The sequence below is a fragment of the Pelophylax lessonae genome, assembly GCF_965119305.1.
Source record: "Pelophylax lessonae genome assembly, chromosome: 5".
Taxonomy (NCBI): Eukaryota; Metazoa; Chordata; class Amphibia; order Anura; family Ranidae; genus Pelophylax; species Pelophylax lessonae.
In genome coordinates, this window is record NC_138772.1 from 454094530 (window position 1) to 454166618 (window position 72089).

Sequence of the window (72089 nt, forward strand, 5' to 3'; positions counted from 1 at the left end):
GCCTAAAACTAAATTTGCTTAGCATCCTATGCAATAAGAGTGCCACACTGGAAAACCAGGGGGGGATCCTCCCTGCCAGGATACAATAGGCAGAGGGAGAGATACCTGTATCACGCAACATTGTGTTGATGTGAAGATCTGTCAGTTTTTTTTTTTTTTCATTCAACCCTCTGGATTAATGAAATAAAAATAAATACAGGTATACCCAGCTTTACACCCATATATGGTATGTTACTAGTAACATGTTCCAGCAGATCCTCCTCACCCTCTGGTCAGAAGGGTTACTTTCTCCCGCAGCCGTTGCCACATTTCAAATTGGTTTGGCTGAGTGGGGCTTTGCTTGCACAGCTGTGTCCTATATTCACAGTAATCTATGAATGAATAAACTTAAAGCCCTGTCTCACACCAATGCAGATGGCTTACACTTTTCAATGTATTACAAGTTTCCCCCAGTTTGCAAACTGAAAGCCTGCACAGAAGTTCAGGCTGAGCGCTGGAGGGAGAGCCTGACATTGCACCCACAATCTAGTGATCACATGTGCAATACTTTGCAGGTGCCTGTGTAAAGAATAAAAATGAATGCACATTTTTCGATCTGTAAAAATATGTGCATTTATTATTTTTATATTCTAGGCAAACTTAGCCTTGAACAGATTTTAGAGTTCAGGGAGCGTTGGAAGCAACGTTAACAAGTCCACAAACAAGCTAATAACCTGTATGACAAGAAATGCAGAAGAAACAGAAAGAAAGGATGGGTATCCTCTGCATTTACTAGAAATGTATGTTCTTTTCTGATTACATTTCATTCTTTAGTATGCTTGATATAAATAAGTATATTTAACCCATTAGCAGATACTTAGTGGTTTGTATTGCAATGTGGCTAATTTGATCATGGCTTTGTCATGATGGGACTAGGCCAACAGAGTACAAACATAACCAGACACCTAATGTGCAACTGTCTCTTCCACTAGCTGTGAAACGGCATTTGCACAAATATGAATGGCATGCATGCACTGTAAGAATATGTCAGCTAACTTTTCTTAAAATGCATTGCTAGTCAACAACCTTTTTTTTTTTTTTTTTTAATAGGATGGGGACATTTTAGTCCCTTAGTAAATTTTTTAGTATTGTCTGTGTCCCTATTGAGGAGTTTTACCCCTCTTTGTACTAGCGACCATTGACAATGAAATAAAAATTGAAGGGCAATCTATAATTTTAGAGTTGTCCTCAGAACAAAAGGTAAGAGGAAATTGTCCAACGGGGACACTTGTTGTGAGGACTGTTTAGCAAGGGAATTTCCCCCATTTTGGAAGATTTTTCCTACCTTCCTGTTTCCTGTCTACTGGAAAGTGAAATTTTTCAATAGTAAGCAGAAGGCAAAAAAAGAAAACCTGGCAGGCGTTTTACCCACTCCATACTCTATCCAAAACTAAAAAAGTTTTGACTACACACACTTAAAGTTGAAATTGAACACAAAGTACAAAATGCTTGGTGGCTACAGTATTGGACAGTATTGACAGTGCTATGTTGTTGACAATATGGAACTTTATCTTAACCACCTCCCACCCGGGCTATTGTAGATATACGGCCGGGCGGGAGTCTCGTCCTTCTGAATGGACGTTCCGGAACGTCCTTCAGAAGGAGAGAGATCGCGCCGCCGCGGGCACGCGCAGCGGCGCGATCTCGATGTGCCTGTGTCCCTCGGACACAGAGCAACATCATTCAGCAGGAGGGCCCTGTGATTGGCCCTCCTGATCACATGACGGCTGTGTCCAATCACAGCCGTCATGTAATGTAAATAGAGCCGTTGTAACGGCTTCGATCTCTTCTCCTCCTGACAGATCCTGTCAGTGAGGAGAAGAGAAGAGGATCGGTGCTGCTGCTGGGGTGATCGGTGAGTATTTCTAATTACTCACTGATCACAGGGGGGGTCTGTGCTGGTAATCAGATGATTGATTACCAGTACAGCCTTGGGGGGGGAGGGGTGCCACTAAGCCACCAGGGATGCCCACCCATGACCACCAGGGATGCCCACCATGGCCACCAGGGGTGGCAAGCAGGGCTCAGAGAGCCCCCCAGTGCCCTCCCTATCAGTGTTCCCCACCAATGCCATCTATCAGTGCTGCCCACCAGTGCCGTTATTGCCATCTATCAGTGCCGCCCACCAGTGCCCATTACTGCCCACCAGTGCCGCCTATCAGTGCCCATCAGTGCCCCCCATCAGTGCCGATCAGTGCACCCATCAGTGCCGATCAGTGCCGATCATTGCCGCCCAACAGTGCCACCTATCAGTGCCCATCAGTGCCGCCAATCAGTGCCCATCAGTGCTGCCTATCAGTGCCCATCAGCGCTGCCTATCAGTGCCCACCATCAGTGCTATCTATCAGTGCCACATATCAGTGCCCATCAGTGCTGCATATCAGTGCTACCTATCAGTGCCCATCAGTGCTGCATATCAGTGCCACCCCATCAGTGCCACCCCATCAGTGTCTCCTCATCAGTGCCTGTCAGTGCGGCATCATCAGTGCAGGAAAAAATATATCTATTTACAAAATTTTATAACCTAAACAAAAAAACTTTTTTTTTTTTTCAAACTTTTCAGTCTTTTTTTATTTGTGCACCAAAAAAAAAAAAAAACCTGACGGTGATCAAATACCACCAAAAGAAAGCTCTATTTGTGGGGAAAAAATGACACAAATTTGGTTTAGGTACAGTGTTGCATGACCGCGCAATTGTCATTCAAATTGCAACAGCGCTAAAAGCTGAAAATTGGTCTGGGAAGGAAGGGGGTTTAAGTGCCCAGTATTGAGGTAGTTTAAACAGATTTTCTCAGATATATTGAATGCTAGGACTTGTAGAACCCAAGATAGTACTTCCTGTGTACTTGTGGCATTCAGGACCCTTAAAGGGACCACAACACTGGAGTGTTAGCCTGGAGGAATCTGAATTCCAGTGAAGGAATCCTGGCTTCTACAGACCTGATTGACCAGGAGAAAGGGTTACAAGAGTATAGAGTTAGTCTGGAGGTGGTCCTTTGATATTCAGATTATTCCTAAGCCCTTTTGACCCTAGTTGGAGGGTCCATCAGCTCTGGTGAGTGAGGTTCTTGGAGGAGTTCTGAAACACCTTTGCACTGGATATTGGAGCACTTTAGCACTTCTTCACTTATTTGTTTATAGCATCATCAGCACGTTTCACTTACATTGGACTGTTTTTTGCACAGTTTTTGGACTTTCATTGTAACAGCCATATTTATATATATATATATATATATATATATATATATATATATATATATATATATATATATATAATGAATTTCACATTTGTTAGCACTGGTGCACTTTCATTCACTGATTAATTTTTGATCACATAATTAATGGTATGTATATATATATATATATATATATATATATATATATCTTGAAAATATTAATTCATTAACACTTATGCACTTTATTCATGGATTAATTGGGTATCACAGATTTATTCAATAGATTTGTACAAGAGAGGTGTTATTACTTTCTGCAAGCGCTGTTTTTTTCTCGATCATTATATTTATCCAACTTTTTCACTTGGCGAGCAGCAGCTGTAGTGTTTAATTTAAATTAATTCATTTTTTCACTTAGCGTGAGTTTAAATATATTTTTTATTATTCAGGACCCTGGATGGTCAGACAGTGGTAATGTAAGGGGTCACTATTTTGGTTAATTTTAGCAACAGAATTAGGCAAACCATGGAAAAATCTTATTTTATATGGGGAAAACAGTATAGCATTTATATTGTCAATTTAGAGTGTTTAAGAATTTAAAGTGCGCTTAGCTAATTATAATTTTGATCTTTAAAACAATAGTGCAGTTGTCTGATCATTCTCTTATTGGGGCTTCAATGTACTCCATGACTCCCCTGACAAACCAATACCTTACTTGTTCCTGCCTTTCCAAGATTAAAGCAATTGTAAAGGCAATTTTTTAAAATAACAAACATGTCATACTTAAATGCTCTATGCAATGATTTTGCACAGAGTAGCCCTGATACTCTTCTTCTTAGATTCCCCACCAGTGCTCCTGGCCCCTCCCTCAAGAGCTACTATTCTGTGTGCCCATTGAGACAGTTCGGCTTGGCCCCACCCCACTCTTTCCTCATTGGCTCAGTGGCTGCAATTGACAGTCGTAGGAGCCAATGGCTCCTGCTGCTGTCTCAGCCAATGAGGAGAGAGAGACCTAGGGGACACAAGATTCTCATGCAAATCGCTGGATCAGGATCAAGCCTAGGTAAGTATTAGGGGGGAGCTAGGGGATCTGCCACACACAGATAAAAAAGATTCAGCCTTTACTACCACTTTAAAGAGAGCATCAGAGCTCACTAAGTAATTTGAGCAATTTAGTTCCACAAATTTGAACACCTACTGTAATGTTATTGAAAAGTCAATAATCTGCTTTGACACATTCCGTGGTGATTAGATTAAGTTAACTGAGTTATCCATGTGGCTATAAATGGTATGTTCCTGAGTCCTGACACTACTTAGAATTGCAGAATCTGCTTGGAAAAGCAGCTAAGCATCTTCAACATTACAGAACAACGCCACTTGTGAGTAATTACTGCTAGCAATACCATGCCTTGGATAAATCTTCATAGACATGCTTTCATTGCTTGGTCCTGATTGGTCTGGTGAGTTATGCCAGGTATACCAGAGATAAATTGTGTTTTACAGCTAACACATGAAGAAGAGGCCTGTGCTTCCAGAGAGGTCCATATATTGTGAAGATTAAGTCTTTAGCTGCATGACCAAGCATTTTGAATGGCCATATGGATACGCCTACCTAATGTCCACATGGCTATGGGACAACATAGAAAATACACATGTACTTGCGCAGGCCCCTTATACATGAATTGAACCAAGTGCAGAGAATACACCAGACTTTTTTGGATTACTACACATGTCCGAAGGTGCATGAGGTGCTAGAGAAGTCTGGGCATCCTTTGGGAACTTAGAACCTGTTTTGTTGAAGCTCCTACTCAACCTATATTGCTAAAGCTCATTTTCAAAGTTCAGCTGAAAAGCATCTAAAAGGATTTAATATGATTAGCTCTCAGTTATCTGCAACCATTTACTCTGAAATTTCAGTACTAGGAGAACAGTAAATGTCCAGGGATTGTAGATGTGCTTGTGGGGATAAATAGCATTACACACACATTTCTGCTCATGATCCTTCAGAATTCGAATATGTATGTATATATATATATATATATATATATATATATATATGTGTGTGTGTGTGTATATATATATATATATATATATATATATATATATATATATATATATATGTATATATGTGCGTGTATATATATATATATACTGTACATCATATACTGTATGCTGCATATATGCAAATAAATAGCACATTATAGCATAAATAGCACACTGAAGAATATGGTTGGTGTCCTTTAATGTGAGATGCACATGTACAGAATTCCTTGCCCACCTCACAACATAGCCAGCAGATTTGGCTGTGACTGTAATATGATTACACAGCATATTTATTTAATTCTTCTCTGCTATGATGAGTGAGCGGATTATACTCCTCTTGCTTGCTTGCTTCAGCTCACATATTCTAGTACCAAGCAACACAGCCTGAAAGCAATCTAGACAGTTGACTAGTACATTCAAAATAGATGTCTCTTTGTTACACTAACATTAGGCTGAACACAGGTATCTTACACAAAGATTGTCTTTTTCTTCAGATTTCTGAAAATCTGAGAAATTGTGCAGTGCTGTTGAATGATGTGGCTTGTGCCGTAGTCACAAGGCCAGCTTGGACACAAAAGGTTTTTTCATATGGTATTTCTGATAGACCTGTACCAAGTTCAAGTATGAAAGTGCAGATTGCTATCCTGTAACCCAGCATTTAGACAGCGCAAAACTATGCGAACATAACAGATCAGATACAAGTCAAACAAAGAATCTCAAATCTTGGTCAGAAGAAGAAATGAGAAGACAGGCACAGGGATGTTAAGCATTATTTCATTTGCTTTTAGAAAGATGACAATAAAACATAGTCGCTGTTTTTAAAGTCAAAAATGAAAATTAACCCTTGAGATGCATCAAGTTGATGTCATCACTGTGCCTCCACAATACCATTATGAGCATTAGAAACATAGAAAAATGTTCTAATGCCAGAAAAGATTTCAATGAATCCCAGTCACAGTGTGATTATCAACATTTCCTTTATCATAGGCAGGTATGTAAAGACTGCTGACCTCTCTTTTAAATGTAAAGCCAACCTTATGGACTCTCTGCAGCAGAATTGCTACCTCCTTCCTTTGAAGTGGCATTGTCAAGCTAAAATATTGTATATCCTAAAGAAAGGTCCCTTCAATAGAAGAGTTTTAACACTTACTTCCCCAGCAGCCAATGTCCTCCATCTCTCCCCCATTTTCAGAGCTGCAGTCTCCATCAGTATCTTTGCATTCGACTCTTTCGGGACTGTCATTGTCATGCCAAAGTGTGCTGTGGTTTCATCTTCCCACCCCTATGTTAAAGTTTAGCCCTGTAGTGACACAGGGATCAGAGAAAGAAAACACAGAGCATGCTGGGGGACACAGCACAGGGTGGGGGACACAGGAATGTGACACTCCTGAGAAATATTAAAGACACTGATGGAGGCTGCATTGCTTGAAACATTTACAGGGACCTTTAGTATTTTTGATACTTTATTATATGCCACTTTTTTACCCATGCAGGGCAAAATAAAGGATTCATTTAGCTCCCTTCCTCCCCACTAGAAATAACTCTCCTTTCTTCACTCTCCCACCCCTCTATTCATCTGCCCGTACCAGACAATGCCCTATGTAAGCTCCAAACCAAATTGCCAGAGCTTACACAAGTCATTTACTCCTTCCCTCATGCCATGTGACAACACTAGGCCAATCGTAAAGCATCCTAGCAACTAAACAGAGTGGCAGGGGAGAAAAAAAAAAAGGTGAATATGTACAATTTGGAAACAGAAGTGCTAAGTTAAACTTTTATTTTGCCCTGCGTAGGTAAAGGAAAAGGGTCACTTAAGGCTTGGTTTACACTACTGCAATGCTATTTTGATGTGATTTACAGAATTATTATGTGGTACGACTTTGATGCAACTTTTCATACTCTATGGGGCCAAGTTGCACTGTATATCACACCAAAGTAGTGCAGAAAATGTTTCCAAATTCACACCATTCTGAGTTGCATTGACTAAAACGGGCACCATGAAAAACAATGAGATTCCCCTTACCATGCAATTTTGTGCAACTCAAATATCCATCAATATTCCCATCGCACATGTTCCTGGAGAGAAAGCTCTAAGATATTGGGTGCTGCAGCAACCACCAGCTGGAGACTGGATAATACACGACACACTAAAGATTTTTGCCAGCACACCACAGATCTTCAGATTGAGTCCAAACGATTTTAATTGAAGAATGATCACATCACAAACAAGAGAATGCAATGTTTCGGAGTCACTCAGGACCCATTCAACAGTCATGTGATAAGTGTAAGACAATTGTGCAAAGCATTTAAATAAAGTAAACATCCACCAATCAGAACAAAGTTCCACCCACCCAAAGACAGGTGTGATGTCATAAGTCCTGCAAAAAGGCCAGTAAACAGAAAAAGAGATCATAAGGATATTCACTATCTATTTAAATAATATTAATAAAAAAGATTATTTTCCAATATGGTAGCCTATACATGTTCCCAATATTAGCATATCCTTATGATTTCTTATTTTGTTTACTGGTCTTTTTCCAGGACATATGATTTCACACCTGGGGTGGGTGGGTGGGACTTTCTTTTTGCCTGATTCTGATTGGTGGATGTTTATTTAAATGTTTTGCATAATTGCCTTAGGCCTGGTAAACACTATGAGTTTTTTTTACTCCACCCGTTGGGAACCGCTGTTCAACTCCAATTGGAGCTGCTGTACTAAGAATCCGACATTAGTTCAGCGATCTCCTCCACTGCGCTGTTGTGTTCTGACAGGGGAACAAGCCCTCGCTGTTACTCTTGCTGGGTGCAGGAACGGGACCTGCAAGTTTCTGTGGCACTCATTGCTATACCATCATCCTCTCAATGCTGGCATTTGAGAAGGCATGAGGTAAAGTAGGGTTAGAGATCACAGATGAGGAGCAAGGTGATGTATGCTTGTTTTGATCTGGTGCCTCTTTCAGGTGCTGTTGCTGCATGGCAGGTCGTCATATGCCTTGCCAAGCATGTGGTGCCCAAGCGGCTGGTGTTCTGGCCACGCTTGATCTGCTTTAGACAGATGTTGCAAACAGCAGTGCTGCAGTCTACTGCACATGTGCTGAAAAAAGTCCACACTAATGAACTTTTGTGAGTCCGCGGGATTTTGCAGCACCCTGCACCTGTGGAGCTTTCTGCTGTGATGCAATAGATTGGCTACTGTTATGGCGGCCCCTGCTATTCTCGCCCTGCCTCAAACCACCAATTTAGGGTCATTACTCATAAGTCCCTGGCTAAAAGCAGCCTGCCTTTAGTCCAGTCATGGCAGAGATCATTTGATTGGCCAAAGCATGAGGTCAGGGTGCATGCTTTGGCCAATCACATAAAGTGCTGCACGTAGTGCATTATGGGATCTCGAATTTCCCGCGAAGAAGCACATTTGTTCGTCATTTGACGAACAATAGAATGAACGATGTTCGAGTCGAACTTAGCTTTGACTCAAACTCGAAGCTCATCCCTACTCAGAAGTCATGCTAGTGTAAATTAGGTTTTAACCCCTTCTGGACCGGAAGATTTTCCCCCTTAATGACCAGGCCATTTTTTGCGATTCAGCACTGCGTTACTTTAACGGACAAATGCGCGATCATGCAATGCTGTACCCAATAAAATCTATGTCCTTTTTTTCCCACAAATAGAGCTTTCTTTTGGTGGTATTTGATCACCTGTGCGATTTTTATTTTTTGCGCTATAAACAAGAAAAGGGCGACAATTCTGAAAAAAAAAACAATATTTTTCACTTTTTGCTATATAACATTCCCCCCCCCCCCCCCAAAATGTAAAAAATTTAATGTTTTCATCATTTTAGGCCAATTTGTATTCTGCTACATATTTTTGGTAAAAAAATCCCAAAAAGCTTATTTTGATTGGTTTGTGCAAAAGTTATTGCGTCTACAAACTAGGGGAAAGATTTATGTCATTTTTATTTATTTCATATTTTTAGCAGGACTGCGACATTGCAGCAGAGAGATCAGACCCCTAACTGACATTTTTGACACTTTTTGGGGGACCAGTGACATTACTACCGTAATCAGTGCTAAAAAAATGCACTGTTACTGTAAAAATGACACTGGCAGGGAAGGGGTTAACCCAATCAAAGGGTTAAGTGTGAGCCTAGGGGGTGTTTTCTAACTGTGGGGGGAGGGGTGGGCTTGTAATATCAACACAGAGATCTGTGTTCCTAAATAGCAGGAACACAGGGGCTTTGTGTTGATACCAGAGAGAACAACGGTCTGCTGTGTTTACAATAATTTGTGTAAGTATTGTTTTACTTTTTTTCCAGATTTTTTTTTATTTTACTTTTACTGAGCGCTTTTGCATTGGAGGGAGGGGCTAAGGGATAAGAAGGCCTTGCATTTTTACGCAAGGCCCATTTTTTTGTTGAACAGAGGAGATCAGTGAAGCTGTATGCAGCGCTAAATACAACTGCAGTTTAAGCCAATATTGCTAAAGCTAACAAACAGTAAAAGAGAAATTCATAAAAGGGTTAAATTACATTCTGGAAACGTAAACCCGAAAAAAAAAATTCCATGTGTAAGAAGATTCAACTCATTTCTTTTTCTCTGTACTTTTTTAGTAATCCCAGTGCTCTATTTTTCTGAACTGAGCTATAACTTCTAAGGCGTCTCAGAAAAGTTGTGTTATTGTTATTACCACCAGCTATGATGTCTGTCGGCTTGTTGTCTGCTGTGTTCAAAGATACAACGTGTAGCCTGTAGCCTGGAACTATCTAAATCCAACAGTTGTAGCATGTTTTCATTAAATCAGTGGCACCACATACCAGCTCTGGAAATTAAAAAGCCTTGATACGTTTAGAATGATGTGAGACTGGCAAAAAAGAATTCTACCGATGAAGGCTTTATGATCAGGCAATATCAACTACCTTAGAAAATAAAGTACACAGAATGTTGTCTGAATAATATGTAAAATAATCTGGTTTACTAAAAACTAAAAATACCAATGCATTTTGTCTTACATGCACATAGAAACATTTATGAATTTCAAGTACAAGTAGTATGAAACCTCATTAAAAATGAACTCTGTTTTACTGTAAAAGGTGGTGCTCAAGGGCATTGCTCAGGATCTGAAAAGCTGGTATGCTCAAAGGAACCTTTCACACGGAAATGTTGCCAATGGTGGGTGTAGGCAAAATATGGTTTAGAAGCGCTTGTTTAAAAAAAATCTTTCCATTTCCCAAGAATATAAACAAAGCATTTGCTTAAATCTTCGCAATCAGCTGTTTAAATGCATTCATTTTTCCTCAAAACATGACTTTTTGGTAAAGTGATACTAAAGTCTCATTTTTTTTTTCATTAAAAATAATGAACATGTTATACTTACCTGCTCTGTGCAGTGGTTTTGCAAAGAGCAGCCCAGATCCTCCCCTTCTTGGGTCCCTCGCTGGTGCTTCTGGCCCTTCCCTCCCACCGAGTGCAGCTTGCTTTGGGGGTACCCAAGCCGAGCCACTACTCTGTGTGCCCATTCAGACATGAAGCCATGGCCCAGCCTGGCCTCGCCCCCTTTCTCTTTCTCATTGGTTTACTAACTTTGATTGAAAGCAGCAGGAGCCAATGGCGCCTGCTGATGTCTCAGCCAATGAGGAAGGGGAGTCCTTTCACCTTTAGAACCACTTTAAATAAGTGCTGCCTTGGTAATGCTTGTCTTGTTAGAGGGATGAATATGTTAAAAGACTGCCCTGAAAGACACTGTGCTGTTAGAGAGTCTGTTATGTGCAGAGACCGGCCTGCTGGATAGACTACTGTGTTAGAGAGGCATGCCCTTTTAGGTTACCTCACTTACTTACTTAAAGCAGAGCAAGTAAGCAAGTTGTTAGTCTTCATGAATGAGTTCTTCTTATATAAGCAGCAAAAGAAAGCAACATTGCACTGAGCAGCCAGAATGTCAATGAACTATGTTACCAATGTTTAGTACTCAAGACCATGGACACTTTTGTCATATGCCCTTGATTTTCTGTGTTAGTAATGCCTCCAGTGATGGTGACAGGTTGTGTATATAGTTATAATTAAAGCCCCACTACAGACAACTTTCACAAAAATAATAATCTTTCCTATAGCTCCTCTGATTAAGTTATGATCACTTTTTAGTCATCCAACCCTTAAATTGTTTCTAAAGGCAGAAGGTTTTTCACCCTAATGCATTCTATGCATTAAGATAAAAAAACTTTATGTGTGTAGCAGCTCCCCAGCATCCCTAATACTCACCTGAGCCCCATCTCAGTCCAGCGATGTACATGAGAGCCTCGGCTCTCAGGGGACACTAACTCCTCCTTGGTTGAGAAATTGTCATTCATAGCCAGTGAGCCAATGAGCAGAAACAGAGGGCGGGGCCGAGCCACTGCTCTGCAAGTGAATAGAGACACAGGGCAGCAGCTTGGAACCAAGCCCACTTGGGTGCCCCCAGAGCAAGCACTTGGCAGGAGGGAGGAGCCAGGTGCAAAACCACTGCTCAGAGCAGGTAAGTATGACATGTTTGTTTCTGGGTTTTTCTTTTGAAAACCAGTCCTTCAATTTCACTTCAAAGTCACAAAATATGGATATATAGGTGCCTGTGTCATCATCAAAACCCTCTGTTCTTTCTTCTCCTCTTGTTCTATGTGTGTGGCAATAATTAGTGCTCCATGTCATTCCCCCCTCCGTTTCCTCAGCACCAGGAAAACACACATCCTTTTGTATCATCAGGATGTTAGATTCCTGGTTGTTCATTACTTGGGTAGGTTTGTGGGTGGTGTCGGGGCAGGGTAATCTTGTCTTCTCTAAGTTGGTAAGGTTGAATAAAGACACCAGTCCACCCAGTTCAACCTGTGTAGGTGTGAGTGTGTATTTATGTCTCTTCCACTTCCCACATCCCGGCATATTGTGTTCAATAAAATGCTTCCTGCTGAAATCACAGACTGTGGAAGGGAGCTTCACATTCTTACCATTCTAGCAGTAAAAAACTCCTTGCACAGTTTAAGGTTAAACCACTTCTCATTCAACTTGAGTGGCCATGTGTCTTCTTGAGTAACCTGAGACTGAATAGTTTTTACCCAATGTTGAAATCACCTTTAGGATATTTGTATATTGCTATCATATCCCCTTTTAAGCGCGTCTTCCCTAGTCAGAATAAGTTTAATGTTTGTACTCATTCCTCAAAACAAAGGTCCATTACCCTTATTCGTTTTGTTGCCATTCTCTAGTTCCAGCACATCCCCCCTGAGTTTTATCTCTTGAGTAAATACCCTTTTTAATGCATTTTAATATTCTGCTGGCCTTGCTTGGTGCAGTGTGGCGTTGCATGCTATTTCTGAGTCTTTCATCAACTAGGACTCCCAATTCTTTTTCCATACTCGATTCTCCAAGAGGTTCTCCCCCTAGAGTGTAGCTTGCATTCACATTTTTAGCCCATAAGGGCATTACTTTACATTCTCCTACATTGAACTTCATTTGTCATGTGTTTACCCAACCATCTTTTTTATTGAGGTCTTCCTGTAAAGTTGCTATATCTCGTGGTGAAGGTATTGCCCTGCTTAGCTTTTTATCATCATCAAACAATGATTTTGAACTATTTATCCCAACTTCTATATTATTTATAAACAAGGTAAATATGATTGGTTGCAGAACAAAGCCCTGGGCTACTCCATTTGAAACTCCAGACCATTCAGAAGATACGCTATTTATCACCACCCTCTGGACACGTCCCTGTAACCAGTAAGGTACATATACAACGGTCAATGCCAACAAACCTCAATTTATGGATTAAGTGTTTATGGGGTACCATGTCAAATGCTTTGGCCAAGTCTAGATACACTACATCCACAGGCCTTCCTTTATCCAGATTACAGCTCACTTCCTCATAGAATGGTAATAGGTTGGTCTGGCAAGAATGATTTTTCATGAATCCATGCTGGTTACTACTAATGATACTATTCTTATCAGTACATTCTTGGATATAGCCCCTTATCATTCCCTCCAATAGTTTACAAGCTATTGATGTTAGTCTGACTGGCCTGTAGTTTCCAGGTATGTATCTCTAACCATTCCTAAAGATTGGAACAATGTTAGTTTTTCGCCAATCCGCTGGTACCATTCCTGTCAGTAAGCTTTCCTTAAAGATTAGGAATAACAATCTAGCAATGACCTGGCTAAGTTATTTGGGGACTCTTGGGTGCAAGCCATCTGGCCCTGGTGATTTGTTCACATTAAGTTTTTCTAGTCTTTTTAGAACACTGGCTTCTGTTAGCCACGAAAGTACACTCCTTGCTGTGTTGCTAACAATAATACCGTATTGTCTATTATTACCCTCTTTTTCCGAAGAAAAAACTGAGGAGAAGAATGCATTTAATACAGTTTCCTTCTCCTTGTCACCTATGACCAATATCCCTTGATCATCCTTTATGGAGCAAATATGCTCTTACTCTGGCTTTTTTTTACAGTTGAAAAGAAAGGAGCCACTAGTATTTAATCCACTGGACAAGAAAATAAACCTTATGAACTATGAGAAGTGACCTTCATGAATGGTGTGATGGGAATGATGCTGTTGAAAGGTAAATTGACCAGAGATCACTACTATGTACACATGTGCCTGCCACACTTGCACTTGAGAAGATAGCTTTAAATTTGTTGCTCAACCATTTAAATCTAGATGGATGTAGTGGAGGGGTTATGCTTTTTCCTTCTAGATTGTTGTCTTTTATGAAAATTTGTGTTTTTGCATACTAAAACCTAAATATTTGAATTGTGGGTTTCTTTTTTGCGTGTCATCTTCCTTAGAAAATTGTTTGTTTACCTACTGTGGTGTCATGATTATTGTAATGACATGTTCTGCTCAATTAGGATTAGGATTGTAAACATTTATGCTAACAATCTCCTGTCCCTGATGATAATTCTGATGAAAAACAGTCTATGTTTTAGTGAAACACAATTCAAAGTACTTTCTTAAAAAGATGACAGGACACTCATATATATATATGTAACTGTTTTATGTGACTTGTAGAGTATAAGGTGACCATCCATTTCTGATCTTTGAGAATTTGACTGGTAACAGCTTCATTTTAAAATTTATAGAGAAAGTATCATTTTTTTGTAGGTGCCCTGTTATACTAGCTGCTATGTTGTGCAGGACAACTCCCCCAGTGCGAAGCATCCTGCAACTAGCAAGAAAACAGCTGCTTTGCTAGTGATCTTTTGTGTCCAGCTTCCTGCACTTGTCCAAGGTAAGCACCAGCAAGAGAAATGCTGAGAGAGGCAAGGTCGGTCAGCATCATACATTTGTATTGTACTGTTCATTATATTGTGAACAAAATGTTAATGCAGGTACACAGATATTCTGAACTTACCTTTATTAGTCTTCCAAACCTACATGGGTGCCCTGAAACCCCAGCATAGTCTATAAACAAGACATTTTGAGCTCCTTTAAGCTAACAAATACACTTTGAAATACTTTGAGCTAACCCTATAACCTCCCATGCCTTCCTACTGGTCAGATAAAGCCCAACTCCAGTAAAAAATGAATTTTAAATAGTGCATTGAACATCAGTTACCTTACTCCATGATATTGATTCAAAGCACTTCTTCCTAAGCCATCCTTCTGTGTAATGGATCAAAGTCACAGTTTCCTCTATGAGCCAGGCTAATTACTTGCTCTGGCATCAGACATTTTTGCCTGGTTGTTATTTTTTTGTGCCCTCACTTCTCCCATGGGTTTCCTGCCTTTGGAGTCTGGGAGAGAGGACCTGGCCATTGGAAGTGTTGCCTCCACCAATAAGAGATGTCCATGTTGTGCAGGTGGATATGTGGACACCCTAAGAAGGACCCTGGGAAATAAACAGAATATGATAGAAGCATCACCATGTTACTGTGGCTTTGGGTAAGTAAAATGGGCATTTGGATATTTTTTTTCATACCAGTGATTAAAGAGGAAGTAAACCCTCCTCTGCAAGTTGTACCTATAGGTAAGCATATGATAAGGCTTACCTATAGGTACTGTAAATATCTCCTAAACATGCACCGTTTAGGAGATATTTACCTTAAGTGCAGCCAGTGACATCACGCTGGTGCCGTTCCTTCAGAGCCCCGTGCCGTGACCGTCGGCTCCCACGCGCATGCGCGGGAGTAAAGTTATCGCGGGTCCAGCCAATCGGATGGCTGGATGCCGCAAACCCGGAAGAAGGGTGACAGAACATGTGACCCACGAGAGAGGTGAGCGGTCGGCGCTTCGGGGCTTCATTCTTAGGTAAGTATTTCATAATGAGCTAGTATGCGATGCATACTAGCTCATTATGTGTTTGTCTTTCAGGTGTACTTAAAAAAAAAAAAAAATCTGAGGTTTACAACCTCTTTAAGTGATTAGTAAGCTGTTGCTAATATCCTGAAGTTGGGGTTTAAGTTTATATAATATTTAGCAGCCAATAGTGATGTGCAAGAGGTAACAGGCATGGTACAAACCACCAATTTCTTAACTCTGAGTGCCTGTATTAAGATACCATTGTCTTTTTACAGTAGGATAGGTCGGTACAGGTACATTTTTAATTTGTTGTACTTTGCCATAAACTGTACACATATATGTAGGCTCACTGAAATGGGTGTTCTTCTGTGAGGCTGCATACATGCATATCTGTGTTTGTCTGGGAGTGCACTGCACAGTGTTTTCCCAGCATAGAGACCAGGCTCCTACCGAGAGCCCTGGGTCTTCAAACAAGCAAAATAAAACTGTGACCAGACTTAGAGGGAAGATAGGACACGTTGTTTATATAAAATCCATAATTTTATTCATATGCAAAAATCTAAAAAGCAAACACAAGCATGCATCAATAAAAAAAAACATGTATATATAAAAACACAGCTGTGACAGTTTAACAACAAAAAGATATACAAAATATTAAGTGAATGATGGTGGCGACATCTAGGAACCAACGTGGAGCTGGAGGCCGGAGGTTTGTCTGTGAGGCTGCTGTTTACACTGATTGTCCCAAAAACGATGTACAGTATCTTCGGATTGTGAATGCTTGTGTTGGTTTGGTGTGCTGCAAGCATCTGTAAAGAGTGAGTACCCTGTGATTTTTGTTAATGAATGCAAATTTTAAAAGGGTATAAGCACTATTGGCTTTTTTTTTATCTTTCATTCATTATTTCGGGATACTACAAATGAGAGGAGCCTAGAAGGAGGTTGGAGAAGTTGGATATAGCCAATAGTGGGCTCAAAAGCTGGTTTGAATCATAATTGTGGTGATCACATTACCCCAAGTGAGAATATTTTGGGGGGGCACTCTATTGTTTTTTTTGCACTGAGAAGGGATTGCACGGTGGATCAAGCACTGTGTGTTTTTCTTGATTTTTTGTTTGTTTTTGCTTCATATTTTCTTTGCAAGCAATCATTTGCATGGACTCTTTCATTGTTATATGGTGATTGCACGTTTATGTTGGACAATATTTCACTATATGTATGCACTTTTTAATATTGTTATATTCTGATTATACAGTCATTTAGTATTCACATAGCACAGCATTTATTGTGTATTGATTTAGTTAGCACATGAGTGGGATTGTGAACAATGCTAGCAGCTTATATTCACTTAATTTCATAGATAGTAGCTCACAGGATCAATATATTTAATCCGTATCCCTTATATCACCACCACCAACATAATGCTCAAACATTTGCACATCCCTGGATATACAGTTAGTTTTAGCATATATAGTATTTAGTCATGTGCTGTTTTTCTATTTCAGATTGTTTATACCAGCTGTGGGTTTTAAGTGTCCAGCCTTATTTGTATTCCTGGGAGATTTCTGTGTGTGTGTTTTCCAGCCAGACAAGGGGAATGTGCTATCTCAATGGATGTAACTGTTCTGGATATATGAACATAGCAAAATGTTTATTATTTGGATATTTAAAGTAATTATATATCTTTCATTTATGTAGTGAATCTCGTTTCTTTCCTCTGGTGTGACCTGAAGAAGAAAACCAGTGAAACGTGTTGACGCATAGGGATTCATTCACTTAATATTTTGTATATCTTATCGTTGTAAAACTGATGGTCTATTGTGGCCACTCTGTTAGGATGTATATATATACATGTTTTTATTGAAGCATGCTTGAGCATGCTTTTTATATTTTTGCATATGAATAAAATTATGGATTTTATATAATCCTATCTTGCCTCTAAAGTCCATGACATTTTTCTTTTGCTTGTTTGAATTATTTTACGAATGTGGCACTGTAGTGATCCCATTAATACTTTCAGCCCTGGGTCTTGTACTTATGATCAGGAACCAGGAGTTACCAATCCCCTGATCACTGTGATAGCCTCTGATTGGCTATCACACTGTGATCAGTCTCTGTGCAACCCACCCCTGTGTTATTTTTCTCCTCTGCATTGTATCTTTCTCTGCTTGGCAGAGGAATAAAATTTAAACAAACAAGTGTGTGGAAAAAAAAAAAAAACTAGATCAAGGTTTGTTCTAGCTCAGTGTCAGGGTTAGTGGTAGGGTCAAGGGTCAAGGGTCAAAGGACAGAGTCAGCATATTTTAGGTAAGATTTAATAAAAAAAAAGTAATTCTCTGAATTAGAATCAGTGTCAGTTAGTGTCAGTGTGTTTTTAGTAGAATAAAAAAATGCACACTATTGTTTCTGGGCCCTATTTTGGGTACAAACAACGAATAACAACCACATATGTGGTTCCACTGCAATTGTCAGGAATTTATTTTGGGTTGTTCTTTGGTAGTAAAATAAGTAAGTAAGTAAATCATTTTTTGCCAGTTTTCTTATGATAATAAAATCAGGAGATATCTGCTACCATTTACCACCAAAAGAAAGGCCCATTTGTACTGAAAATAACTAAGTATAATCTATATGGATACACAACGTAATTGTGATGATATGTACAGTTCTACTAACACATGTCAAAGTTGTGGTCAGGCATTGGGATTTGTTTGACCTTCAGTCATAAAGGGGTTAAACAAATATTTCTGTTGATAATAGCTCTATAAAATGACCTTCCCCATAAGTTGACCCATTCAGATGCTATCCTCACTGAACTATGCAAACCTTGGACAGAATTCAGCTCCAACTTACAAAATGGTTTTAATTTTTACCTGAAAAAACTTGGACTTACATGGTACTCTCTGAGCAACAAAGCAGGCAAAGTCCAGGCTCAACAATATAAACACTGGGCAGTACAGTCCAAAATCCAATACCTTTTAAGCCTCGTACACACGCACTGATTGTTGGCCGACCGATCGGCCGTCTTTTGTCCAGTGTTATTGTGTTGGTTGAAATGTGCTCTAGACTGCACACAAATTTCGTCGGCCAACAACAACCAACTGCAGAAGTGATGTCATGTTCTGGTCTACTTTTCTTGTGTTTTTTCTTCTCTGAGCATACCCAGTCTTGCTCAACTGATTTTTGTCGGCCGAAATCTGTACTGACTGAGGAACAATCGGCCGTTCTGCTAACGGCCAACAAAAATTTTATAGCATGCACACCAGATTTTGTTAGGCCGAAAAGTCGCAGTCGGTTGTCGGAATCATCATACTAACAAGCCGATAATCGGCCGATCGGGCGGCGGCCGAAAATTCACGGCCAACAATCAGTATGTGTGCACGGGGCTTAAGACTCCTAAGGTCACAGACTTGCTAACGGTTTTGGCTCCTTTTAATCCAAAATGATATAACTTAAACCTCTCCCCCACTGAACCAAAACCTAGTCAATCATTAATACAAGATTTCCTCTTCCCTCTGCACCTTTCCTCTCTGACTCACACACAATTAGAAGCTCTGGTGCAGCCCTTCTCCCATCAGGAACTCCTAGCTGCCATCAAAGCCCTCCCTTTGCATTATGCCCCAGGGCCGGATGGCTTCAGCAAGGAATACTACAAAACATATACTGAGCAACTTGTACCCTATCTTTGTAACTCCCTCAATAGATTCTTAGCCACTGGCGAGATTCAAACAGGAATCTCTTGAAGCCATCATCATCACCATTCATAAACCTGGTAAACCCCCTCATAATCAGGCTAATTATAGCCCCATCTCCCTCCTTAATTCAGACCTCAAATTGTACGCCAAGATATTAGCAACACATCTTGCTCAGCATATGCCCCACCCTGTACATCCGGACCAGGTGGGATTTATCCCTTCCCGTCAGGCCTCGGACGGAACCTGACATTTTGTGGACCTTATCCATTGGGCTGAGCACCACCAAACGCCTCCTCTGCTTATTTCACTAGATGCATAGAAGGCGTTTGATAGGGTGCATTGGGAGTATCTGGAAGCAGTACTGAGGAACTTTGGCATAGAGGGAAATTTCTTACAAGCCATATCGGGACTTTACCCCACACCCAGTGCCAGGGTTTGGACCACAGGCCTCCTATCAGACTCATTCCCGATAACCAATGGCACCCGTCAGGGATGCCCACTCTCACCCCTGATCTTTGCCCTGGTTTTTAAGCCCCTAGCCCAGGCTATTCACGCCACCCCTCTCATTTCTGGAATATCGGTAGGAAATACTCCCCACAAAATTGGCCTCTATGCAGCTGATATCATCATATCTCTTACACATCCACTACATTCAATACCCCCTTTATGTCAAATCCAGAAGGACTTTAGTGCGGTTTCCATGAATAAGCTTAATCAGTCTAAATCATCCATGATTGGAATCTCCATGTTATTTTCTCTTAAAACCAATATATCCAAAATGTCCCCCTTCCCCTGGACACCTAGCTCATTCATGACAAATTTGGGCATTCAACTCAACTCCCCTATCCTCTATGCTTTTGCACACAAATCTCACCTCTCTTCTCCAGAAACTTCTATCCAATAGTACTTCTATGTCATTCATTAAAGCTTCCTGGGTCAGACGCATAGCTCTCGCCAAGATGTTTCTCCTCACACATGTACTCTACCTCTTCAGGAATTTGCCATTACCAATTCTATCCACTGACATAGCTAAAATTCAACAAACTTTTAACACCTTTATCTGGGCAGCCTGTAAACCTCACCTAAAGTCCTCCATTTTGAGCACCCCTATAGCTCTTGCCCGTCTTGGAGCACCCAACATCAAATGGTAATACAAGGCAGTCATCCTGAACCAAGCAAAACAGTGGTGGTCCCCACCCTCCACTGCTTCATGGCTACAAATTGAAGCTTCAGCAATCTCTCTACCTCCCCATCTACTACCAGTGGCGATAGACTTTCATGCATCCCACTCCTTTTTTACCTTCCGTCAATGCCACAATTACAGTCTGGAAAGCTATACGAAAAATCTCCCAAGGAATTCACATAAAGACCCTGCAGTCTCTTCCACTCCTCTCCCTCCAACTACTAATACTAAACTTACCACATACAGCACTAGTTTGAAGCAGGAATCCACAAGATTGGAGACCTATACCATCAACTTCATCTTAAAGATTTCCAGCAACTCTCTGCCTCATACAACCTTCCTAGCAAACACTTCTACATTTACCTCAGGATTCATCATATTATCTCCTCAATATCTATCACTGATGGGACTGTCTCTAAGGATTTTCTCTCCTTCTGCACCTGACTATCAACCAAATCCAAGGGAATATCCTACATTTATAATCTACATCCAAACCCTCAAGTATGGTATTTTGGTAATAAAAACTGCAGATCTCACTCTCTCCGGAGGTTTGGCGTCAAACCCTCAGGCTACCATCTGTCTTTTCCAAAAACATATCTCATTGGGAAACTCTCATGAAAATATACCACAAATGGTATTACATGCCTGATAGACTGGTCCATTTCTCCACATCTCACTCCTTGAAATACTGGAGAAATTGTGATGCTATAGGGGACATTTTTCATATCTGGTGGGACTGTCCTGTCATCACTCTCTTCTGGGAAAATGTATCTACTCTGATTGCTGACATTACTTTTACTTCACAGGCGTTAATACCGCAAATGGCTCTCTTTGGTCTAGACCCTTTTGTTTGGCCCATGACATTCCTTCCTATTGTAACTCACATCTTAATAACAGCATGTGTAACCCATGCATGGGCTTGGAAGGACCCACTTCACCCAACACTATACTCTATCATCTCTACTATCAACGACCATTGTCGTACGGAATTTCTCTTTGCCAAATCAAACATCACTGTAGATAAATTCCACAAACATTGGTCTCCATGGCTAGCACATCCCAGAATAATTTCCCTTAGTAATCTGTAGTGATGTTCTCCTTGACAGTGCCCACATGGGGGGAAAATCCTGCTTCCTGGTGTCTTGGACCAAACAGAGCCAAAAGCAAACCTACTGCCCTATTGTAACTTTAAGTATTTATAATACCTTTATAAGTCTACTTTATATCCTTCCTGTATCACTCTCTGCTCATTCTGCTTTTCTTTCCTCTCCTCCCTACCTTGGACTTGACACTCCCCCTTTCCAAGGACTGATGTTGCAGTCCTATTTCTGCTTTAAAGTATACATTTCATTGAATATGGATTTTATGCTTATTTCGTTTTTAAGCTAATGTTGTAACACTGTACGTTTGTGTTCACCCTTGCTTTGGGTGGATGCCTCTGCCTTCACTCTAATTTTGTACCCTATGTTTTTTTATTTCAATAAAAACTATTGAAAGTTTAAAACTCAATTTTAACATTTAGGTATTTCTTTAATCAAAAATGTTAAACATCAGTAAAAATAGCCTTTGCATTTGCACAAGAATAATTGAATATTGTCCGTGATACTTTTTTATTTTTACTAACACACAATTTTTCAGGACATGCTTAAAGGGTATGTCCACTTCTTCAAGGTTTCAAGCAATACTGGTTCACAAATGTTTTAGAAGAATGTTAAAAAAAAGACAATCTCTGAGGGAAAACAAAAAACACACCCACAAACAAATGTACACGGCAATGATAATAAAACAAGCATTAGAAAGTGAGATAAGACAGAGGGAGAGCTATAGACTGGGGTCAAGGGGACGACAGTCACAGAGGGGGTCATAAAACTGTGGGATAATACGGCCATACATGGAGCAAATTTCTTCCCTGCAACCACAGGTTGCAGGAAAAAAATTCACTCAATTTCCCCATGAACACAGACATTGTTGATGCAGGAATCCCTTCTGTCTGGCTATTGTCTTCTCCTGGTGGGAGAAGGCAGGGGAAGCAAGCAAGGAGAATACAGTGATTGATGCTAGCGGCTATAAATCACCGCTGGTTCCTGCTGAACCGTGTATGGCCTGCCTTAGAAAACCCATATCTAAATTTAGGCCGTTATCTTTTGTGTCAAATAGAACTATCATTCTTAGTTCAAACGTTTTCCTTTCCTGAAAAGTTTTTAAATTCCCATTAAAATAAAAGACATTGAAGTCTTCCATAGTGTGGTACAGTTGTGAGAAATATTGTCCCACAGGTGTACAAAACTCATCTTATTTCTGTTCCTTGTGTCTGTGCAAATTCATCCTTGTTCGCAACTTCTGTACTGTTTCGCACAAAAAACTTTTGTAGGCTTTGATAACCACTTCAGCCCCAGAAGGATTTGCCCCTTTCTGACCAGGCCCTATTTTGCAATTTGGCATTGCGTTATTTTACCTGACAATTGCGCGGTCGTCTAACAATGTACCCAAACCAAATTTACGTCCTTTTTTCCCCACAAATATAGCTTTCTTTTAGTGGTATTTGATCACCTATGCGATTTTAAATTTTTGCGCTATAAACAAAAAAAGAGCGACAATTAAAAAAAAAAATATATATATTTTTCACATTTTGCTATATGACATTCCCCAAAAAAATGTAAAAATCTATATTTTTTAACATTTTAGACCAATTTGTTTTCTGCTACATAAGTTATTGTGTCTACTAACTACTGGAAAGATTTTTGTAATTTTTATTGTTTTTTTTTTAACTAGTAATGGTATGCGATTTAATTGCGGGACTGCGACATTACGGCGGACAGATCGGACCCCTAACTGACATTTTTGACACTTTTGGGGGGACCAGTGACATTACTACAGTAAGCACGGTTACTGAAATAATGACACTGGCAGGGAAGGGGTTAACCCTATGTATGCCTCATGCTTACTGACGTGTGTGTGTGGGGGGGGGGGGTTCTGTGACAGACAAAGAGATCACAGTTTCAGCTATGCTGAATCTGCTGATCTCTTCCTGTATGTCACTGAGAAGATCCACCTGCTTTGTTTACATAAGCAGGCGGGTCTTCTCTCCATTTCCTTGTCGATCAGAGGAGGGCAACGGCAATCGGAGTTGCTCCTCCTGCGGCCAGACTCCCGCTGTGTCTAGCAGTCCAGTCATGTAGATCTACGTAGCTGGACCAAGGGGAGCCCCACTGCCGCAGTAATATTACTGTGAGCAGTCGGAAAGTGGTTAAATATCAGAGAATAAACACTTCCTAGGTGATTATCACATTTACAAATCTTAGAAAACCCGGTGATGAAAATGCCAGGTGCTATACTGTACATAGCAGGCATCTCCATAATAACTTGCAGGAGTTTCCATTTCTTGTAAGGGACCCCAGAAAAATGGGTTGCTCTAACATGTATAAAGCCACCAATTACCATTGTTACTGACTCTTTCCTGCCCCACCCTGTGCCTCATTATTCACTCACTCCTATGGCAGGTATCTTTACTAACTAACAGTGATGTGTTAGAGGCAAAAGGGGTAGGCTATTGACAACAACCACCGGAGACTGACAATATTTGTATAATTAACCTCCTCAACTTTCTGGATTGTCCTTTATAAGAAGGTGGAGGTGCCTGCTATCCACTGTTAGTGACATTTTAAAGGACAACTAAAGGCATAGCTATGAAAGCCTAAAAAAGTACCAACTTCTGTGATGTACAAGCCTCATAAATTAAACACTAAAATACTCCTTCATTTGCATCTCACACGCTTCCCCCTCCCCTGCACTGCAGCTCACAATGGGATGGTTTAGCAGCAAAGGAAGTTCTGTAATTTCAGAAAGCAGTAGGCAGGACTAAATGTGTCCAGGCACAGGTTTGTTAATCAGCAGTGACAATGATGATGGTCATGTCCACTGGAGCATTTTTTTCATCCAATGTAGTGCAAGCAGGCACAGCCTACCTAAGAGTGGCAATTCTTCTCTAAATTCAGGATCAGTGCAGCATACAGGAAGCTGTATTAGGAGGACCTTACTCGCAGGCTCAACAGGCACATACAGGACTTTGAAACCTGTAAGCACAGATGCACTATTAATTAAGAGCATCTTTTTCATGGGACTCTATTGTTCTACTTTAACCACTTCAGTTCTGGAAGGTTTACCCCTTTATGACCAGGCCATTTTTTACAAAACGGCACTCCATTACTTTATCTGCGTTGTTGTGCGTTGCTGTATCCAAATAATAAATCTCCCACAAATAGAGCTTTATTTTGGCGGTACTTGATCATCTCTGCTTTTTTTTTTTCCGTTAAAAACAAAAAAGGACCGACAATTAAAAAAAAAAAAAAAACAATATTTTTTACTTTCTGCTTTAAAACACATCCAATAAAAAAATGTAAAAAATCTAATTTAGGGCAATATGTATTCTGCTACATAAAAAAAAAAAAAAAACACAATAAGTGTATATTGATTGGTTTGCGCAAAAGATATAGCATCTACAAACTATGGGATATTTATGGGAATTTTATTTATTTATTTATTTTTTACTAGTAATGGTGGGTGATCAGCGACTTATAGAGGGACTGCAACATTGCGGAGGACAAATCGGACACTAAGCGACACTTTTGTGGGGATTAGTGACACTAATACAGTAATCAGTGCTAAAAAATATTCACTGTCACTGTACTGACACTGGCAGGGAAGGGGTTACCATCACAGGCAATCAAATGGTTAAATGTGTCCCTAAGGAGAGCTTACTAACTGTGTGGGGGTTGCTTTAACTTTGTAAAAACACAGATCCGTGTTCCTGCAGAAACACAGAATCTCTCTCGTCCCTTCTTCAAAGAATGGCGATCTGCCTTATTTACATAGGCAGACCACCATTTTGCATCTCTCGGGAACGATCGGCGGGTCCTGGTGGACATCGGGTCCGCCAGAAGCACTGACTGGCTCCCCCTGTATCCAATCAGTAGGAGCGGGCCCCCCGGCAGCACGTGCGTGCCCCAGACCTGGAAGTGCAGAATCATGTACCTGAATGTGATTCTGCGCACAGGAGCAGCCCCGCCCTGCAGTAAATGAACAAAAGGCAGTAAGCAAGGGGTTAATAATTTACATTTGTACACAGGTTTACTTTAACTACTTTACGACCGCCCACTGCAGCCGCTCCTGCATGAACCGATGTAGGTATACGTCGGTCGCGCGCAGGGAGCTAGGGGGCGAGCTCCCCCGGCACGCTCCCGCCCCCGCTCGTCAGCGGAGAAGCCGATGCACGGGGCAGGCGGCTCCGATTGGCGCCTGACACCCGCGATCATTCCCCGCTGAGAGAGAAGGATGGTCGGCTGTTGTAAACACAGTTGACAGTTGACCAATCTTCTCCCTGGAATGATCATAGAGCCCCTGTGATCCTTCTATATAGGAACGCAGGTCTCTATGGTCATTTCACAAGCCATGCCCCCACACAGTTAGAATCACCCCCCTAGGCTCACATTTAACTCCTTGATCACCCGCAATGTTAACCCCTTCCCTGCCAGTGTCATTATTACAGTAACATGCATTATTTTAGCACTGATTACTGTAGTAATGTCACTGGTCTCCCCCAAAAGTGTAAAAAATATCAGTCAGGGGTCCGATCTGTCCGCTGCAATGCCGAAGTCCCGCAAAAAATCGCAGATCGCCGTCATTACTAGTAAAAAAAAAAAAAACAATAAAAATGACATAAATTTTTTACGTAGTTAGTAGACACGATAACTTTTGTGCAAACCAATCAAAATATGCTTATTGCGATTTTTTTACCAAAAATATGTAGCAGAAAACAAATTGGCCTAAAATGTAAAAAAATTTAGATTTTTAATTTTTTGGGGAAATGTTATATAGCAGAATGTGAAAAATATTGTTTTTTTTCTGAATTGTCGCTCTTTTTTTGTTTAAAGCGCAAAAAATAAAAATCCCACAGGTGATCAAATACCCCCAAAAGAAAGCTCTATTTGTGGGAAAAAAAGGACAACCGCGCAATTGTCCGTTAAAGTAACGCAGTGCCAAATCGCAAAATATGGCCTGGTCATTAAGGGGGCAAATCCTTTCCGGTCAAGAAGTGGTTAAGAGATCCATGCTTTCTTCATTTGCAATAAATCAGTCAAGTATACAAGTAAATGCAAAAAAAAAAAACTTTTAACACAGCCTGTTACAGTGAATAAATTCCAAAGAAAACTTCAGCATTTAAGTGCTCATGACATTTAAAGGTTTTTTTTTTTATTTTCCCTTTAAGTAGTTTTTACAATCTTGTTATTGCAAAACTTGATATAAAAGAAGAAAAAAATAAAATGTTCAGCTTATACAGTACACAAATAAATTAATCCTACCTCTATACAGTACTGGTCAAGCAATACTAATAAAAAAAAACAATCCTATTCGTCAAACCACTTTGGAGCTCATATAGCAGAAGTTATGTGACTAGAATCCTAAAAGCATTTTGGATTGTAAGAAATATGACATAGAAGAAGGGTGTATTATTGCAAATAGAGGTCTATAAACTGTCAACTAAGCTCTCAAAAATGCACAAGGAAGCCTGCGTTCACTTTACTGTCAATTTAGCATGCAATGTGCTTGCTTTAATGAATCTATGGAGGTATCTGTTGACTGTCTGCTTGACATTCCTGGGCATTATGCTCAAAGACTATACATATTAGAGAAGACTGCTAGAGTTTCAGTGGTAGATGGAGTCAGCAGCTTAATGAAAAATGATGTTTATTCTTTACAAAGTAATGTACAGAAAACATTTCAACATCACAACATGGCTTCTCCCATGGGTTCTGAAGAGCTTTCCTCTGGAGCTGTGTATATGGAGAATATGTTTTGCTTTATTGAATTATGTGTCTAAAAAGATTTGGGGAAAATGTATAGATATTTGTCTGTGTGTACTGAAAAAGAAAGATAGCCACAGGTTGTTAATTCCAATACCAGATCATATACTATTTATATGATATAATATTGTATTTAAGTCATTAAATAATTCCATTTACGCAATGTCTGGATTCTACAACACAGTTCAATAACTATACACTTAGGGGGGAATTTAAAATGGAGAGAGGGTATTACTATCAGCTCTGCTAGAATCAGCAGTGTTACTCCACACCTTATGTGTCCCTTGTGTCTTAGGCCCCTTTCACCAGACTTGTATAAAGTACTCGAAACCCATACTTGAGTAAAAGTACAAGTGCTCGATCAAAAAGTGACTTGAGTAGAAGTGGAAGTGCTCGATCAAAAAGTGACTTGAGTAGAAGTACTAAAGTATTCAACATTTTTTGTACTTAAGTATTGCAAGTAGTTTTTTTAAAAAATTTTGCTACTCAAGTACTAAAAGTAAAAGTACCAGTAGTTTTGAAAAAAAAAATGCTACTCAAGTACTGAAAGTAAAAGCACAAGTACTGTGTTATGTAGTTATTAAAGAAAGAAGTCAAAAGTTTGAACATCATATTGTTTTTTATTATTTCAAATGCAGCTTTTATTTATACATACAGTAGCTTTTATTTTCGTATGTGCTGATAATACACATGTTTTGAGCTTCATGAAACCTGCCATCTACTGTTCTGGCAGTAGTCATTTTTATAATTGTAACGAGTAACTATGCAGCACAAAAAAAAACCATTGGAGTAGAAGTATTGAAATCATTGAAAAAATGTAGTGAAGTAAAAGTAGAAGTAGGAGAAAAAAATTCTACTCTAGGAAAGTACAGATACCGCCTTTCGGTACTTAAGTACAGTAGTGAAGTAGTTCTACTTAGTTACTATACATCTCTGCCTTTCACACAGGGAGTCCGTCAGGCAGACTCTGGTTTTCTCAGCGGGGGACCCGCTGAGCAGGCGGATGGCAGCTGTGTCTCCGCGATGTGTGCAGAGACAAAGCTGTCAGGTCTCCGCTGTTCTCTATGGGGGAATCGGGTGGGAACGGACCATCTGTCCATTCTCATCCGATCCCATTCGATCCGAAAATAGGGTTTCCATCCGTCCAGATTTGACAGATCGGATGTCAATGGACATGTCTCTGCTGACATCCGATGCCCCATAGAGATACATGAGGCATCCTTTCAGATCCGCCAAAAAAACGGACAGGCTGATCTGAGCAGTCCGCCTGTGTGAAAGGGGCCTTAGTGATAAAACATAGGCTGCAGTGTAGAGTTTGCATAAAGCTGATGTTTAGGTATGGCAATTTTTACATAGTTACATTGGTCTAGCTTGGATTTCCCCATGGGACATTGAAATTACTGTATTAGGCACCACTACTACAGGAATTACTATAGCAGCAGTGACTACTACATTGATCTCATAGGTATGACACATACTTACATTGGTCTAAGCTGGACTAATGTAACTATGCCAAAATTTACATACCTAAACTCCAGGTTTAACGCTACAAAAATAACTCCATATGTGGAGAGCCAAATGATTTTGACTGATCATGTGATTGGACTCTCTGCTTCCTCTTATGCATTTAAATAGCACTTTGCTAACTTTTGAGTCCAAAGCCATGCAGAGAACTAAGCACATTTGTAATGGACAGCACTTTGCTTTATAAATATAATTTTTTAATTTACTTTGAAGGATATGCTATACTTTTACTTTTACACATACTGCAGTCATTACAGTTTATTATTTTAGAATAATTGTTTAGAATATGTGTTTTCCAACTGTAGCAAGGTGGGTCTGCCATTGTTACCGGTTACCTCTACAGCCCATGTGAGCTGCGGCCCTGGGTGTGAGAACTGACACATTGACAACTCCGGCATCTTTGTTTGGTTGTTTTATTGTAATTTTAGGGGATGGGAGAAGGGAATGAGTGGGATACTCCTTTGGCTCGACTATGTACAATTCTGGAACTTTTGTAGCAAAAATGCCCGTTAGCGCTGTCTTGACGCCAGCCGATGCTAGCCAACGCTTACTAACTCTTTGAACACACTGTATCTCTGAAAGCTGTGCTGGAACCCCGACTTAAGTCTAGCAGATCCAGGACTGTAGAACCTTGAACATCTGACACTGCTTGCACTGCAAAGTCACTGACTACTCTCTCCAGCCTTGCCCTGGCTTGAGGTAGCTTGCTGTGTATTCCTGTATGGCTGCAACTCTCAACTGATGCACTCACACTGTGCATTTACTCTTTAGGGCCCAAGCTGCAGGTGCCCCCTTTACTGCTTCAGGGTCATCAACATAGGTACCCCCTCTAACACTTCAGGGTCCTCTGACTAGGTAACCCCTTTACCGCTAGCTGACACTTGGATCCTAGAACCTTCTCCGGAGTGGTCCCCACTAACTCTAGGCAGACCCCCCTAGGGGCAATCCTCAGTACTCACGACCTGTGTAGGCTTTCCTGGGACTGGACCCCTCTCACTCTCTGCTGGTTCTTGGCACACCGGATCCCCTCCGCTCAACTCAGCACTCTCTGTATTCTCAGGCAGCACCCGAGACATACACCTCCTCTGACAGGAGGAGAGACAGCCGTCCTCTCCCTCCTGGGACTCTGCTTCCCTCCAAAGACAACGAGTCATGCTCTCCCTCAAACTTATATCCACTCCCAGAATTCTTTGCAGCAGATTCTGCCTTCTGGGGTAGTTACAAGCCTGAATGTATCCCTGATTGGGTTTTCTCCACTGCCCTATGAGAAACCTCTCACAGAGCCAGTGGGGAGACTCCCCCTTCAGCAGACACACCTGGAAACCATAACACCCTACTAAAAAGAAATCATGGCCCTGCTGTTAGGCAGACAAAGCCCACTATATATTTACCTAGCACCTACCTGTAGGGTGCTGCACAACATTTCAAAATTTAAAAAAGAAGGCGTTGAGCCCCAAACCCGGTCTACCAAGATTTAATTTCCTGTTCTGTTAACATTTTTGTTAGGACTTCTTTTTGGTTCTCTTTTTGGGAGATAGTTATGACAATTTGGGTTTGATTTACTAAAACAGCTTCCAGGTTTTTATGTCAAAGCTTAAGGCCCTGTTCACACCTGAGCGCATTTCAGCTCATAAAACGCTCATCTCTGAAGTCTCAAAACACCCAACAAGCAAAATCCCATTCATTTGAATGGCCCCTGTTCACATCTGAGTGTTTTGTCAACTAAAGCAAAATGCCTAAAGCTCAAAAAGGTACATGAGCTTCTTTATTGGCAGATTATTTTGTTAGATGTCAATGCCTGCCTCCAAACACCTGCCCAAAACGCCTGAAAAAAGCCAAATAAAAGCCAGAAAAAATGCCTGAAAAAAGCCAGAAAAAATGCCTGCAAAAGCCCCCCAAAAAACACCTAAAAACGATATGCTCAGGTGTGAATGGAGCCTAACTGAACAAGCTGAAATTAGAAGCTGATTGGCTACCATGCACAGCTGCACTAGATTTTGCACCAATTTTAGTAAATCAACCCCCTTGTATCATGATTTATTAATTAAGATGTGGTGCTCTCCCACCCCCTCCTCCCTGTATTGAATTGGATATTGTTTGATGAAACAATTTAAACAAGCTTGTGTAAAAAAAGTTAAAGACCCACACAATATCTTTGACATACTCAGGCCAGTTCTCTGTGTCCTTGCTCCAATGTGTGAAATCAGCCATAGACTGTGGTTAAAATGCTCACAAACATTAAATCCCTTCTGGATAAGATGGGCTGCTATGGCATTTTTGTATTATTCTAAGGCGATACAGTTCAGAGAATGTGTGATTAAAATTTAGGGCCCTGGTCTGAAGAGCTTGGCTCTAGTGACAGCCGTTTGGTTTTAAGTTGGCATCACAATAGCAAAATTGAAAAAGTGGTCCATAAAGACTAATGTATAGCCGTGCCCAGAGGACATTTCAGCTATATTAGGAAAGTCCATAGCAGCTCAAATGATTCCCCAGTGTTCACAGGGGAGTGGTGTATTTGATCTTCTCCTATGCACCCAAATGGATAACCCCAGGCAGTAGATGTATCTGCGGATGAAGCCCTTCACCCGCTCAGCACTGAAGTGTCCTCCAGTGTGATGGAAGATCTAACAGACCATTGAGGCCTTAGATTCAAGAATTATGAATGTCTAAATGCTTACAAGTAATACGTGTTTTACAATAGTCCATTGTACCACTCAAGGCTTTCCCAGTATCTCAGCAGCTTTTGTAATGTTGGGGAAAGTTGAAACAATTCCCTATAATTGGGCTCCTGATTTTTTGACCAGCATTCCATAAGCTGGGAGATTTCAGAATCCTGTATTTGGCCCACTTCCTTAAAGTAGGAATTTCAGGAACAGCTTGCAGGTGCTGGCTACCTTACAGGGCTGATGAACCGTGTGCCTCCCAAAGATTAATCCTCTCAAAGCTGATCCATACCCTCTCATGGTTGGTCATGGTCGAAATCAGAAAAGTGCCTCAACGTTACTGTTATTACTGATATTAGGAAACTGACACCACCAGGTGCACAGAATATGGAAGGGCTAAAAGTAAACATGGGCCAAACAGGCTCCTGTTTGGTTCGCAGCAGAACTCTCAAACAGGGGAAATATTCTAACCCAAATGGTGAGCCCCTTAAAAGTGCCAATTTTAAAGGCTTATATACAAGTAATTGGCCATAAAAGGGGTATGAGGGTCTGGTTATTGCCCTGAGGGACATGTATCAATGCAAACATGTTTTTAAAAAACAATAGCAGTGATTATAATTATGCTTGAAGTGCAACAATAAAAATTAAAAAATCCTTTAAATATAGTGCCGGGGGGGGGGGGTCCCCTTAATGTGCCTGTAAAGTGGCACATCAGCAGCATGAATAGAACATGCTGCAGCAAAAATTACATTTCTAAAGAAAAAAATGTTAAATCACATTTTAAAAAGACTCGTGGTTACAATTGCAAGCACCCAGCAATTGAAAAAATAAGGGAAAAAAATGGCGTGAGCCCCCCCAGTCCATACCAGGCCCATGCCAGTTTAAAAAAAAAGCGTAGGGTCCCCCCCAAAATTTATATAATTTAAAAACAATGTAGAAATTAATATATGGTTTTACATTTTGACGATGGATATGCTTAAATCCTAAACCTAAACCCCTTAGTTTCTAAGCCTTCCTCACCATATTTGAATTTTTAAAAATGAAGTTTAGGCTTGTGCAGGGAAATAGGATCACTTTTCTAAAATAAACTAAATGAATAAAAAAGATAAATAAACAAAGTCAATTTCTAGCTTCCCTACCCTCATCCTTTGAGGAATATTTCTTGCTGCAAAGCTACAGGAGCATTTTAAAATATATCCATGATATATGACATAAAAGTGCTGGAAGATTACAGGTTTATTTGATATAGCAATATTGTAAACAGTCTTAGCTATGCTCATGCTTTTCACTAATGCTGCTGATGGGTCTTTAGACAGGAAATAGAAATGAATGCCAGGCAAATATAGAAGCAATCCCTAATTTATTTATGTGGTACTGAAAAAAATTGTAGATGTAATCTAAATCGGACTAGTATGAAACACAACACAAACTTATTAGAACAAAAATTATTTCGATTTCTCATTTCATCACAAATCCCAAAAATAAAGGGGTAAGTCCTCATTTTAGAATGATTGGTGGAGAGATGCAAATCATTACATTAAAGTGATAATAATCTCTAACGCATTTTTCAAACGCATTTAGCAGCTGATTTAATCTCTAAATGAGTATGCAGCTTCTTCCCCCCTCTTTTCTTCCCCCCTTTATGTCCAGAGCGCTTTTTGCTATTCTGCACTGCGCTACTTTAACTGGCAATTGCGAAGTCATGCAAAACTGTACACAAATTACATTTTTATCTTTTTTTTTTTCCACACAAATAGAGCTTTCTTTTGGTGGTATTTGATCATCACTACTTTTTTTTTTACCAATATAAACAAAGAAAGACAAAATATTTCGAAAAATATTTTTTATTTTCTTCTATAAAACATATCCAATAAGAAAATTTTAAAAATCACATTTCTTCATGAATTTAGGTTAAAATGTATTATGCAACATGTCTTTAGTAAAAAATCCAAAAGGCGTATATTAATTGGTTTGCATAAAAGTTATAAGGTCTGGTATAGATACTGGAATATTTATTTATCTATTTATTTATTTTTTTATACTAGTAATGGTTTTGATCAGTTACTTATTGTGGGACTGTGATAGTATAGCGGCAATCTGACATTAGTTGACACTGGCTGGGGGGTATACTAACTGACTAACAGACACTGACATCAATAGTGACACTAATACAGTGATAAGTGCTAATACTATACACTTTCATTGTACTAATGACACTGGCTGGGAAGGGGTTAACATCTAGGGTCGATCAAGGGGTTAAATGTGTGCCTAACATTGTTTACTGTGTGTTATGTGGTGCTTTTACTAAGGCCTTGTACACACGCATCGATAGTTGGCCATGAATTTTCGGCCAACGTCCGATCGGCCGATTTTCGGCTTGTTAGTATGATGCTTTCGCCAACCGACTGCGACTTTTCGGCCGAACAAAATCTGGTGTGCAGGCTATAAAACTTTTGTTGGCCGTCAACAGAACGGCCGATTGTTCGTCAGTCAGTACAGATTTCGGCAGACAAAAATCTGATGAGCAAGACTGGGCATGCTCAGAGAAGAAAAAACACACGGAAAGAAAACCAGCGCATGACATAGCTTCTGAAGTTGGTTTTTGTTGGCTGAGAAAATTCGTGTGCAGTCTAGAGCACATTTCAACCAACACAACAACACTGGACAAAAGATAATCGTTGCGTGTGTAGGAGGCTTTAGTGAACTTGCTGTTTTTTTCCCTGCTTTGCAGGGAATAAAAAAACAAGATAGCCTGTGAGTATTCGGAGCTCGATGTTGTTTACAACACCGAGCTCCCTTTACTAAATGATAGAGCCAATCAGTGGGTGCCAGCAATCAATCGTTGGACTGTAACTAATCACAGCACAGCCAGAGTGATGGGTGCACGTGCGCAAGGCCCCTACCTGGAATTGCTAGATCACGTATCATATACATGGTCCAGCGCAGAGAAGCCACTTTGTAGCTGTACTTCTAAGTGTGGCAGTCGGCAAGCGGTTAATCTTTGCCTATGTTCCAGTTTAATCTGGTGCTATAATTGCTGCCCCAGGTTTTATACTTTAGGGTGGCTTATTTCTCTTGCAGCATCCTATGAAACTGCCCTTGCATGAATGGACTAAAGTTTCAAAGTGTCAACCTACACTGTGTAAAGCAGTATAAACACACAGCTTCACAGCCTAGAATGGCAAAGCACCCCCCTGCCCTTCCCATCTCCAAGATAACAGACTGACTGAAGACTGCACTGTCCACTGCTTATGGGGAAGATCAGACGTTCAGGGAAGCAGCAGTGAGGGAGCAGAGGAGCATCATTGAAAGTTGGAAACTGCAAGCACTGGGTGTAGAAATGTTACCAATTCATTTACTGGGGAATGTTTATTTTATTGTGTTTAATGTGTTAATCTAAAAGGTTTAGTGCCAGGTTAACACATATGCGATTCGGGAACCCTGCAAATCCACTGCGGGTTCCCCATCGCGCACAACTTGCAGGCCGTTCACACTGCCATATGCGAATCGCTGGGGGTGTCAATACAAAGTTAACGACACCCCCAGATCAGTTTGCATATTGCAGTGTGAATTGTCAATATGGACATGAATTGGATCGCATAGGTGTGAACAACCATGCGATCTGATGTACAATCTGTATGGCTGAATTTGCAATGCACAGACATCGCATGTGATTTGCAGAGCAGTGTGCTCTCCAATATCTGATATTGCATACGTGTGAACCGGCACTAAAACTAAGGGTTTAATACCAATTAAGCCAATTTACATTCAGAACTTCTGGTTTATAGCATAGATACAGGAAAATATTATAGAGCCTTTTATTTCAAATGTCATACAGTTTGGAATAAATAGCTCTACATTTTTACATTTATATTAGTGCTACAAACAAGCAATTGAAAATGTACAGGGCAAAGGGATATAAAGACATTATTTGTATGTAACCACCCTCTATCCTAAAATGAGGACTTATCCCTTATTTCTGCCATTTGTGATGAATGAGATATGCAAACAACTAAGAATGCTTTGTTGCACTTTACACTGGTTCAATGGAAGGCATTTTGGTTACTTTCAGCCAACCTAACCATACCATGATAATACTATTATAAGTACCTGAACTTTGTCTTCATATCACATTTCCTTAGTGCACATCTGAGCTCCAACTGAAAAAGGCCTGCAATGTAAGCCGGTGAGGGCCTTATTATTTTATGAGACTTGTGATGGCGAATTCAAAAAACAGACACACAAGCACTCAAAGTTGACAACCACAGCTGGCAATTGAGTTTGGCATGTTTTTTCAGCATTACCGCAAGAGAAATGATGTGGAAACATGCTTGCGTTTATGCCATAATCCTCTTGTGTGCAACTCAATCCCCTTTAATGTTACTGATTGGCTATGACTTTGAGTTAACACATTTACAGTCACTTGTGCACAGAAGCTACACAGCCTATTGAAAACTAAGCACACGTCTTATATACTGTACATTGTTAATGCCTTAAACCTTGTCCCTGAATGTATTCACACTGTTGGAATGATGTGTGAAAACTACAGCAAATCCCTCATTCTGATTGGTTGCTCTGGATGACACCTCCCTGTTTGCTCATGTTTTCAGGAGCCAACTCATAAAACTAGTATCTAAAGTTGCACCCTTGGTCAGGACAAGACTTGCTAGGTCTAGAATAGTTATGAAAATAAAGTTGAAATCTGAGATAAGAAAATAAAATATTGTCTTAATACAAGAGGCAGGTGTATTCTTTTTTGTGCATTTCTTCAAGATCTGTGCAGTAATCCAACATTAAACTTTGCCTTTGTGTATTATATATGTTTGAAAGGCAGAAAACATGGAATTTTAACAGTGCAAGGAGACCTAAGGTTAAAAAAATATAACAGAATTTTATTGAAAACATTTCTAGTTAAAATTTTACATATAATAAAAACATGGCACAATAGTCATACGATTAGTATGTGTATGCAGTGACTCCCGCCTCTGCATGTTTGCCAACCAATGGCTTCTTCAGGAGACTTTAATGAGTCCAGCATACAAAATCGCTATGCAATTGAGAAACAACTAATTATTCAGAATCAATACATATACATTTTTGTAATTTTGCAGATCATTAATTTCTCAGGCATGCATATGAATCAATGGCCATCATTAAAACACCTTCTTACCAAACTGTGCAAAAGGTTACATGCTGCATATTCAATGAGTTGTTAGGAGGAGATATTAGTGAACCGCAGGAAGGGATATGGAATCCACATACAGGTCTGTATACAACCAGTGGAGGAACTATATTGAAAATAAAAATATACATAATGTATGAGGAAGATACATATCTATATATCCTCACCATTAAATATGCATAAAGCCAAAATAATGAAAAAGTCAACCCACCATATATGCCGGTCTTGCCTTTGTGTAGCTTCCTATAATAATGACCGGACACTGATTTTATCTCTCCTTGTCCAGCGTGACTGGTCTTGTATCTGCCCCCTCCTATATTACCTGCAGGCAGCTTGTAGGGGTGGGGCCTGCTGTGTCCCTCCCATAGCCCTGTTTTCTGCATTGGCTATGGGCAGCACAATGATGATGTCACTGCTTCTTTTATGTGGTAACAATTGAGTTTTTACAGGCATTTGGTGCATACAGAATGGATGTACTGTATGTTGTCTATCCTCTTTGTCTACCGATATACACTATATTACCAAAAGTATTGTGACACCTGCCTTTACATACATAGGAAATTTAATGGCATCCCAGTGTTAGTATGTAGGGTTCAATATTGAGTTGGCCCACTCTTTGCAGCTATAACAGCTTTAACTCTTCTGGTAAGGCTGTCTACAAGGTTTAGGAGTGTGTCTATGGGAATTTTAGACCATTCTTCCAGAAGCATATTTGTGAGGTCAGGCACTATTGTTGGAAGAGAAGGCCTGGCTCACAGTCTCATCCCAAAGGTGTTCTATCAGGTTGAGATTAGGACCTGACTATGCAGGCTAGTCAAGTTCCTCCACACCAAACTCGGCCATTCATGTCTTTATGGACCTTGCTTTGTGCACTGGTCCAACTCATTTGGTGGGGGGGGATTATGCAGTGGGGTTGTTTTTCAGGGGTTGGGCTTGGCCCCTTAGTTCCAGTAAAGGGAATTCTTAAGGTGTCAGCATACCAAGACATTTTGGACAATTTCATGCTCCCAACTTTGTTGTAACAGTTTGGGGTTGGCCTTTCCTGTTCCAACATGACTGCACACCAGGGATGAGCTTGAGTTTGAGTCGAACGTAAGTTCAACTCAAACATTATCTGTTCGCTCGTTCACTAAATGACAAATAAATGGGCTTCTTTGCGGGAACTTTGAGTTCCTGCATTATCATGGACTCTGACCTCAATAAATCACCTGCTGGCCGGGGGAACCAAACCCCACAGCCATGTCATTGCAAGCCTGGTAGTTTATCATCTATGCCACCGTTAAGCCTGCTTAAGCTGAACGCACTGTCCCTAACTTTTATCTCATCCACTGTGGTAGGGTGAGTTAGGAGTTAGTTAGTTAGTTAGTTAGGCAGGGAAGTGTGTTCAACCCAAGAGTGCTTGACGGTGGTGTAGCTGGTAGAACAACAGCCTTGCTAATTGCGGGGTTGTTGGTTTGAATCCCTTGTTCAACAGGTGATTTTTAAGTGGAATTCTATAGTTAATAAATACATTGCTGGCAGGGAGAGAGATTTTTGCTTTTTACAGTTTGTTGAGATCAGATAGTGCAGTGTATACCACAAAGTTATATATATATATATATATATATATATATATAAGAACTTCAGTTTATATCAGTTTATGTCAGTATTGCTGAAAAAAAATGGCGAGGGCCCCCCCCCAGTCCACACCAGGCCCCTCGGGTAGGCTTATCAGAATCTTGAGGCCCCCTTTAACAAGGGGGCCCCCAGATCCTGGCCCCCCTATGTGAATGGATATTGGGTACATCAAAAGACAGTTTTGGAAAAGTCCTTTACTAAAAAATAAAAAAATAGTGTCCCCCGATTATCAGTCGCCCGTCCGCCCGGAAAATAGAAAAATAAAAAGAAGAAGAATCTCCTGCTTCTACGGACACTTCCCGCATTCTGAGCTGCTTTGATTGTGACAGCTCTTTTATAGTGACCTGACATCACAAGCTGCCCCACGATGCACTGCTCAGGTGCAGTGAAAAAATTACTGACGTCAGTAATTAACTTATCGATCCTATGTTAGCTTTAACTTGTGATGTGAAGTGTGTAGTTTCCCTAATTCTATCATTAACAGTCTTACATGCTACACATCTTCCACAGGTAAAAAAAAAAAACCTTCCTGATCCAAGAATGTGGTGTTTTTTTAGGGGGGTTTACAACATTCCTTGCCAGCTTATTCCTCAATGTAGGGGGCCTGGTGTAAACAAAATGTGGTCTCTTGGGTAACAAAGTACCCAGTGTTTGATCTTTCAAAAGTATGGGCCAATGTTTCTGTAGGATTTTCTCAACCTCCTTAAATGCTATTAGAACAGAATAAAAAAGTTGTTAGAAGACCAGCAGATAAAGGGGGGGGGGGGGACTGGTGATCTTAAATAAAAAAAGACTATCTGGCTAAAATAAATAGATTAGTGGAGGATAAGGTCATATATAAAAAGCTGAAAGGGAATCCCACGAATAAATATAAGGCGAAATAAAAACTACTTAAAAAAAAGAACACAAAGGAAGCACATATTAACAAAAAGGAAGCTGGGTATCTAATACCAGATGCCCCAAGAATGCCGATAATTGATCAATTACCCAAAATACATAAATGTAAAGATAAACCACCGGGAAGACCAAATTTAAGTGGCATTGACTCTCTGTTCAGTAGATCAGGAGAATATCTGGATTGTTTTTTTCAGCCATTGTCCCAACAGTTTCCAGCATACCTACAGGATAGTAAGGAGTTAAACAACCTGCTTAAAACTTTGGAATACCAGATGATTGTATTTTGGCAAGTATTGACGTTAACTCGCTTTATACAAATATCAAATAGAATTATGCTTTGGAAGTAGTAAAGGGGGCCATGGACAGAACAGATTTAAAAAGGAAACAAAAATAATTTCTGGTAAAAGCTCTAGACTAGCCATGAGTGTTTACTCCTTTTGGTATAATGGGAATCATTATAGACAAAAGAAAAGAGTGGCGTGGGGGGGGGGGCTAAATATGCCCCTTTGGTAGCCAATATCTTTATGAGCAAAAGGGAGTATGAGGTCATATATGGGGAACCTAGACCTGAATTAATGTTCTACAAAAGGTATATCGATGATATCCTGGGTGTGTGGGTGGGAACACAAGAAACCTTTCTTGAATTCCTTGATGAAATCAATAATAATAGATATGGCATATCATTTTTGGAAGTATATGTCAATATGGCTATCAACTTCCTTGACTTAGTTGTGTTCAAACAGAGTGAAAAGTTGAGCATGAAGACATATTTCAAGGAGGTTGACAGAAATGGATATATCCCAAAGGGAGGTTGCCACCACCCTAGATGGCAAATGGAGTACCTAAGAGTCAGATAATTAAAATACGTAGAAATTGTGATAATTAGATAGATTATGGGAGCCAGACAGCCACTATTATAAAGAGATTCCAAAAAAGGCATGAAGAATGAACATGGACTAGCCTTTATGACTGGTTTCTCGAAGCAGTAAAAGGAGGTTGAGAAAATCCTACACAAATATTTGCCCATACTTTTGAAAGATCGATCACTGGGTACTTTGTTACCAAGAGACCACAATTTGTTTACACCAGGCCCCCTACAATGAGAAATAAGCTGGCAAGCAATGTTGTAGACCCCCCCTAAAAAAATTTCTACATTCTTGAATCAGGAAGGTTTTTTTTGTTCATGATAGAATTAGGAAAACTACACACTTCACATCACGTTAAAGGAAGAACATATAGGATAGATAAGTTCATTTAGTGTGAGAGCACGCATGTAACTTATCTCCATGCATGCTTCAGTATGTTGTGAGGACCACCAGAAAACTTGGAGTTAGGTTGCAAGAGCACATTAACAATATTTGAAAGGGCTTTAAGAACCACAGCCCATCCATGCATTTTAGATTGGCTCATAATCAGGATCCAACATTGCTGAAGTTCTGTGTCATAGATAGGATAATTGCCAATTGGAGGGGAGGCAATATGGAAAAAGGTATATCCCAAAATGAAACTAGGTGGATACATTTGTTAAATACTATGAGTCCCAAGGGGTTGAATATAGAACTGGACCTCAATTACTTCCTTTCCAATTGGTATGTTTTTAAAAGGTTTTTTAAAAAGGTATTTTGAAAGTTTTTTTTATATTATTAATTTCCATTCTAATTTCAATCATGATTGTTTTTCTATTAAGAGTTTTTTTATTAGAATTTTTTTATTAAAATGTATTAATTTTGTTTAATTTAAAAAATGTTTTTATATTTTTTATTACTATTATAAATATATATTTTCTTGATCTATTTGTTTTTGTGTCTGGAATGCAAGCATTCAAATCTAATATGTTTTATCTTATAAGTGGTATGTCATTAGGGTCCTTGGCTGATTGGCAACAAGAGAATGTAGTTAAATAGGAGCCTACACGGTGGTTACAGAGCTGACCGTGTGCAATGTGGACAGACAGTAAGCCACTGTGTTGACTATGAAGCTGAGTACACCCTAATGGACAATACATTTGGGTCATGTGAACAGAAGTTTTCCACGCATGGCTATTTAACTTGCTGAGCAACTAAGAATCTTTGTGTTTGATAATGCCCTGTGGGAGTGGCGAAATGCGTCAACGTAGATTCCGGTTCCTCAGTGACGTCACGTCACGTCAGTGGTCGAACGCACGTGGAAGTTTTTTGTTTCATGCCCGCCTCAAGGTACGGACTCGGACTGAGTGATTGACTGATATATCTTGCTTTACCCAATGTGATACTTTGTCTGCAACACTGTAAGTGTAATATTAATTATTTCTACTAATAAACAAGGCTTTATTACACTATTGGGATTCTCTCTTCTCCATTTATGAGTGCCAAGACACAAGATACATGAGATGTGACATCCTCCCACTTACCATATACAGCTCAATAGACCCACATGCAATATTGCTAAGGAGTCCACATCTTTTGGTAAGTGCAAGCACAAGAGGGTGATAATCACCGTTCACTGCATAAGTTTGAAGATGTGAGGCACTTTAGCACTTTATCTGGACCAACATTGGAACTTTTTCTTAGACTTTCACTGAGCACTTGCTTGTAGCAATCATTTGTATTGAAATTTCACCAGTCACATTTGTTATTTTTAGTTTATTTGAATTGTTTTGTGCTGTGATTTATGATGGATTATGTATTCTTTTTTTGAACAGCAGCAATGGTGATTAGGTTTTAGGATTTAATTTAGCATGAGTTTTTTGAGTCTAGTTATATTCATTTTATAAATTTCAGATGCCAGCTACTAAGTTTTTTTTCTTGATTTTAGTTCAGTTGCATATCACAAAGCTTCAACCTTTTTTTGTTGGATTGCAAGACTATGGGGTTACTTTTCTAAAATCAGAGAGTGCAAAATCCAGGTGCAGCTCTGAATAGAAACCAATCAGCTTCCAGGTTTATTTGTCAAAGCTTAATTGACCAAGCTGAAGTTAGTAGCTGATTGGCTACCATGTACAGCTGCATCAGATTTTGCACCCTCTAGTTTTAGGCCCCTGTCACATAGGCTTTCCGATTCGATCCGCCTACCAGTTTTTCAGGCAGACCGGATCGGATGCTCCATGCAGCCCTATGGAGCAGCAGATGTCAGCGGATCCTAGCTGACACCCGCTGCTATCCAATCTGATCCTGTTCGTGAAATCCGGACAGATAGAAATCCTATTTTCCATCCATCTGCAGGATCTGATCGGATAGGATCGGATGAGGACAGACAGGCGGTCCGTTCTCATCTTATCTCCCCATAGAGGAGAGCGGTAATCTGACAGCTCCATCTCTGCACACAGAGCGGAGACGGAGCTGTCATCCGCCTGCTCAGTGGGGATCGGCGGATCAATCCCCCGCTGAGCAGAATGGACTCTGTCGTGCGCACCGCCCATGTGAAAGGAGCCTAAGTAAATCACAATGTCAGGTACACCACTGCCTTCAAGGTAACTATTGGGTTCATCCACCTTCTTTGATAGGTACACAACAGAGGTTTTCTACTGCATATAGAGGAAGGTGGGTTGCTCTCATTGAAATATTGGCACATCAATACATATCACTTTATTGCAACTATTCAAGATATTTGATGGAGCTGTTCCAAGCAACAACTCCTTGTTTATTAATGTCCGAATTCCACTTTCAGTTGTATATTAGTTATTTTCATATGATGATTAGATATATTTGCTAGAAGTATGAATTACAGATAATAATGAAGTGTTTCCACAGATTGCAACACTATACCGGGTAATCTGGCTCTCTTCATGGAATGGAAAGAATGCACACTGACTTATATACCTGTAACCATAATGTTCACTTGGAGATTCATTATCTCACACATGCTCATTATACAAAAGTAGGAACAGCATATATGTAAAAAAGCTAATTGTATTTTTTTAAAATGATGCTAAGTGATACCATTACTTATAAACAGCATTTAATGGCTGCATAAGTGATGATATAATTAAAAACGCTTATGCATTGCCTGAAAGCACTTAGCCAGCATGGCAGACTGTATGGGTATTTGAAACCACTTCAAAATCCCATTGTCATTATACAAAGCCAATATATCCTTCAGATCTGTATAAATTGAATTTTGACATAGTTGTCCAGTCAGCCTGTCACCACCAGGCATTGACAAAGATTTTTCAGGAACACACCAACATATAGGTACTTAAATGTGTTTTAATGAGCAACGCAAGTCAATGAATGAAGTCAAACAGTGAACTGATAACATTATTCAGAATATATTCTAACTGCATTGAAGTCACAAACAGCATTGAGCTTACATTTATTTATTTAGTTTGGAAAGGCACCAGATTTAGACATCTTCTCACAAGTCTTCTAAAGAACATTACAGCCTTTTGTCACTTGTGTTTAGCCAACCAGACAGCCAGATGCACAAGATGAATACCAGGGTACACATCTTGGCATTATACATCAAATGCATGTACTAAGGAGATCACTTAAAGTTATTGTATACACATTTTTTTTTTAAATAACAAACATTTCATACTTATCCGCTCTGTGAAATTATTTTGCACAGAGCATCCCCAATCCTCCACTTTTTGGATTCCCACTTCAGCGCTCCTGGCTCCTTCCCTCCTGCCAAGTGCTCACAGAGCATTGCTTAGCCCTGCACCCCACTCCCTCCTCACGGTCTATGATTGACAGCTTCGGGAGCCAATGATTCCCACTGCAGTCTCTGAACCTATAAGGAGGGAGAGAGAGCAGAGAGATGAAGAATCAAGATTGGGCTCATGTAAGTATAAGGGGCTAGCTGCACTCAGGAGGTTTTTTACCCTAAAGTGTTACTAAACCCAAACCCTGCATGCACTATACCTGGTCTCCCACAGTACACAGAACATGCAATTTTTTTTAGTAAATATAAACAGCTAAATACCTTTTCTCATCAGCAATATATAGTAGTCTTGTCTGGTTAAAGCTTGTAGGAGGAGTTGTCAGTCTCCCATGATTGTCCTAGCAGGATGCAGGACCCCTGACCCTCTGTCTGGAAAGTGCTGATTGGCCCTGTGCTGAGCACTCTCCCAAGACAAAAAAAAAAAAAACTCTAGAAATACACACCAAACTGAGCATGTGTATCCTGTCTCCTGGCTATGTAAATAATAGGATTTGTATTGGAGTCAATGGAAAACTGAGATGATCAGAGAAGATAGGATCAAACAGCCTTTTTACACAACGCAGAGGATTAACCCCTTAGGTTCCACAGTGAGTATAATAAGCATGCTTTACTACTTTAACAGTCTGATTTTACTGTTGTGGGTTTAGTAACACTTATATTGCAGAGAATTCATTAAGCCTTAAACACTGGGTATTTGACAGCTATTTTTGAATCTTATTATAGCCTTTTTTTGGGATGTAGTAGGGGTAAACTATTTATCAGCAAAAGAAAATAACTCTAAACTATCCTCTTCAACGGTTATCACCAGAACAGGTCCCCCTATTAGAAGATTTTCTCAGCCTCAGTAGAGTGAGTCCAGTAAAATTACGAATTTTTAATCAAATAGAAAGTGGGAATTACTCCAGTAAGGACACAGAGATTAATAAGAATGTTATAGAGAATCTTACTATTCCCTACTCTACCTGAACCCAGGATAAAAGTTTTTGGATACAGGTTCACTTTAGCAGAAGTGTACTTATACTTTACATACACTGGTATTCTCTCTTCTGCTAGTAGATGACAGGTGACAGGCAGTCCACCTCCTCCAGGATGTCACATCAATATGTGACATTGCCAGAAGGTTTGCTGTGTCTCCCAGCACAGTTCTCAAGAGCATGGAGGGGATTCCAAGAGACAGGCAGTTACTCTAAGAGAGCTGGACAGGGTCCTGGAAGATTGTTAATCCATCAGCAGGACCAGTATCTGCTCCTTTGTGCAGGGAGGAACAGGATGAGCATTGCTAGAACCCTACAAGATGACCTCCAGCAGGCCACTGGTGTGAATGTCTCTGACCAAACAATCAGAAACAGACTTCATGAGGGTGGCCTGAGTGTCCAACGTCCTCTAGTGGAGCTTGATTGGCATTTGCCATTGAACACCAGAATTTTCAGGTCTACTACTGGCGCCCTGTGCTTTTCACAGATGAGAGCAGGTTCACCCTAAACACATGTGACAGATATTAAAGGGTCTGGAGAAGCCATGGAGAATTGTATGCTGCCTGTAACATCGTTCAGCATTACTGGTTTAGTGATGGCTCGGTGATGGTCCAGGGAGGCATATCCATGGAGGCACGCACAGACCTCTACAGGCTAGACAATAGCATGGGGATGAAATCCTTGGACTTATTGTCAGACCTTATGCTGGTGCTGTGGGTCCTGGGTTCCTCCTGGTGCATGACAATGCCCGGCCTCATGTGACGAGAGTATGCAGCCAGTTCCTAGAGGATGAAGGAATCAATGCCTTTAAATGGCCCCCATGCTCGTCTGACCTAAATCCAATAGAACACCTCTGTGACATTATATTTAGGTCCATCTGACAATGCCAGGTTGCCCCTCCTTTTGTTCCTAACACATTACACAGTCCATATCAGTATAAATATCCAGCATGATATGTGGTCCCTTCAGCACCCATCTAGCTTATAGCTACTTCCAGGAACATGTGTGTTGAGAATATTGCACTAGGTTACTTGGCGTGTGTTCAGCGAACACATAAACACCCGATGTTCGAGTTGAACTTACTTTCGACTTGAGCATCCAGCCCATCCCTATTAGAGATGAGCTAACTAAATGTACCTAGCAGCATACTCCGAACTAGAAGCGTGCTACACATGCTTACACTCATCCAATGTAGACCAAAGTAACTATTCAAAAAAAAAAAGCCATACCTAAACTTTAGCTTTATATTACTGTACAACTTGATTAAAGTGGTTCTAAAGAGTGAAGGTTTTGAATGCATGAAGGTAAAAAAACGTTTTGTGTTCAGTGCCACCCCCCCCCCCAACCCCCCCAACCCTTGCCTGAGCTCCCTCCGATCCAGCGATGTTCACGATAGCCTGGGACTAGGACTCTCCCTCCTCATTGGCTGAGAGCAGCAGGAGCCCAGTGAGCCAATGAGGAAAGAGTGGGGGGGCTAAGTCTTGGCTCTGTGTTTTATGGATGGAACGGTGCCCCCAGGCTGTGGGCACTGCTCGAGGTGGAGGAGCGCTGGTAGAAAAAGATCAGAGATGCTCTGTGCAAAACCACTGCACAGAGCAGGTAAGTAGAATATGTTTCTTATAAAACAAAAAACAAAGCTTTCATACCACATTATAATTGATCTACGTAGTTCTCATTCAAAGTATCTTGTAGTGCAAAAAAAAACTTTACTTAAATTTAGAGAGAAAAATATGTACTGTATAGTATAATGTAAAGCGCCTTTGCCAGAATACTTTCTCTAAAATAAAAACCTCAGTGTAAATCATGCGGAGACATGGATTTCTGTAACGTGCCGTTTTTTTTCCATGCTTAAAACAACTTCCCGTCTGTGCTGTGATACAATTAAAGGAACCAATTTCTTTATTATACCTATTATCTACCCATTCCAAAGAGAAACTTTCTTCTTGACAAAAGTAGTGATATTCAATCCGTCCCCAGTGCATGTACAATTGATGAAGTTCTGCAGTGTATAATGATAAACAGAGAAAGCCTATCCCCTAATTGTGGTTTCCTTCAGGTGTCTGCTCGGGGTTTGTGGGAAGGCTGGATAGGCAGCAGTGGTTAAGTGTTGTGATTTTGCCACTAAGGACTTTTGATTGTTCATTCCCTGAGGAGATTGCAGTGATGCTTATGCCCATGCAGATGTGCTTATGCAGCTAGGAGTTCTGGCTTTGTTAAATATTTAAGATGCCCCCACCAAACCTGCACCTAAAATTAGTATTCCCATCTGCTGTTACTCTGATCTGCATGTGAACATTCTCTGTTGTTACTGCTTACATGACATGGTTTGGGAATAATACCCTTTCTTTCAGCTTTTCCTTCCAAAAGGCAGAGATGCTTTATATATATATATATATATATATATATATATATATATATATATATATATATATATATATATATATATATATATATATATATAGGGTTCTTGGTTATATAATGCCATTGTTAACCCTGACCTAAATCAGTGCCATCTTAAGAGCATTATAGGCCCCCAGGCAATGCAGTGCACTGGGGCCCTGCCTACACAATCAAATTATTGATAAGGCTATATTTATTGGTGCCTTCAACAAAATCAGTGTTTAAACATTAAATTAATAAATAATAAATCATTTCTAAAAAGGCAAAAAAAATAAATAAATCAATAAATAAATGATTAAATAATAAATTATTTTTAAAAAAAGGCAAAAAAAATCAATAAATAATTTAAAAAAAAAGCAAAAAAATAAATAAAATGCAATGATATCAATTGTATACAAAATGAAAGTGACATGCAGATTTTTTGGCTTTCTGAACATACAAAGACAATATTAATTTCTACACATAAAAAAAGTTAGTACTTACCCTTTTTGTCTTTCTTACCTTTCTGCTATGCTGGGTTCCACTTTAGGCTTGCGGCTTGCGCTGCGGCTGTCCTGGGGTGTGCCTGTCTCTCGGCAGACCTTGGAAGCAGGCAGGAACTCCTGCTGATGTGGGCACCTCTCCATGGCTTGATTAGCCTGAGAGCAGTGTCAGGCTAATGACAGCTTCCAGGCTTGGTAGCTGGGTCCAGCGAACACACACACGAACGGGAGTCAGACTTGACTGTCCTGTGTGTGCCCGTTTCGGTGGAGGCGGACAGGCATTCCTGCAGTTGTGGGCTACCCCTCCATGGCCCAAGGGGCCTGACAGTAGTGCAGGGCTGACAGGCGCTTGCCACTTGCTAAGTTCAGGGACAGGATGCGCATGGGAGTCTGGGCTAATGCTTGGCTGGGGCTGGGTCGCTGGGCAGGTGGGGCTCCCCAGGCAAGTGGGGCCCCCGGGCAACTGCCCAGCATGCCCATTCAGTAAGACGGCCCTGATATAAATGACTACTTTATTATGGGAGATTTACTAAAGGAATCCTGTACTACAAATATATGTAGGCTGCCTTACCTGATACCCTTCTAAAAATGCTAGTTACCTGGGTTGCCTAAACTGTCACAATGAGAAAAAAAATGCAGCAAGTGAAGTCAGACCTCTTTGGCTGTACATTTGTTTTAGGTCAGTGACATTTAAATGACCAAAGTCACTGATCCGCATGACTGCCAGGTAAGTAACAGCTTTGGACATTACAAGAGAAGTATGACCAAAGCTTTTTTGGTCACACTTCTCTTGTAGGTCACAGGAGTACACAAAGAATCAGCCAGAAAAAGCCAGCTGTCCGCTGACATCCCCAAACTGCTGCAGTCTCTGAATGTATCCGATAATAATGACGGGATGCACCCAGATGTCTGATTGGCAGTGTGCTGTTTAGAGCCTGAGCCAGCTGCTCCTGCCCCCTTTCCTGCCTGACTTTCAAGTGATCGCTGGAGGGGCAAAGTGGAGAGCAATGACTGACAGTTACTGCTCTTTGCTCATTGAAGACCGAGAACCATTAGATCAGCAGTCATGTGATCACCCAGTTCTCAGTGTTTGACCTGGCAGGGGTGAGCTGCAGCATCACACCAATGCTGCAACCATCTCGGTAAATACAGATGTTTGGTTTTTTGTATACCACACTTCTCATTTACTCCACTCAGGTTCTTCATCTGTCCTTTTAAATTAGGGTTTATTTGCCTGTAATTGGTATTACACATCTAGCTGAATTATGGCAAATTGACTAGCCCTAAGTTTCATGTTGTTCTGAACTGCAGAGTGCCAGGGTCCTTCGTCAAGTCACCATGCCAGTACCAGGTGAAGGGGTGACTTCCCATTGATGGGTCTGCACAGGGTCTTCAGTGGATGCATGGTGACATCACAACAAGGGACTACTACAAGACTGGAAGATTTACTAGTCTTCACCCCCATTGGTCCATGAAAGATCAAATGAATGTGAATTCCAGTAAAAGAGACTTAAGATCAAAGGTTTTATTGAACTAAAAAAAAGAGTATGAGTGGAGTGAGTGAAGGAATAGGGTAAAGAGTTTTATTTTTTTTTTCAAAAGATGGGATTTAAATGTGCTAATTGGTTTAAAGCTGGACTTCTGGGAATACATCAAATACACAGGTAAAATGCATATATTGGGCCTATTTTATCTGTGAACATATTTGTAATCATGCATGGCTAGGTTTGATATCCAGGAATCCCTGCCAGACAACGTAGCCAGGTCATAACAGCCCCTGTAATAATAGAACACATTGGCCAAAAACACACCTCAGAGACTGTTTGGCTGCTAATACTGGTTCTTCCGCTCCATGCTTGCATGCTGAACACTCAAACTAACAAAGTTTCAGGAACTGACAATAGTTGCATAAAAAAATCTACAAAGAATGTAAAAATTGTGTGTATATACACTATATTGTCAAAAGCATTGGTACGCCTGATTTAAACGCACATGAACTTTAATGGCACCCCAGTCTTAGCCTGTAGGGTTCAGTATTGAGTTGGCCCACTCTATGCAGCTATAACAGCTTCAACTCTTCTGGGAAGGCTGTTCACAAGGTTTAGGAGTGTGTCTATGGGAATGCTTGACCATTCTTCCAGAAGCGCATTTGTGAGGTCAGGCACTGATGTTGGACAAGAAGGCCCTGCTCACAGTCTCCGGTCTAACTCATCACAAAGTTGTTCTATCGGGTTGAGGTCAGGACTCTGTGCAGACCAGTCAAGTTCCTCCACCACAAACACGCTCATCCATGTCTTTATGGACCTTGCTTTGTGCACTGGAGAACAGTCATATTGGAACAGGAAGGGCCATCCCCAAATTGTTCCCATAAGGTTGGGAGCATGAAATTGTCCAAAATGTCTTGGTATGCTAACATCTTAAGGGTTCCCTCCACTGGAACCCTCAAAAACAACCCCAAACCCTAATCCCCCTCCACCAAATGATTTGGACCATTGAACAAAGCAAGAATGCATCCTAAACCTTGTGGACAGTCTTCCTAGAATAGTTGAAGCTGTTATAGCTGCAAAGGGGGGGGGGGGCAACTCAATATTGAACCCTACAGTCTAAGACTGGGATGGCATTAAAGCTCATGTGCGCCCCAATACTTTTGACAATATAGTGTATGTGTGAGTGTGTATGTATATATATATATATATATATATATATATATATATATATATATATATATATATACAAATATTCATATGTGTGTGTATACATACATATATATATAGATATATATACAGTATATATATATACAGTAGATATATATATATATATATATATATATATATATATAATCTACTGTAGTCAGGTTAGGTGTGCCCAAGAACTTCATGACTTTTGTGCTACAGTGAAGTTAGAACAGGTTGCCTGTCAATTTGTGAGTAATTAGCCTGCATTGCCTCAAGCCGTGTTCCAGTCATCCTCCTGTGCGGGGCTTGTTGTTTGTTAAGGAACCTTCAAGCGGTTTATTGCAGTAGTAAATATCCACACTGTCATATTTGGTGTCTGTGTGTCATCTCTGTAAAGCAGGCACAAATCACAGTTCAAGTAGGTGGCAGCGGGCATGAGCAAAGTTGCCCAGGCTGTCAAAAAGCCTGCATAACATGTATAGAAAGATGGCCTTACATCCTTTTTACACTAAGGCTTCTTGTTAGTTCAAGTCTAGCACTGCTTTATCCTGTACTTTGGGTCTTCTCTTTTCATACATAAAACACAAAGTCCTTGGTGACACACGCTAGAAAGGTATGATGATATGCTGATATGCATGTACAGTATACTTGTACTTGTATGATCTTCATATTATTCAAAATATAAGTACACTGTTATCATCACCAATTAATTTGTGTTATCTAACTAGCGGGGAAATGTGAAATGTGTCCTTTCACTATGTGTACAGTGCAGTTTAGGCAGAAAACATAAAAGAGATTAATATGTATTTGCAATACGCATTATAGTGTCATTAGAGTGGACTTTTGGGCAAAATAAAAGACATCATATATGCTGCAGTCTGTCCCTAGCACAGCACTAACAAAACACATTTTGCGGTTTTCTAAGACCCCCCCCACGTAACATAATTTATTTATCTGTTAAGTCCTGATAGTAGATCTGCTATTTTCCACTTCCTGTAATAGTGACAACATTGTTCATTTTTCAGTAAATCCGCACAGCGGCTTGTGGTCAGGGTTGTGGACAAGATAGTTGTAGGCAGGTGCAGTCTATTTTCTCCATTTCAGGTGATACTGAACCGCAGCGGCATTGCAGGGGAGAGGAAGTCGAGAGGAACATGTTTCCTCTATGGTTCTTTGGGTCACAGGGGAGCTATGGGGTTGGATACTGCCATCCCATTTGACTCTGGTGGCCATTTTGAGTCAGGCAGAGTTTATTTAAGACCCTGGCTCCCGGGCTTAGTGCGTGTGTGTAGTATAGGGACAGGTCACATGTTTGACAGGGACAAAGATCAGTGACAAGTAGAGATTCACAATGAGTAGAAAATGGATAGGGACATGCTATCCTTACTGGAAACCTCCCCATTTGGAGACAGACAAATGCTGTTGGTACATCTGAGACCTGCTCCGCTACAGGCTGTTGTAATTTGCTGTAAGTGTTCCCAGTCTGGTGCCTTCCTGCCAGGTTGTTCATTTCTGGATTCTACACTGCTCAAAAAAATGAAAGGAACACTTTGAAAACACATCAGATCTCAATATGGAAAATATCATGCTGGATATCTTGGAAATGGAAATTATCAACCTACAGAGGGCTGAAATCAAAGACACCCTGAAATCAAAGTTAAAATGATGCATCAGGCTAGTCCATTTTGCGGAAATTTCACTGCAGCAACTTAAAATGGTACTGAGTAGTTTGTATGGCCTCCACGTGCTTGTATGCATGCCTGACAATGTCAGGGCATGCTCCTAATGAGATGACGGATGGTGTCCTGGGGCATTTCCTACCAGATCTGGACCAGGGCATCACTGAGCTCCTGGGCAGACTGAGGTGCAACCTAAGGGTGTTGTATTGACCGAAACATAATGTTTCAGAGGTGTTCTATTGGATTTAGTGTGGGGGCCATTCAGTGGTATCAATTCCTCCATCCTACAGGAACTGGCTGCATACTCTTGCCACATAAGGCAGGGCATTGCCATGTACCAGGAGGAAACCGGGACCCACTGCACCAGTGTAGGGTCTGACAATGGGTCCAGGATTTCATCCCAATACCTAATAGCAGTCAGGGTGCCATTGTCTAGTCTGTAGAGGTCTGTGCCTCCCTCCATGGATATGCCTCCCCAGACCATCACTGACCCACTACCAAACCAGTCATGATGTATGATGTTACAGGCAGCATAATGTTCTCCATGGCTTCTCCAGACCCTTTTGCGTCTGTCACATGTGCACTGCATGAACCCGCCATCATCTGTTAAAATCACAGGGCATCAGTGGCAGACCTGGCAATTCTGGTGTTCATTGGCAAATGCCAATCTAGCTCCACAGTGTCAGGCAGTGAGCACAGGACCTACTAGAGGATGTCGGGCCCTCAGGCCACCCTTATGAAGTCTGTTTCTGATTGTTTGGTGAGAGACATTCACACCAATGGCCTGCTGAAGGTGAGTTTGTAGGGCTCTGGCAGTGCTCATCCTGGTCCTCCTTGCACAAAGCAGTATACACTGGTCCTGCTGATAGGTTAAGGACCTTCTATAGCCCTGTCCAGCTCTCCTAGAGTAACTGACTGTCTCCTGGAATCTCCTCCATGCTCTTGAGACTGTGCTAGGAGACACAGAGACTACTACTGTGCTGGGAGACAAGGTGCTGTTGCATGCAAATTTGACATCCTGATGAATTTAATTTTAGTTGTAAATAAAATAATGGATGGAGGGGCCTGCTGGTGGGCATGATTTTTTTTTCTTGGGTGGGGGGGAGAATATTAGTAGTAGTATAGGGGTGGGCTAGGGTAGAATAGGGGCAGGCTAGGGTAGAATAGGGGCGGGCTAGGGTAATATAGGGGCAGGCTAGGGTAGTATAGGGGTGGGCTAGGGTAGTATAATGGCAAGCTAGGGCTATAAAGTGATTTTTGAGTATGACAGGTTATGCGAAATTTGGCCATCCAGCAGATCAGCAGTGACTACTAGAAAAAAATGATGGACAGTCTTTGTGTCCCTTCACACAGAACTAACTTATATTACCTCTCTTTTACTCTCTGCCAGTGCTCCCACAGTCTTCAGTGCCTAGCCTCACGCATGCACCAGAGCAGAAGAAGGCGGGCCAGGTGCAAGGCTGGCTGCATCCCCTGCCAGCCTGGCAAGGTGCTCCCATACATCAGCTGCTGGCAGAGCCGGTGGGGAAGGGATCTTTCATTGCTCTCTGTCTCCTGTGGGTACCCCGCCCCCGGCAGCACACATACCTAAACTCCTCATGTGTGCTCGGAAGTTTAACAGTCCGTGTTAGACTGTGTGCAAGCACCCTCGTGAACGGCAACTATTGGTATATGTGTTGAGGGCAGCAGGGTGGCCTTTTTACAGGGTAGCGGAGCGGCCGCCCCTGGATGACACAAAAAACTGCTGGAAAAAAAATCTTGGCTGTCAAATTGCCGCCCCTCTCAGAGTTCCACCTGGGTCCAATGCAAAACGCCTGAAGTTCAAACATGTACATGAGCTTCTTTTTTGGCAGATTACAAGTGTTTTTGTTAGATGTCAATGCCTGCCTCCAAACACCTGCAAAAAATGTCTGAAAAAATGCCTGAAATTGATTGAGAAAGTGAAATTCTGTTTTAAGTAAACAGCAAAAAAAGGCCAATGCCTGCTAACATTTTAAGCAGTTACAGCAACAGTTTTTTTTTTTTTTTTTTTTGGAAACAAATGTTTAAACCACATGAATAAAAGCTGACAATCATACGCATAAGCACCTCTGTCAGTGTCATATGGTTTGTCCCAACCCATGTAACTGGCACTTTTAAGCTTGGACAGCTTGGTCTGTTAAAGGAAGTGAAAAAAAATGGATCTAACAGCAGGGTAAACAGAAAATAAAATAATGTTACAGGGTGGGCTCTGAAAAACAAAAACCTTGAATGCCTTTTGAATTGATGGAACTGGCATGTACTTAGCTGATTTAAACTAGAGGCCCATTCACACCATATACAGAGACCTGCATGTTTCTACACTAGATAAAGGTCTAAAAAAAAGTCTATAAAAAGTACGCACAAAACAATTGTTCTCTATGTGCCCCATTCAACCCAAAATACTGGTGATGTGCAGAACAGACCTGTGCGGAATTGCACAGCTCCACACATGAAAATATAAACTGTGCATAAAAATCATACACATGTGAAAAAAAAAAAAATCCTCCAAACCAATGGCAACTCCTAGTGACAAAACAATCCACATGTAGTCTCACTGGGCCACATTCACCAGTTCTTCGGCTGCATATAACATTGCCCATATGTCATCCAAATGGTAAAATAGGGTGGGTCAATGACGTCGGTTCCCCTGTGTGGTAAATGAGGTTACCTGCACTGTGTACAATTAATGGAAATCAGGGAAGTGTTTTTTGCAGCTAGAAAAGTAGAGGTGGCAGGATGTACATCACTTTTTTTTTCTTTAGGTGGGGTTTTTCCCAATAAAGGATATTTTAATGTGTCTGTGTCCAGTGTCTGAGTCTTATTTTCAATTTTCAGGCAAGGTAACCCCCATGTTGAGGGCATTCTGCCTCGTTTGGTTTGGGAAGGGTTTGGTGGGGGGGGGGGGGGGGTTGCATGCTCACTGTCCTCCCTTTCTTGGCCTGCATGCTCATATTAGGGGCTGGTATGAAAATTAGGGGAACTACACACTTTTTTTTTTTTATGGCAGGGGTTCCCTTTGTATATCATACCAGGCTCTAATCTTACGTGGGGGTCTGAAGTTGATAATAAAGAGGAACCTCACACTTTTATTTTCTTAAGTTTTGCCAGGGTTTCCCTTTATATTCACATCAGACCCTAAAGCTGAATGAGTGTCTGGTGTAAATATTAAGGGGGAATCCCATGAAATTGTTCTCAACCCACAAAACATGAAAACTGAACACTGTTTTTAGCATGCACCTAAACTTACTAAAAAATGCATTTGTGCTTTGTGCAGTCATGTTGGAACAGGAAGGGGCCATCCCCAAACCTTTCCCCCAAAGTTGGAAACATGAAATTGTTCAAAATGTCTTGGTATGCTGATGCCTTAAGAGTTCCCTTCACTGGAACTAAGGGGCCAAGCACACCCTCTAAAAAACAACCCCACAACATATTCCCCCCTCCAACAAAAGATATGTACCAGTGCACAAACCAAAGTCCATAAAGGCCATAAAGGCGTGGATGAGCAAGTTTGGGGTGGAGGAACTTAACTGGTCAGCCTAAACCCGATAGAACACATCAGTGTGGGGGGGTGTAGTGAAACACATTTGTGGCATAGCCTGTTGGGAAACCAGGCTGAGGTTGTCTCTCTCATACCACTACAGGACTCACTGGATGTGCGGCACCAAGGATCTTTCCTCTCTTCCTTCTCGTCCAACATCAGTGCCTGACCTCACAAGTGCGTTTCTGGAAGAATGGTCAAACATTCCCATAGACACACTTCTAAACCTTGTGGACAGCCTTGCTAGAAGAGTTGAAGCTGTTCTAGCTGTAAAGGGTGGGCCAACTCAATATTGAACCCTATGGACTAAGACTAAAATGCCATTAAAGTTCATGTGTATGTAAAGGCAGGCGTCCCAATTATATATATATGTATATCCATGCTTACTTCTTTTCTTCAGTGATATCTATTTATGGTCTTATCCAACTTACCGCTTAAAAAAAAAAAAATATGGCATCACTGTGGCTAAATGGTTAGCACTCCTGCCTGCCAGCACTAGGGTTTTTGGTTTGAAACCAAACCTCGGCACTGCCTGCATGGAGTTTGCATGTTCTCCCTGTGTCCGCTTGGATTTCCTCCGGGTACTCTGGCTTCATCCCACACTCTAAAGGCATGCTGGTAGGTATATTGACTGCTGTCTAATGTATGAATGTGAGTTAGGGACCTTAGATTGTAAGCACCTTAAGAGCAGACACTGATGTGAATGTACAATATATATGTAAAGAGCTGCGTAAATTGACAGCGCTATATAAGTACCTGTAATAAATAACTATTTTAATGAACAACTGCAAAGAATTATCTGAAATTATATAAAAAATGTTTGTGTACATTAACTGCTCCCTTAGGAAGCATGGTTACTATGCAAAACCAGTCAGATTCTATGAGATGCTTCCCAGGTGTTCAGCCAATGGATTGGCAGTTAGGAATTACTAGTGTCCTGAAATAACTAGAATGATTGTTGTGGCTCCGTAAAATAATTCATGAGAAATATGATCTTACTTGCAAATGGTTTGAGAGTGTTTTAAATTTTGATTCGCTTTTATTGAGTATCATGGTCATAGCAAAAGATTAGGTTACAGGTGCATTTTTTATTTCTCTCTTACAGGCCCCAGTATAACATGAACTATTGACAGTGGATAGGTGCTTCAATCTCCAAATCATTGGTAAGCTGTTTGATGAAAGTTATTTTAAGTAGAACTATAGCCAAAACTTTTTTCTACATTTTTAGATAAAGCAAGGGGGGGGGGGGGGTTATAACCCCTATCAGATTGTCAGATTGTTTTCTTTTGCCATTGCGGACATTTCCCTTCACTTCCTGTCCAAAAGAGAAAGTCAGAGGAAATCTCTGCAAATTAAGGGAATTTCTTGGGGCCCCTTAGGTTACCAGAACTAGTGTCCCCATTGAAACATTTCCCCTCTATTACTTTTTTGGGGACAACGCTAATTAATATAACTAAAAAGTGTATGTAAACGTATCTTCTGGCCAGTTAAATATAAATTGTTTTCTTACAACTGTTGAATAAGAGCAAAAATTGCCTGTTGATCTTACCAGAAATCTTGGGAGTTGAACTTCCTGTGCTATCTGTATATGCGGACTGTTATCAGATACATTGCTCTAAGCTATATTGATGGACTACAGAACCACACTCCTTTATGTTATGGAGTTGTCCTGATACAGCGGGAATAGTGAGTGTTGTCGTCGTTGGATTGGAAATGTGTTACTACAGACAACAAATTATAAATTCTGTTTTTTTTTTTTTTACATAAAAATAACAAGCATATTATACTTACAGTACCTCCTCTGGGCAGTGGTTTTGCACAGAGCAGCCCAGATCCTCATCTTCTCGTTTCCCTGGCTGGAGCTCCTGGTCCCTCCCTCCTGTTGAGTACCCCCACAGCAAGCAGCTTGCTATGGGGGCACCCGAGCCGAGCCGCAGCACTGTTTATCCATTCTTATACACAGTTGTTGTTCAGCCCCACTCCCCTTCCTCCTGATTGGCTTACTGAGTTTGATTGACAGCAGTGAGAGCCAATGGCACTGCTGCTGTGTCTCAGCCAATCAGGAGAGGGAGTCCCGGGTAGCTGAGGCACTCGTGTACATCGCTGGATAGGGAGGGGGCTGTGGTAAGTATTAGGGGGGGCTGAGGGGGGCTGCTGCACACAGAAGAATAGAATGCAATAAGATATAAAAAACCTTCTGACTTTACAACCCCTTTAACCACTTTACCACCGGAGGATTTTGCTGTCTTACGTCCAGGCCACTTTTTGCGATTCAGCACTGTGCGACTTTAACTGACAATTGCGCGGTAATGCAACGCCATACCCAAACAAAATCTACGTCCTTTTTTTCCCACAAACAGAGCTTTCTTTTGGGGGTATTTGATCACCTCTGCGCTTTTCATTTTTTGCGATATTAATAAAAAAAGCGACTATTTTGAAAAAATAACAATGTTTTTCTACTTTGACAGTTAAAAAATATCCAATATATTCAATTTTTGTCATATATTTAGGCCAAAATGTATTTAGCTACATGTCTTTGACAAAAAAATTCTCAATGAGCGTATTTTTAACCACTTTAAGACCGGAAGATTTTACCCCCTTCCTGACCAGGCCATATTTTGCGATTCGGCACTGCGTTATTTTAACGGACAATTGCACGGTTGTGCGATGCTGTACCCAAATTAAATGTATGTCCTTTTTTCCCCCACAAATAGAGCTTTCTTTTGGTGGTATTTGATCACCTGTGTGATTTTTACTTTTTGTGCTATATACAAAAAAAAGAGCGACAATTTTGAAAAAATAACAGCATTTTTCACATTTTTTTATATGAAATTCCCCCCCAAAAAAATGTAAAAATCAAAATTTTTTAACTTTTCTTGCCAATTTGTTTTCTGCTACATATTTTTGGTAAAAAAAATCGCAATAAGCGTATTTTGATGGGTTTGCACAAAAGTTATTGCAGCTACTAACTACGGGAAATTTATGTAATTTTTATTGTTTTTTTTAAACTAGTAATGGCGGCGATCTGGGATTTCTTTTGCGGGACTGCGACATTGCGGCGGGCAGATCGGACCCTTGACTGACATTTTTGACACTTTTGGGGGTACCAGTGACATTACTACAGTAATCAGTGCTATAAATATGCACTGTTACTGTAAAAATGACACTGGCAGGGAAGGGGTTAATTTTTATTCTTGATCAAGGGGTTAATGTATACCTGGTGCTTACTGACGTGTGTGGGGGGAGGGGACTATGTGACACAGGGACAGATCGCAGGTTCAGCTATGCTGAATCCTGCAATCTGACCCTGCCTGTCACTTAGGAGATCCGCCCACTTTGTTTACACAAGCGGGTGGATCTCCACACTCCATCACCGCCGCTCCTCCCCCGGCCCGAATCCCGCTGTGTCTAAACACAATTGGAGCGAGCCTCTGGCGGCATCTGAATACAGCGGGAGCGAGCCTCCGGTGGTGCGCGCGCGCCGGCCACAAGGGGAGGACTCCAGCGACGTAGGTCTACGTCGCTGGACGATAACGAGCCACATTGCCGCAGTAGCAGCAATGTGAGTGGTCGTAAAAAGGTTAAAAAAAGAAAACAACAGAAGCCACAACATCTAGAGATGACTGAGCTGTAATATATTACATTTCTGTTGTTTTAGCTTCAGATATGCTTTAATATATGATTTTAATGATCACATATGAAAATGTTTGTAAAAATACATTAAAAAAGTTCAGACTTATAGTCATTAATTGAACATGAGTTTAATCTACATGATAATATACATGTGTAATTTATTTATATGAAGGCTGCCTGCTGCTTTACTTTACCATGAGTTCACTAACATAACGTATGTGCTTGTCTAGGTTAAGTCATCATCATAATATCACTGTAACCTAGACCGTGCATGCGAGCCTTGCCACAGAAGTTGCAAGAACATGGTGTAATAGGGTCAAAACTGTCACAATCGACAAGTTAAATGCAGTAAATGTAGCAAGTCAATAGATATATAGTGAGGAGGTCATGGCTGATGTATGTCTAGGAAGTACAATGGTTTTATCTGCTCAGTGTTTGTATGTGCCAAAGCACAGCTGGCAGTGAATTATATTCTGCCTCTCTTCTCTAAATTAAAACAAGATGAGCTTGTGTTCTGAATGGGTAAGCATGCAATTTATAAGGTATCATCATTTTATTTAGCATGAGAAATAAGTATTTAGTATTATGTTTGAAATGCTGTCCATTTTAAAATGCTGCTCATGCGAAAAGAAACACGTTCGCAGTAATTTGCCTTCAGAGATTCTGTGATGCAATACAAATTGAATGGCGTCAAATAAGTGAGTGAGGATTCTTTCTTGAGTATAGACAGCCAGGCAGCCAGATATAATGAAAACAACAAACAACCTTTTTTTTTTTAATTCCCTTTTGATGCTTGACTATCAAAGGTGATTTTCTGAGCATAAGTCTTGGAAATAAAATAAATATCTGACTATATAAAACTTAGATTTTTTCCAAAAAAAACTTACTTTCGAGGAGACATTTTATAGCTAAATTCTGATGCTGTTTGGCACTTTCTCTATGCAGACAACTTAGCAGAGGTTGTAATTAAAGAGGAGCTCAAGCCCCCCCCCCCCCCAACCAACAAATACTGCTGACTTTTAATTTTAGGACACTTACCTGTCCAAGGATCCCGCAATGTCAGCACCCCAGCTGATTTTTCAATCGTCTGTATGTGTATAAATACATATAAGTGTGTGTGTATATATACCCCTATACAGAATTTCAGATGTTTTGCTTGCCTCCAAAGACCCCAAGAAAATGCCCAGGTGTTTTTTTGCAGCAGGCGTTTTTTTGGGGTATTTTTTTGGGGCCTTTGGAGGCAGGTAAAACATCTGAAATTCTGTATAGGGGTATATATACACACACTTATATGTATTTATACACATACACACATATAGGTGTTATAGCAGAGAAGCCATATGGGTGTTAATTATTTCATTAGCGCAAGCATAGGTTTCTGCTATTTTCACACCTATATGTGTGTATGTGTTTATATACATACATGTGTGTGTGTATATATACCCCTACACAGAAGTTCTGATGTTATGCCTGCTCCAAAGACGCCCAAAAAAATGCCCAAAAAAACGCCAGCTACAAAAACGCCCAGGTGTGTTTTTGCAGCAGGCATTTTTTTGGGGCATTTTTTTGGGGGTCTTTGGAGGCAGACAAAACATCTGAACTTCTGTATAGGGGTATATATACACACACACTTATATGTATTTATACACATACACACATATAGGTATGATAGCAGAGAAGCCATATGGGTGTTAATTATTTCATTAGCGGAAGCATAGTGTTCTGCTACTTTCACACCTATATATGTGTATGTGTATATATACATACATGTGTGTGTGTATATATACCCATACACAGAAGTTCAGATGTCATGCCTGACTCCAAACATGTCCTCAAAAAAGCCCTATAAACGCCCGCAGCAAAAAAGCAGGGTGACAGGGGCGAAGCCACTATCTGGTTCTATAAGTTTTTTAAGAGAAACGATCTTTTCTCTATAGCGGTCACCCTGAAATGGAAGGGTTTTGTCACCCTGCCATAGCAGTCAGAGTCAGTTAACCCTACACTACACTACGGTCCCCTTACACTTAACACTTTCCCTACAGAAACTAGATTATTAAATCTAACTAACAAATATATGTTAATAAATTAATTCATAAGTGCAGCTCTACCCCTGGAGTAGCTGCTGGCTGAATGGATCCTTCTGGTACTCTCAGTGATGGCTTGTCCTGTCCCCTCCCAATCTCACAGGCACACCTGGGCTTCATTGCATGTTGAAGGCACTGTAGGGGAATCAAAATGATCAGACAGCAAACCACAACAGTATAACATGGTAATGCAAACACAGTAATACAGGGAAGGCAGTGGCCCATTTTTAAACACAGTAAATACTGGGTGGCCTAACTAAATATAAAAGAGACCCTCATTTAACCACTAGCCAGTGGCCTCAGAATACAATCAGCCAGCATTGGAGCCCTGGATCCTCCATTGAAGGTATAACTGCCAAAAATGTCTTTAATCCCAAGGGAATAGGTCAATGGTACAGAGCTGACTTTCCGCTGGCAACAATATTAGACAGCAATAACTGGAACAAGTGGCCAGAGGGCCTCTCACCACTCCAGATGATCCCCAGTAGCTCGGTCTTTGGTACTCACAGGAGCAGAGTCTTTGACTGGTGCAGTAGGCCAGCTCTCCCTACTGCAGCAACAACACACTCTCTGGTGGACTCATCAAAGCAGCCCTGGACTTACATATCTTAGTAGCACAGTCTTGCCACAGGCCCCAGCAACAACTCTCTCTGCATCTTTCCTCAGCCTCAGAGATGCAACAGTAGCTCTGGACATGCTAGGATGTAGTTCCTCTCTTTTGTAGCCCAGTGAAGCACACAGCAGCACAGTCCCTCCTGCTTTCTGACCCCAGTGTCTCTTCTCCTTTTGGATCTGGTGGGTACAATCACAATTACAGTCCTTCCCTCAACCTAGGTCTCCCTTAAAATGGCTGAAACTCCTTCTTTTTTTAAGGACACTGTCTCCTCTCTGCTCGTCCACCAATAGCAAAAAGGGAGCAATGATCTGGGAATGCTCTGATGCACCGTTAAAGTTGGGCATCTATGCTACGCAAGTAAGAGCGAGGGTCAACATCTTTATTTTTATGTCAGAATCTTCCATAATTTTACTGCCAACTAGGGTGCTAAATCAGTTTTACCCTGGTATGATGGAATCTTGTCACTTACTGTACAATATTATTATTACAGTAGAAAGATGAGAGAACTTAAAGTGTATTGTGAGAGCTTAGACTCAAATGCAGAGCTTCAAAGACTCCACTTGCAATCTTCACATTTAAAGCCATTCTTCATTCATCTTTTGAAAAATGTAAAGTCAGCAGCTACAAATATTGTAGCTGCTGACTTTTAATAAACAGACACTCATCTGTCCCAGAATCTTTGGCTGTCTCACTTGCCCAGTTTCTTCCCCTGGAAAATAACTGTGGGCAGATGGATGTGGCAGCTGACACTTGTTAAAACCAGGCACCGGCTTCCCCCTCAAAAAAAAAAAAAAAGTGCCAAATGTGAAGCAGAAGGAGGGGGAGGGGGAGGAGGGGGGGGGGCGAGAAAGAGTGGAACTTCCCCTTTTGGTTGAAGTTACGCTTTAAGGGCTTTCTGTTCACTTTTATTTAAATGAAAGAAAGTTCCCTACAGAAGAGTTTCCTATGTAGGGGTTTACAAGACATAGAAGCCTATGTCTGGTCTTCTCCGACTGACAGTCTGTTTCAGCATAGATGCCACTGTTTCTCTCAGGTGATATCCTGATCAGAACATCTGCCTCTTAGGACTGTACACTTCTGCTGCTTCTTGGTGAAGGTGGTGAGCCTCAGTTAGCTCCCAATTAAAGAGCCTGTTCACAGCTGTACAGCCAGTGAGGATTGGCTACCATCTATAAGTAGACCTAGAAATTTTAGATTTTTTTTCTATCCAAAGTTCTACAAAGTCTCTGGGCTTCAGGACCCAGGCAGAACATACTAAGATCTGAGAAAAGGTTGCTTTCTCCATTGGAGACACAAACCCTTCAACCTCATACCCAGCGTAGGTGAGAAAGCAGTGACAGATAAATACTGTCAACAACCCTGCCAGACAGTTTTACATCCAGTCAGGGAAACTCAAACTGCCTCTTTCAGACAACTTGCCTGTCACAGTATCTAAACCAAAAGTTTTTGGGTAGAGTGGTCCTTTCCTGTTTTAACCGCTTGCCGACCGCCGCAAGTAGATATACTGCGGCGGTCAGCCCCTCACAGGCAAAGTGACGTATATATACGTCACTAGCCTGTGAGGCTCTGGGGAGCGAGCGCACGGTCACGGACCTCCCCCCCCCCGCACGTGTGACCGGCGGACCCGATGTCCGCCGCTCACTCTGCGATCGTCGGGGGAGAGGGAGAAAGGCAGGCAGCTTGTGTAAACAAGCTGCCTGTCATTCTCCCCTGTGTAGAAACACTGATCATACGGTTCTACTATGTAGGACCGTTGATCAGTGTTCCTACAGCTCAAGCCACAGCCAATCACAGTTAGAATCACGCCCCTAGGGACACACACAGCCCCTCCCTCTCAAATAAAGTTAACCCCTTCACTGCCAGTGTAATTTTACAGTAACAGTGCATATGTATAGCACTGATTACTGTAGAAATGTCACTGGTAACCCCAAAAGTGTCAAAAATGTCAGTCAAGGGTCCGATCTGCCTGCCCCAATGTCGCAGTACCGCAAAAAAATCGCAGATCACTGCCATTACGCATTAAAAAAAAAAAACAACAAAAATGACAAAAATCTTTCCCTTTGTTAGTAAACGCGATAACTTTTGCGCAAACCAATCAAAATACGCTTTTTGCGATTTTTTTTACCAAACATATGTAGCATAAAACAAATTGGCCGAAAATGTTAAAAAATTTATGATTTTTTGATTTTTACATTTTTTTGGGGGAATTTCATATAAAAAAATGTGAAAAATATTGTTATTTTTGCAGAATTGACGCTCTTATTTTGTTTATAGCGTGTGATCAAAAAATCGCACAGGTGATCAAATACCACCAAAAGAAAGCTCTGTTTGTGGGAAAAAGAGGACGTCAAATTCGTTTAGGTACAGCGTCGCACGACCGCGCAATTGTCCGTTAAAGTCATGCAGTGCCGAATTGCAAAATACCCCCTGGTCTTTTAGCAGCCAAATCCTCCGAGGCTTAAGTGGTTAATTAAATTCTGTGTCCCTGCTAGCCAAATTCTAATTGCCCCGGTGATCACTGTCACTAAGATTGAGGGAGAAAAAAAAATCTAAAGTTTTTATTTGTCACCAGAACAGGAATAGAGAGGAAATCTTCCAATATCCTGGAGACAACTGTCTACAAGGGCATTTAACTAACTTTAAAAAAATCCTCTCACTTTCTGTTGTGTCTACAGAACAAGAAATAAAGGAAAATCTCTCAAAAAGGCACACAAAGGACAAAAAAACATTGAGTAGTGGAGCACTGTTCTGTTGTTACTTGTATCAGGTTTAGATATACTTTGATGTTTCCATCCAGCACATTTTTTTTTATTTGGATTTGGATAAACTAGGGAGTGTTAGAACTCCTTTGGGTTTTACTTCTATCTGGGGCTCCATTTGTGAGATTACTCTATTGGTGGTTAAAATGATTTTACAAGACAGGAAGTATGGAAAAGTCTGCAATAGGGGCAAAGGGATCTATGAAAAGCTAACAGAGGTTCCAGCCTTTCCCTTATCTACAATAAAATGTACTTTTTTTTTCTGTCTGTGTTGCTGTCAACGATTTACTCTCACTGTCTGTCTGGTAAAATAGCGTTTACCAGGACAGGAAATGAGGGGAAATCTTTTTAATTGAGTTCCAAAGTCCCACTTTATCCAAAATAATAGAACAAAAAAGTTTTATCTGGACATACACTTTAAGTCATATTCCAAGCAGTGTTAATTTTGTCGACTAAAACATTTTCGTTGACTAAATTAATACTATTTTAGTTGACAAAAATACGACTAAAACTAAAAGAATTGAGATGACTCAAATATAACTAAAACTAAAATGGCATTTTAGTCAAAAGGTTCAAATACGACTAAAACGAAAATGGCATTTTAGTCAAAAGACTATGTCTAAAATGAAATTGAAATTTGACATCAATTAACACTGCACTACCACATAAGAAAATGTAGGGGGCATCTACTAAGCTGCTAAAAGAAGAGAAAATGAAGAAAAAGGCTTTTCTTATTTTTTTTGTTATTATTTATTGTCGGTAATGTATTCAGGTAATATGTGCAATGGCATTACAGTCAATAGAGTTTACAGTTTTTTGGAGTTTTTTATATTTTTAAGTTGTACTTTTGCTTGTCAAAAAAGCAATATATTTGTTTATGAAAATTGGTTTTATTTATAAAGACGTTATATATCACAACAGAGAAATCTGTGTCTGTATTGCATGTTCAACCCTTAAAACCAGAAATAATAACATGTTAGATTTTTACTCCAGGGGTATAAAATGAGTTTAACAATCCTACAGAAATGCATAAATAAAACATTAAAATTTAACTAAACCCATTACATTTTAAACAACTAAAATGTACTGGAGATTTTAGTCAACTAAATTACAACTAAAACTAAAACAATTCAGACGACTAAAATACAACTAAAACTAAAATTGGATTTTAGTCAAAAGATTAAAATACAACTAAAACTAAAATGATATATTAGTCAAAAGACTATAACTAAAACTCGATTGAAATATGATGTCAAAATTAGCACTGATTCCAAGGACCCCTGTTTGTTTTTGTTTAAACTGGGTAGGTCCAGGTCAGAAGTCAATTTGTATGAATTGATTTGATGCAATCATTGTTATTCATAGCATACTTTTTATTAGTATTCTAAAATTACACTTTTATAGGTGGAATTCCCTTTTATCACATCTCTGTAAAATTGTTCAGGAATTTAAATGTCTGTAGTAATCAGAAGCTGTAAAGTTTTCCTTAAGAAATGTGGTCTAGACATAGCCATGCATGACCATTCAACAACCATGTCCAATGCACGTCAGCATGGCAAATAAGGAAAGGTTTCTTATTTTTAATACTTTATTAGATCTGTACATGGATTTCCTTATCAACTGATAAGTGTCGGAAAGATCTGCAATATTAAGAGGACGCTGCTCTTGTTATTAGATACATTTTGTGTTGTGGTTTAGTGGGTTCTAAGCGTGTGCTACAATGACATGGATGCTCAGTTCAATTAAATCTCGACAGGTAGAAGCAAAATTGTATCTGTAGCTAGAGGAACTGTGGATAATCCTGTCTAAGAAATGCTAAGACACGAATAAAGGCTCAGTTTCTTACATCAACATATTTATGGCTTATATTTAAAGAGTGGAAAAGAAAATAGATGTCCTTTCTACAGTAACCAATCAAAATACAGCTGTCTTTTTTTTAGCATAGGAAACATTTGACTTGCTGCTAAAGGCAACAATACTATTTCCCATTAGCTCCAGGTTTTAATATTAACCACTTGCCGACCGCTCATATTGAGCGTACTGCGGCAAAGTGGTTCGTTATCGTCCAGCGACGTAGTACTACGTCGCTGGACTCCTTCCCCTGTAGGCGGCGCTCACTCCCGCTGCTTTCAGTCACAGCGGGAGTCGGGCCAGGGGAGGAGCGGCGGCGATCGCCGCTGCTCTTCCCCGATCGTCGGGGAATCTAGTTTGGAGATCCGCCCGCCTGTGTAAACAGAGCGGGCGGATCTCCTAAGTGACAGGGAGTGACAGATTGCAGTGTTCAGCATAGCTGAACATGCGATCTGTCCCTGACTCACTCAGTTACCTCCCCCCACACACGTAAGTAAGCACCAGGCATACATTAACCCCTCCCTCTCCAATAAAATTAACCCCTTCCCTGCCAGTGTCATTTTTACAGTAACAGTGCATATATATAGCACTGATTACTGCAGTAATGTCACTGGTACCCCCAAAAGTGTCAAAAATGTCAGTCAAGGGTCCGATCTGTCCGCAGCAATGTCGCAGTCCCGCAAAAAAAATCGCAGATCGCCGCCATTACTCGTTATAAAAAAAAACACCAAAAATGACAAAAATCTTTCCCTTAGTTAGTAAACGCAATAACATTTGCGCAAACCAATCAAAATACACTTATTGTGATTTTTCTACCAAACATAGGTAGCAGAAAACAAATTGGCCAAAAATTTTAAAAAATTTTGATTTTTACATTTTTTGGGGGGGGGAATTTCATATAATAAAATGTGAAATATATTGTTATTTTTTTAAAATAAATGCTCTTTTTTTGTTTATAGCACAAAAAGTAAAAATCGCACAGGTGATCAAATACCACCAAAAGAAAGCTCTGTTTGTGGGAAAAAAAGGACGTAAATTTTGTATTGGTACGGCATTGCACGACCGCGCAATTGTCAGTTAAATTCGCACAGCGCCGAATCGCAAAAAGTGGCCTGGACGTAAGACAGCAAAATCCTCCGGTGGTAAAGTGGTTAAACCCCATATGGGCCCTATTTATTTATGTTATGATATTTCAGAGTTTGGCTGTAAGATTTATAAAAACGGCGACACAGCAATATGTAAAAACATACAAATGTGACCAGTAGCGCAAAAAGTAGTAATGACCTCACACTACCACAAGGATAAATAGTCCTTCTATTCAACAGTAACACATGAGATCACTTAGGTAGACAAACAGCTATAAAAAGTCCATCATAACAACAGAATGTCCATCCATAAAAGTGCATCCACACATGTGAATCTTGATGGGATGTAGATTTAATCAGTGGATGTAACGGGTCACCTCTTAACACCACCACCGTGAAAGCAAGGGGGAGTAGGTCACACTCACCGACAGTAATGGCTTAACCACTCTCGTGGATAAGCGAAAACACCAAATGTCAGCAATTGTCCACCATAGATAATCCCAAAAGCTCGTCAGGATGAGGAAGGATCAGTGTACTCCGTACCATGTGGGAAAAACAAAGCACAAAGCTCCACTAGTGCAATATTGTTTAAACACTTTATTATTGCATCCACTTAAACAAAAGAAAGCCACTCACATTTTAACATAATCATAACAGCATATAAAATCCCATGGAGGATAAACTGCACCGTTCGGGGAGATTTTCCAGGCTCCACGCCGTGGTCCGTGCTCCTTCCGGGTCTGTTATCACTCCTAGCAGTAATACTGTTTGATAGGTAGGTTGGTTGACGCCGACAGGTCATGCCCCGACTAGTTTCGTCTTACCGACTTTATCATAGGGGGCTTCATCAACTGATAAGTGTCGGAAAGATCTGCAATATTAAGAGGACGCTGCTCTTGTTATTAGATACATTTTGTGTTGTGGTTTAGTGGGTTCTATGCATGTGCTACAATGACATGGATGCTCAGTTCAATTAAATCTCGACAGGTAGAAGCAAAATTGTATCTGTAGCTAGAGGAACTGTGGATAATCCTGTCTAAGAAATGCTAAGACACGAATAAAGGCTCAGTTTCTTACATCAACATATTTATGGCTTATATTGAAAGAGTGGAAAAGAAAATAGATGTCCTTTCTACAGTAACCATTCAGAATACAGCTGTCTTTTTTTTAGCATAGGAAACATTTGACTTGGTGCTAAAGGCAACAATACTATTTCTCATTAGCTCCAGGTTTTAATATTAAACCCCATATGGGTCCTATTTATTTATATTATGATATTTCAGAGTTTGGCTGTAAGATGTAAATCCGTCTTCACCTAACATGCTCACCCACTGTTCCTCTATGATCACCTGTATGAGTATGTGAGTGATTTAGTGAACTCCTCCTCCCAGTACTGAACATGCATACAAGACAGTGGTTTGCTTGTTCTGTAGCCATTTTGGCAACTGAACACAAAAGAGTGAGAACTGCAAACTGAAAATACATTATGAGCATATACCCAACAGTTATCATAGTCTGGACCTTTGAAGGGGATCCAGCATGGTGGGGATCTACAATCCGGTAGTGGATAGTGTAAGAGGAGCAATCCCAACTGGTGTTTATCCAATCTAAATCTCTACAAAGCCTCCAGGCTTCAGGGTACAGAACATTGCACTCAGAATGCCAGAGGGCAAATTAGTCAACTATCCTGCCTCGATTTTGTCTGAACTAGTTTGATTCCCTTTGGATATTCAAACTGTCAAAGCCAAAACCACCTTGGACTCTCTAGTCCACTATGTACAATCCATTAGCCTCCCTAAGCTATCCCTCTCTCAATGTAACTTTCTAGATTTCCCAATTATGTTAGAGGAACTCCAATTGGTGACCAGCTCATCCCCTACCTGTACTGCACAGGTTACTGAAAGTGTTTAACGCAGCCTTGTCTGCCTCCATCAATGTCCAGAGCCAACATTATCCTGTTATTAAAACCCCGGTAAACCCCTTACTGGCCCTAATTCTTATATCGTTACCACAGTCAGATGTTAAAATTATTGCGAAGGTTCTGGCTCTCAGGATAAACAAAGTTATTACAAGTATAGTGCACCCAAACTAGGCAGGCTTCATGCCCCAAAAATCGACTGTTGTCAATCTCCGCAGGGTATTTATTTACATGCAAACTCCTACAGACAATGTAGATCACTGTGCCTTATTGTCCCTAGAAGCCACCAAGGCCTTTAATAGCACTAAATGTCATTACCTCTTGGTCACCTTGGAAAAGTTTGGCTTTGAGAAGGTGTTTATCTCATGGGTAAAATTGCTATAGGTGGTAAGGCATTCATCATTGCTGTTTGCCCTAGTCATTCATTAAGTCCTTGATTCGATCTGATAGTAATACTTAGGGATTTATATACGGGGGTGTCCAGGAAAAAAATTATGCTCTATGCAGATAACATGCTCCTGAGCTTGGGTAATATGGACCATTCCCTGAAAGCAGTAATAGACACTATTTTCAGGTTTGGAAAGTACTCAGATCTTACCAATAACTGGACTATATCTACCCTAATGCTAGATGGCCCAGCTACTCCAGCAGTATCTTCCTTCTGTCTGGTGCAGGTGGCCACATCATTTAAATACATTGTGATTATGATTTCCCCCAACCTTTTGGATTACTGTCAAATGAACATAATGCCCCTGTATCTCAATTGGAACAAAGTATGGCTGTCATTGATCAGCAGGGCCAGCCAATAAATTATATTCATGCCCCAACTACTATATTTTTTTTACACAATGCCCTGTTAGTTATCCTGTTGAATGTCTTTCACATTGTTAATTCTATTTTTAGAATGTTACTATGGAAAGATGGATCTTCTCAGGTTAAGTTAGAACAATTGCAATTCCCTAAAGAAGAAAAAGTAGGGGGAGGGGGTCAACCTCCAAAACCCCTTGGATTTATTTTTTGGCCATGCAGTTGCAGCATATGTTTTGTAGACTAGCACAAGCTGATCCTCCTAGAGACTCCACACTGTCTGTTATTTTACACCGATCACACTGTTGCAATTTGCAAACTTTGTCTTAAGCATATCAAGTGTGGCAAAAACACCAGCCATTTGGGTACCACATGCTTGACAAGGCATTTAACCTCCCACCACTCAGCCCATTTGCAAGAGCACCTGAAAGTCACACAAAAGGAATGCAATTCTGTTCCTCCTCCTTACTCATCTCAGTCTACCCCCACTATACCTCATGATCTCTCAGCAGCCTCCACTGACAGGGATGATGGTATAGCGCAGGTTGTCCCAGGTCTCTGCAGCACATCTGCCAGTAGCACACCACCAACTGTAGACTATAGCCGGAAAATGTTTCTGCCCCATCTGCTGCAGCAAAAAGAAAAATACAATCACTGCCACCCACATGCCCAGTGTCTAAATGCAAGCTTGTCAAAGCTGCTGGCTTTACAACTTCTGCCTTTCCTTCTGGTGGATTCTGCCCCTTCCATGAATTTGCAGAATGTGCTGTACCACAATGGCAGGTTCTCAGTCAGTATTTCTTTTCACGTAAGGCCATTCTAGCTCTGTACCGTCACGTGGAAGGCAATGTTGTGGCAACGTTGGGCAAGGCAGTCAACCGCAAAGTCCACATTACTGCTGACACGTGGTCCATCAAGCATGGTCAGGGACGCCATATTTTGTTCACAGCACACTGGGTAATTCTGCTTGCAATTTGGAATGGAATGCAGGACAGGGCTCAGTGCTGCAGCTTGTTATGCCACCACATCTCCATAAAGCTAGTGGTGATAATGCAAGATTTGTCAGCTCTACCCCCTCGCCTCTATGCTTTCCTCTGCTGTATTGTCCTATGAACCACAAGTACCCCCTAAGCATTTAAGGGGCTTTTCAATGAGTCAGGCTAAAAGGTGCAATGCATTTCTTCAGTTGGTGTGTCTAGGGGACAGCAACCACACCGGAGCAGAGATTCTTGCAGCTCTGCAGGGGCAGGCCCAGAGGTGGAGCCAGGAATGGGGATGTGCGATAATCATAAGCAATAGGTCCTGGATTACCAGCAGCTATGAAGCCCCTGATGCCGATGTCAATGGTTATGTGTTTTTGGGATGTGGAATCTCTGCAAGACTTCTAGGCTGCCTAGTTTTGTGGGTGTTGATTTTATCTGGAAGAATTTTTGGTGTAGGTTTCATGGGCACAAATAACACCTAAAGACCAATTTTTGACAGGTGCATATTGTTTCATTTCTTGATTGCAAGACCAATTCTTACTTTCATCAAGAGTACCTCTATAGAGTTATGGTGTGAAAGTGCCACAGACACCCAAAGATCAATTTTTCAACACCTGTTTGACAGGTGCACATCATTTCAATTTTTTACAGCAAGGCAATTCTTGCTTACATCAAGAGTACCTCTATAGAGTTACGGTGTGAAGGCACCTTCAACACACAAAGACCAGTTTTTACACACCTGTTACTTCTATCCAAAGTCTGCGAAAGAGACACCAGAATTTATCCAAAAAATTTCTAATCTTGTTACCAGTGCACTTCA